This window comes from Myotis daubentonii, chromosome 4 (genome assembly GCF_963259705.1).
Source record: "Myotis daubentonii chromosome 4, mMyoDau2.1, whole genome shotgun sequence".
NCBI classification, from domain to species: Eukaryota; Metazoa; Chordata; class Mammalia; order Chiroptera; family Vespertilionidae; genus Myotis; species Myotis daubentonii.
This window is the reverse complement of record NC_081843.1, coordinates 90,736,923-90,808,555: the sequence shown is the minus strand read 5'-3', so window position 1 is coordinate 90,808,555 and position 71,633 is coordinate 90,736,923. Positions and strand designations below refer to the sequence as shown.

General features: G+C 46.3%; 1 protein-coding gene across 3 annotated transcripts; it reads right to left on the bottom strand.

Moving 5' to 3' along the window:
• Positions 1-24,012: 24,012 nt before the first annotated feature.
• On the bottom strand, positions 24,013-60,273 carry UBE2QL1 (ubiquitin conjugating enzyme E2 Q family like 1). Of its 3 annotated transcripts, XR_009452687.1 has the most exons (3): positions 58,966-60,273; positions 28,939-28,993; positions 25,226-25,351 (listed from the first exon to the last, which is right to left on the bottom strand). XR_009452687.1 is itself a non-coding variant. In XM_059694668.1 (2 exons), exons 1-2 carry the CDS (start codon positions 59,731-59,733, stop codon positions 25,220-25,222), a joined length of 900 nt encoding a protein of 299 aa, XP_059550651.1. In that variant the 5' UTR covers positions 59,734-60,270; the 3' UTR covers positions 24,013-25,219. The 3 variants fall into 3 exon arrangements, 2 of the variants coding, with proteins under 2 accessions (XP_059550651.1, XP_059550652.1); XM_059694668.1 differs by lacking the exon at positions 28,939-28,993 and having other exon boundaries at positions 24,013-25,351; positions 58,966-60,270; XM_059694669.1 differs by lacking the exons at positions 25,226-25,351; positions 28,939-28,993 and adding an exon at positions 57,760-58,042.
• Between the last annotated feature and the right edge of the window lie 11,360 nt (positions 60,274-71,633).

Below are 71,633 nucleotides of genomic sequence, written 5' to 3'. Positions count from 1 at the left end.
CCAAACGGAGCCCTCAGTGGGCATCCCCTGGCTATTGAAGGTTACGTTCAATTTAGTGGGACTTGCTAACATACACAGGAAGGTATGGTAGGCAGAACTCTTACTTGACCCCCTCAAATTCCCATTCCCTAGTGAGGATGCCCTTTATAACCCGCTCCCAAGATGGCCGGCAGAACCTGTGACTATGATGGGATACCAAGCCCATGAGGAAGTTGCATCCTTTCTGGTGTATGTCAATGAGTCCAGCCTCTGTGTCTCCTCAGGCCGTAAAAGCGAGGCTTGTGGTACCAGATCAGTGATGGCCAAGGGGGAGGGTTGGCCACTGCCCTTCCCAGCCCCACGCTCAGGAAGGGCTCTGGGTCCTGGTCCTTCCACATCCAGCTCCTCCATCTGACGTCCAGGAGCCCATCCTTTCCGCGGCCACTTCTCCACTGAACTTGAGCCTCCCTCCCCGCCAGCAGTGGTCCCTGCTGCTGTGCCCTCCCAGCGTGTCCCTGCTCCTCTCTTCCCACTGGGAAATGTGAGTTTTAACTGCACATCTTCAATGATTAATAACAACGTTTTATAGTGACTATTTGCTGAGCGTTTTGGATGCAATAGGTAGAAATTTCATTTTCAAATATTTGAGGCCTTTCTATTATGTCCCTGTTTACAAAGGACAAACTAAGGCTGGGGGAGGTTTCACAACTTGCCTAAAGGTACGCACTGGATTCACAAGATCATGTGGTCATGACTAATGTCTGAGGCCCTCCATGGAACACTATGGACTTCTGGGGAGATGGAGGCAGGAGCAAGTCCTCAGAGAGACAGAGATGGGCTGCTCCCGAATTTCCAGGTTTATGTCGACTTCAATGCCAGTTTGACTTAATTCAGTTCTTGATATCTGTTCAAGTCCAAAGAAAAACCCTGGCTCCCCGACATGGAGCTAACACGAGCAAATTTGTTTTTTGTAAACAAATAGTAGCTTAAATAAAATAAGCCACCATTTAACAGTTGTTTTGTTTTTTTCATAAGAAATTTCTATGCATTTCAAACAGGCTAGGGGGAAAAACCTATAAAAACAAATTAAAACAATTCCTATTTTGACCACACAGCAATGAATGTGGTTATTTGTTGCTTACACATGCAACTTTGTTCTGTATCTAAACATTTTATGAAATGTTATGATCAGCACCTACTGTTTTGTCATCTGCATCAGCTCTAGGTCACTAACATCATTGTTGAACTTTTTTTTTGGTGGCTGCATAGATTTCATTGAATAAATGAGCCATAGTTCATTGGATTGCATACTGTTGAGTGTCTGTGTTGTTTTTGCTGTGATCAGCACTATTGCTACCATGCAGGAATAAGTCAGCAGTTGGCAAACACTTACTGGTTGATAAATTGACAGACTGTTCCATTAATAAGATGAAGATCTGAGAGACTGCTTCATGGAGAAGAAAATTCAGATCCTTGTGTGCCAGGTTTTCTAATCCTGGCTGAAGATTAGACGCACTCAGGGGGCTTTTAATAAATACAATGGCTGGGCCCAACCCAGGAGATTCAAATTTTTAAAAAAATATATATTTTATTGACTTTTTTACAGAGAGGAAGGGAGAGGGATAGAGAGTTAGAAACATCGATCAGCTGCCTCCTGTGCACCCCCTACTAGGGATGTGCCCGCAACCAAGGTACATGCCTTGACCAGAATCGAACCTGGGATCCTTCAGTCTGCAGGCCGATGCTCTAGCCACTGAGCCAAACTGGTCAGGGCAGGAGATTCAAATTTAATTGGCCTGGGTGTTCCTGTCATAAGCACTTTTTTAAAAAAGCTCTTCAGGTGATTCTAATTTTCAGCCAGGGTTGAAGAACACTGAAATAGGAGTCTATAAAATGGATGCTTGTTTATATTTTAATAACTTATGACTGACATGCCCCTCTTGTTTCTTTTTGAATGCCTTCCCATCTTGCCTACTGAGATGGCCAGGTTAACTTGAGTAGGTCAGCCAGTGGAGACATAAAGTAACTTATTTGAGAGACTTATTCTTTGCTCATTTTGAGAGATAGGAATGACCTTGAAACTCAAGCTAAACCAGGATAGTACAAGAGAACCAAATTGCACCCTGCAGGTGTGGCTCAGTGGTTGAGCATTGGCTCATGAACCAGGAGGTCACCGGTTCAATTCCTGGTCAGGGCACATGCCTGGGTTGCAGGCTCAATCCCCAGTAGGGGCATGGAGGAGACAGCCAATCAATGGTTCGCTCTCATTGATGTTTCTATCTATCTACCTATCTATCACTCTCCCTTCCTCTTTCTCTAACATCAATTAAAAAACATATTGCAAATGTTAAGAGAACCAAATTGCAGGCCCATATTACTTATGAAGACAAAATAGTAGCAAACTGAATGTCAGAGGGTGGAAAATGATGATAACCCACACCTAAGAGTGTAAGGAATGTAAGGAAGATTTAATATTAGAAAATCTGAAAATTGTCATTGTGTTGAAAGAGAAAAACATCTTAGTAGACGTAGAAAAAGCAGCTGGTAAAGGTAATCATTTCTGATTAAAGATAAAACTTTCTTATTAAAGCATGAGTAACAACAGTAAATGTTCTTAACCTGGTAAAGGCTACCCGAAAATAACAAAAATTATCCTAGTGATGAAACATTGGAAGCATCACTTTAATACAAGGATGCCCCATATCTCTGCTTTTTTGGCATTAGATATAGAGAAAAGATATGCTAGAAAATGAGGTAAATTGTCTTTATTTGCAGATGATATGATTACAGAGGTAATATAAAAGTCTATAATCGCCCTAACCAGTTTGGCTCAGTGGATAGAGTGTCAGCCTGCAGACTCAAGGGTCCCAGGTTCGACTCTGGTCAAGGGCATGTACCTTGGTTGTGGGCACATCCCCAGTAGGGAGTGTGCAGGAGGCAGCTGATTGATGTTTCTAACTCTCTATCCCTCTCCCTTCCTCTCTGTAAAAAAAAAATCAATAAAATATATATTTTTTAAAAAGTCTGTAATCATTAAGAAAAAAATGTGTTTAGCAAGGTAGCTGGATATAAAATTGACATACAAAAGTTAATATTTAGAAATGTACAATAACCTATCCCTAACTCCAAATTCAAGATACTAGTTGTCTCTGGGGGAAGAGGCAAAGTGATAATGGAAAAAGTGCATGTGAAGGTATCAGTTACCTGCAGTGTTCTCACCCTTGGGCTGGCTGGTGAACTCAGGAGTATTCATTGTAGAATACAGACAGGGAGATGCACGCACCTAATACAGAGGGCCCTGTTTGTACCAGTGATGGTATTGTTACCTGCATTTAGGATGATACGCAGGCCTGATTTTGTGCATCTGAGGCCCAATTTTGTTTTTTAAAGTAGAGAAAAATGGAAAAGAAACCTTACTTTAGCAGAACTACCATATTCGAGAGGCACAGGAACAAATGCACTGTTTACAAGTCTTGTGGGTTGGCCTCGGTTTCCCAGTCTCCCTTCCAAGATTGACAGACACTCTTGATTCAAAGGGTGCATTGTGAAAGACTGAAAGGTCCTTGAACTACGATGCTGTAAGTTTGCCGGAAGCCAATTCCAGCATGTCAACAGGAATTCCCCAATCTGACAATGCTTCTGTATACAAACCCTGGCCTTTGATGTGTATATCTCCACCTTGCCTTCTTAGGACAAATCCTATATAATAAAAGGTTAATATGCAAATTGACCAAACAATGGAATGTCCGGTTGCTATGACACCCACTGAACACCAGGGCCAGATGCTCAACACTGGAGCTTCCCCCCTGGTGGTCAGTGCACTCCCACAGGGGCAGTGCCGCTCAGCCAGAAGTCAGGCTCATGACTGGCGAGCACAGTGGCGGTGGCGGGAGCCTCTCCCGCCTCCACAGCAGCACTAAGGATGTCCAACTGCCAGCTTAGGCCCATCAGTCGAACATCCCCTGAGGGCTCCCAGACTGCGAGAAGGTGCAGGCTGGGCTGAGGGACCTCCCGAGTACATGAATTTCGTGCAACGGGCCTCTAGTTGTGTTAATAAAAAGCAAGGGTTCCTGAGACGAGGAGAACTTAGTTCCTTTAGCTAAGTCTTCTCTGACTCACCATAATGTCTTTCAAATGTCTTTCATCTCTGGACTCTCATTTAATTTGTGCACAGCACCTTCTTCAGATTGCTGAACCCTTCTAGATGCTGGAACAAGCCCACCGGCATACGTTCTTTCAGACGATCTGGATTTCTCCACCCCGAGCAAATACACCTTTTTGTCTGTGCTGCTAGACTCTAGGTCTGCATGGGCCATCACACAGCTGTCACCAACCTCCTTAACACTGTTTTGGTTTTGTCTTTCTGGTCCCAAGGGCTTGTTGTAGATGAGGTCCAGGGTGTGTGCTGTGTAAACACTCTTTGAAGAAGTCCCTGCTGACATGCAGTAATGGAACATAGAGCTGGTCCAGGTGGCCTTCCTCTGCCCACAGTACAGGGTGTTAGAGGACAGTCACCCTTGTTCCCAGCAGGTGAGTTAAATTGTGGCCGTGAGAGTGTCCAGCGGTGAGGCCCCTGAGGCCTCCAGGGCTGACAGCAGGGTGACTTTTCCTGCAGATCCTGGGAGCCTTTACCTTGGCTCAGCCTGGAGGGCAGTCAGCTGTGGCCCTGATGCTCCCTTCTGCATCTGGATCCTGGCTAGCTCCTCTCCGGCATCAACAGCCATGTTCGGAGGTCAGAGATCCCGACTGACGTGAAAAACCAGGAGACCATTGAGCAACCAGGCGTCAGGGTGTTCATTTAGAGCAATGAGCCAAACAGAAGGTACCAACCAATTTCTGATTCATTCAGTGTGACGGGGCAGGCAGGAGGTTCCAGCTGCAATGCTCCACTGGCTCCTCAGGAGGCAGCAGGTGGGGCAGGTGGATCAGTGCAGACCAGGAAAATCATCCCCCTGTCCCGGGGCCCCCCACCCAGGCTCCTGCCTCCTTATGGCTCTGGGGGCAGGGACGGGGGAAGAAAGGGAGAGGCTAGTGGAAAAGTGTGGATGCAGGGTGGAGAATTGACATTTCCTTGTCCTCTACCAAGGAAACGATTGCTGTCTGCTCACCACCGATGTCCGGGTCTCTGGGGGAGTTCTCTCCCCTCACCATTTCAACTTTTTTGGAATTCTCACTCTTGCATGCATCTCCCTCCTCTTTCCCCTGCCGGTTTCGGGTCGATAATCCGCTTTTCTGAGTGGATTTCTGGCCCCTACCCTCACCCCTGGTCTGTTTAATGATGTTTGGCTTCTCTTTTGGCAAAACAGTCACTGTCCATATAAAGTTTTTTTAAATCAATAAAGTCAGTGGCCTTCCAAAAAAACAACAACACAAAACAAACTTTTTTTTTTTCTTCTTCTCACCATCAAAACATTTATTAAAACCAAAGCAGAAGGGAACAGAGCTGTTAGGAAGGCAAATCAAAGTGCACCTTGGAGGATGGAGCAGAGCAAGAAGTGGAGTGGAGGGGGGCACTTCAAATGCCACAGGAGGGGCCCGTGAGCTGGGCTAGGGAAGTAGGCCGTTTACCCACCCCTCCTGCCCACCCTGTCGGTGAAGGTCCCTCACTCACCTCTCAGCCCTGCAGTAACCCCTTGGGGAGGGACCACCCCCTTGACCCACCCATGGCTGTCAGTCAGTCAGTTTTCCTCCCTCCCTCCCTCCCTCTCCCAATAAATAAAACCACTGAGGCCTCAACTCCTTCAGAGTGGGGCGAAGAACAGCTCAGGGACCCCTGCCCTCCCTCAGCCAGGCTCCCAGCAAGGGGGAGAGAAGGGAGCCTGGCTCCAAGGCCTATGCGACAGCACTCACCCCTACCTCCGGCAAAACCCCGGTTCCCCCAGCACCCTTGCCCCCAGGAGATGCCCCTGCTGCTCTCCAGGCCCCGTCCCCTGCTGTCCTCTGGGGGGTTGGCTCCACAGGACTCTCTCCTTGGATATTATTCATCGATTTACCACCTCCCCACCCCTTAGCCTCCCCAGCTCCTTCCCACCACTGTAGGGTGACTGCACTTTACTCTTAGAAGAAGGCAAAGTTAAAACCTTCTTTCACTCCGTTCCTTTGCAATCTGAGAACAAAGCCTGCACCCACTGCCCACTCTTTGCCACCCCATTCACTGCTCAGCCCAGGAGCCTGGGCATTCCTGCCCCTTCACTGCCTTAGGGTAACTGAGTCACCCATTTCCTCAAAAGGACCTCTCCATGTTTGGGGCAGATGCTGCTACTTGCCTGTCCAGAGTTCACCCATTTTCCTTACCAATGGAAACCCAATTTTACCTGAGGTATTACTATAAATGAATGTTCCCAGTGCCCCTTGCAGCTAAGATGGGTGATGCTGGTCACGCCTGCGCAGCCCATGGAGAGGCAGCAAGGCCCACTGGGTTCCTCCCCCAGACACCATTGTTTGTTTTTTGGAGGGTGGGGCCAAGCTCTCAGCTGGCAGGGGCTTTAGCCCAAGGGCTTCCTTGCAGACCTCCCTGTCCGTCTATCACATGAGGCACCAATTCCGGAGGGAGGGTGACGGGGTCCTTGCAGGGGTTCAGTGGCCGTTCAGGTTTCAGAGGCCATTCACCTCTTCAATTTGTTGCCTGTGGACTGAGTCAAGGCATGACACCCATGGCCACCGGGCTTTCGCAAGGCTTTGCTGGAGGAAATCCCTGCAGCGTCATTGCTCTTCAGAGCATTATGGGCTGGCTGTGCTGCAGGAAGGCCATTCTCTGTCGCCTCTGCCAAGAATGCCACAGGCTCTTTTAGAAACACAGCTCATCTTGGCCAGAGCCCTGGCGTCTAGACGGCCAGCTTGCCAAGACCCAGGGCCTGTGTCAAGTGAAACTTGGGAGGTGACAGACAGGTTTGGACCACAGAGCTCTCAGTGCTGACTCACCCCAAACCCTCCAGGCCCGGATAGGCATCCTGAGGGCTGCCTCCTCTCCCAGAGAAAGGCACCCTCCATCCATGTCTGTGGGAAACCATCTCATACTGGCTGGCTCCTCAAGGAAGAGATGAAAGTGGGAAAGAGTCTTTCTGCAGTTTTGGGAGACTCAGGCAGCAGGGGAGGCAAGAGTAGGTGCTGGGAGCTGGGACCTATCCACTCCCCAGTTCCCCTGCTGCACCATGCTGTGCTCCGCTAGGGCCTCACCTGGCCCCTGTACCCTTCCAGGGACAGACTCCATCCCTTCAGCTGGTCCCAGTGGGAGGCTGCAGGCAGCTTCTTTATGGCCTGTAGGGACATGGGGAGGGCACCCCATCCCCCTTCCTGGGGTTAACCTGTTCCTAAAGGTGCCCACAATGTCCCTGCAAGGCAAGACACACAGATACCTGGATGGGGCTGTTTGCAGTTTGGGAATTTGAGGCCTCATCATTATCACCCAAGGGGCAACCATTGGGGGAGAATCGAGTCACAGCCGAGTCACAGCTGGGTCAGCACAGGCCTCAGCCACAGGGGTTTGTCCCTGTGGTCGGGGCTGCTTCCAGCGCTGGGTGTCAAGAACTCAGGGCCGACCCACAAGGTCCAGGGTAGTGTTTTTGTTTCCTTCAGATAAACACCCCAAAGTGGGATTGCTGGGTCCCATGGTAGTTCTAGTTTTAGTTTTTTTGAGGGACCTGCATACTGCTTTGCATACCAGTAGTGGCTGCACCATTTTACATTCCCACCAGCAGTGCACAACCATTCTCGCATCTTGCTTCTCTTTTGTTTTTATTTGTCAGATTGGAAACACATGGGGAGCAGGCCTGCAAGCAAGGCCTCGAGTCTCTCTGTGTGCATGCCCTGGACTAGTTGCCCCCCTTCCTGAGTACGTGGGAAGAAAACTGGGGAGATGGATGAGGGCGTCTGCCCCTCTGTTCCTTCCACTCCTTCCATTCCTCGGGCCTTCCACTCCGCCAAAGGAGGAGGATGCGGAAATAGTAAGAGAACGCCGACAGAAAGCTGTTTTCCCAGGAAGAAATGTTCTTCACTTGAGTAACTAAGCTTTGTTCATAGCTGCAATAGAAAAAGGAGATTTGCAATTTGGAAAATGTGGGGGCGGGGGGGCGGGAGGCAGGGATTTCATGCCTGCTCGTGTCCAGTTTGTAAGGTTTTCTCTGCTTTTCTGTGCTGCTCTATCACTGGAGAGGGGCCATTGTAATCTTGGCCGTTTTATTAGCACTCAACAATTTTCAAAGACTTGACTGCTGGGGTCCAACCCCAGCGGGTCCAGGGGTCCCCAAAGGTGTGGACAGAGTCAGCGAAGAAGGAATGACACAGAGACAGCGTTCAGTTGATCAGCAGCCTAGCCAGGATCTCCAGCCAAGTTCTGGTCTGGATCTCCAGCGAAGTTCTGGTGTTTATTGTCTTGTTACATCCGTATTTATACCAGTTGATTTTAATCCTGTCAATTTCTATTGCAAAGGTTAGGGCGTTTCTTATCTCCATTCCAGGGAGTAAAGATTATGTAGTTTAAGTGTGATTGTTTGTAGTTAAAGTGATTAACTACCCGCCTGGCACTTAGTTAAGGAGTTTTATCCCCTCCCTGACTTCAGGGAAAAATCCCTACCTGGGGAAACAACCTTTCTCGGAGAGGTGACCTTGGTTAAAACACACAGCGCTAAGGGGAGCAAACATATTAAGAACAGTATGCTATATACGCCAGGTCCCTTGAAACATATGCTGTGCAGATGTTTCTTTCCTGCAGCGACTGTGTCAAGCAGCAAGGATGGACCGGCTTCCGGCACTTGACAGATATAAATGCTTTACAAGAACATTTTTTTAAAAATTACATTTTAACAGAAACAGGTTTCTAAAAATCTGTGTCTGTGACCAGTGCACAGCAGAGAAGGATGGGGAGGGAGCTAGGATCTCTTGTTTTGGGACCAACAGCCAACAGGAACACGCCGGCACTTGGGCTCCATTCCTCCCGGGGCTCATAAATCTACCTGCCATTTTGCCCAAATCTGGAAAACATCTCTGACTAATGGAGAGGCCTGGAGATGTGTACACTGAATACCAGAGGTGGGGCGGAATTTCTTTTCTCACTGCAGCTTTTAAAATGCTGAAATTCTGCACTGAAAGCCCTCCTACCGCAATCACCTTTCAGGGGATTCGTTATGAAGTGTATCCCCGCTGTGTTTGTGCTGGGGGGTGGGGAGCGGGGGAGGCTGGGTTGTTCCTCACTCTCCCCTCTCACCCTGTGCCCCACTATGTACTTTGGAGCCCAGGAGGCTGACAAGCCCCAGGAATGGAGGAGGTTTTGACACAGACCAGGGAAAACTCCAACGACCAAGATGCTGCACTTCCATCCCGGTGGGATTTCTCTTCCATCTTTGTCATTTCCTGTGGCCAGTTGTTCACAAGACTCTGCCAAGGTTCCCATTGAAATGACGTCTTAAGATGGTTTTATCGAGATACAATTCACATACCACACAATTCACCATTGAAAGTGTAAAACTCAATAGTTTTAATATATTTAGATACGTGCAACCTCAGCAAGCTTTAGAACATTGTATCACATCAAAAAAGAAGCCCATACCCTTTAGCTATCACCTGCCTTTCGGCCCGTCCTGAGCAACACCAATCTGCTTTTGTCTCGACAGATTCCCCTATTCCGAGTGTCCTGCTCACCATCACACCCACAGCACCCAACATCTGTACATGGCAGACTGCAATCCGCTCTGGGACAAATGAATGAACCTGTGAAGGAAGCCAACCAGAGCGCTGTGGTTTGAATGATTTGAATTCTCGGACAGAAGAGGAAGTGGAGCAGAAAAGGGAGGGGCTCCTGGCCACAGTTCACATTCAAGGTCACCTAGAGTGCCAAGCACTGCTGTAAGCACTCCACACAGATTAGATTATTTAACACAGAAAGTAGCCTTAGGCAGAACTCCTCTCCGCCTCATTTGACAAAGAAACAAGGCACAGAGAGGTGTAGGTGCTTTAGTAGGTCACACAGCAAGTGTCAGTGGAGCTGGATGCAAAGCCCGGTGGTCGATCGGTCTTGCCATGCTCCCTCCTCCCCAATTCACCTCTGCCACCCGCTTTCTTGTTCACGCACTCAATCAAAGCATAGAAAGTGGAAGGACTCATGAAGCCACCCAGGTCTTTGTTTTGGTCCCAGCCAGCGCTGTGCAGCTGCGCATTGAGAGCGCTGGGTCAGCATCCACAGAGCACTTTCATTTCGTCGTTGGTTAAAAATAGACTTTCTGCAGTTGGGTGAAAGGGAAGCAGAGGCTGGCAGACACCTCTTTTGTCTGGCACTCTTGCCTGGCTGTCCTGGGAGAGCAATAGTCCTACCCTGCCACTTTCCTGTCCTCGGGCTGCACAGGAGATGTGAGACAGCTGCTTCTCTAAATGCCCAGACCACCCAGGGCTGTGCCCGCCGGATGCGCTGTGCCCCTGAGATCCATGGGTTTCAGATTGTTCGTTGCTGGCTGTGTACAGTGGCTCTTTGCAGAGGCCCAAGGAACAAGGGGACTGAGGTTTCAGCTGCCTTGGCGCCTGCCTCCTGGGTACAGCACATTCTGCACATTCAGAGGTTGTGGAAGAAGAGTAGGTTGTGGCTCATGGTGGCATATATAGTTCCCTTGTCCCTGTGCCAACCGAGCCAGGAGGAGCAGTGGACAGGGAGTCAGGATCAGCGACCCCATCCCAGCTGCCCATCAACAAGTCCTTGTCCTGTCTGAGCCCCACTTTCTCCATCTGTGCAATGGACAGTGTTGGCACTGCACCTTAGAGCCACCTGGGTAGCCTTTAGATGTTCCCCTTGCCCTCCCCCGCCTGCCAGGACATTACTTCAAGGGCCTGGGCAAGGCCTAGGCATCAGCATTTCAGAAACACCCCCCCCCCACCCCCCTCCTGTGCAGCCAGGGCAGGGAACCACAGGCTGAATGAGCCCCAGGGGTCCTCTAATTCGACAATTGGACACTTTTCTAAATTTTTAAATATGGAAAAATAAACAGTTCCCCAAACATTTGATCTTGTCTGACAAGGGAGAAATATCAGTAAACTTATTTATTCAACAAACATTTGCTTACTGCTTGGGAGAAGGTGAAGTTGACAGCTCGTGTTCACCCAGAGGTGGTTGAGTAGAGCATGTGAATCAGCAGTGTCTGGTCAGAGCTGGGGCACAAGGAATGTCAGATGAGATGGAAAACCACAGTGGCAGCCGGATGGGGTTCTCGAAAGGGAGGTGGAGCTGGAGGGACTCAGGCACTGCGGGCCTTACCTGGAGAGGACAGTGCGGCTCAGTGTGGCTTAACAAGAAGTGCCATGGCATCTCTTGTTTAGTTATCGTTTGTCCTACATTCACTCATCCATACTGTCTTTACGTCTGCTGATTTGACTGTGACAATAAGTCCCCAAAGACACGGGCCCTGAATTAGATTCCATCAGACACCCACGATAGTCAACCAGACATCAACCCAATCTGACTGAATTTCTCACTTCTGAACAGCCTCAATATGCTCACCACATTCTTTTGATGACTCATCATTCATTTGAGAATTTGATAAATATTAATTGAACATTTTTGCACTTTGCTTGATGCCATGGTGATAAAAAATAGGTCAAGCATGTATTCTATCTTCTCCAAGGAGTCAGACAGATGAATAACTTTAATGGAAGATCAGTGTTTTCAAATTATATGATCATTTTTCAAGGAAAACCAATAGACTCAACAAACTCAACAAGTGATTTACAATAACAAGAAGGCTTAGCAATCTTGATGGATACCTGATTAAGTAACAAAAATCAACAGTGTTTCTTGATTCCAGAAATAACCAACTAGAAAATACAATTACAAGTAAGATATTACTCACAATGATAACAAAAATATAAAGTGTGTAGGAATAATCTAAAACTATATGAAATTTCTGTGGTGAAAACTTAAAACTCTAGTGATGAACCTAGAAATTGATGTGAATAAATAGGAAGCAATCAATGTTCCAGAACTGATGACAAGATCATAAAGAAGACACTTCTTCCTAAATTAAGCCACACATCTAAAGCAAGCCCAAACATATTTGTAGCTGACTTTTTTTTTTTTTTGAGGGTCTTGATAAACTTACTATAGAATCTGTTTGGAATCTCTAAAGGCTTTGAAAAAGAAGTGGAAGAGGGGGACTTGTTCTGCTAGATATCAAGACATTCTGTAAAGATGTAGTAATAAAAACAATATGGTATTTTGAATGAAAAAAGGACCCAATGAAATAGAAGACAGAGAGATACCCTATACACATGGGAATATTATATACAATTAAGGTTGCATCTCCTTAAAGAAATAGAAGGTAGTGTAAATGGATATCTTGTTATACAAAAGGACGTGTTAAATAAAATCCCCAAATACTATATGACAAAATAAACTATTAAGGAATTTAGTTATACCATGGTAAAGATTTTTGTTTGGCCCTGATGGGATTTGGGAGAAAATATCTGTAATGCCTAAAAACAATAACTGAAAAAGAAGTTATTCAAGGAAACACTGAAATGAACAAGAAAAAGTCAAGAATCCCAATAGAAGAATGAGCAAAGCGTATAAAGAGGCAATTTACAGAAGAAACTTCAAAGAGTGTAGAGTTGTTTAAACTCACTAGTAATTAAAGAATTGCAACCTGGAAAACACGATCACTTTGAACCCATTAAAACAATCACTTTTATACCCATTAGACTTGGAAATATTTGAAAGCTGGGCAAACATTTGTTCCTAAGGATGGAACACTTTTTCATTTCTTGGGGAGCATAGACTAGTGAAATTCTTTAGTGCAATCCACCAGAATTGAACAAAGTTAAGCATATGAATACCTATGGTCCAGTAGTCCTGCTCCTACACGTGGATCCTAAAGAAACTCTCCCTCAATCACCTGTAGTTGGAGGTGAGTCTTTTGGGGTCCCAGCCCTGTGGGAGGCATCTCATCTAGGGCTTGTGTCCTGTCCCCAGGTATTCAGACACACAGATACCTCTGGGGACAGAACTCAGCAGTGTCTTCGGTCAGGATCTCCTAACTTTCCTGGATTTGGGCTCTAACCTTATTTGTTTCTTCTGAGAATTTTCCATATTTTCCTGTGAGCTCAACTGTGCATTTAAACATGCATATACATATAAAATACCCAAGTTTTTTAGGCGAGTTAAAATGGGAGGGTGTTCAGAATTTCACATCTCCTGGATTTTCCCAAGAAGAGAAGCAGAGTCTGGAATTAAAATCAATCCACCTCGTGTGGTCCCATTAACACAGCCCTGGCAACTCTAGCACCTGAATCGATGGGGACGGATGGAGAGGATGCGTTGGTAGCAGCCAGCATGTCACCCTCTTGGGTACCAGATCTCTTCCTCCTTTTCAGCCACCTTCTCTGCAATGTGAACCCAGGATTTTAGGTGTGTGTTGGTTAGACTTTGCTCTGTTTGTTGTGGCCCAGAACTGCAGCTTCCTGAATTTGTCTTTGGGCCTTAATTCTGTGATGTGTGAAATGAGCTCTCACACCAAACACTGGCCTTCTGCAAACCTCACAAGCATTCCATGCACGGTTCGCCTGGCCACTGGGTGAGAGAATTGCAGAGGTTATTTTCAGGGTGGGAGTTCCATCCACCCACCAGGGTCTCCACCTGGCATTGAGATGGAGATGCCCCTTGGAAGGAATAGGGGACATTCTGGGAGACTGGAGGACTCTTTGGGTCGACATGATACCAGTAATTAACAATCTCATGGGACAATTGTCGAATGGCTTAATCCATTGGATGATCTACTCTCCCTAGCCTTCCCACAGGACATAGAGGCAGGGGAACCACATGCACCCTGCCTGCTTCCACACCACCTGTGGGCCTAGCACAAAATGGGCAGAGGAGGGTATGTCCCCTGACATGTTGACTGACCACACAGCCTTTAGTACCTCTTTACAACAAACTCCTGGACACACCCAGCCCCTCCCTGCACCCACCTGGTCCTGCTGAGCCCGAGTCTCCTCACATTTTCCTGCGTAGACACCTGCCACCTCCCATCGCCAGACTCCTCTGATCCTCCAACTATTCCCGGTCTCTGTGGCCTCTGCTGTAATTGCTCCTCTGCCTGGAATGTTCCTGCCCCAGTGTCCAGCTCAAAGGCAGGGAGGTCCCCCTGACCACCGTCCGAGTCCCCAGCCCGCCCCAAATTGCTCTAGCTCATGGTATTTATGCTCATCTGCATGGTCATGTGTGTTTCTACTTCACTGGGGCTCCTCCTCCAGCAGAGGCCAACTTCCAGGCCTGAACAGGATTTATTTTGTTCCCAGAGCTCAGTCTGGGGCTTGGGCACCTCAGACAGGGGTCATGCCCTCTGCGGGGCCCTTCTACCCATCCTGCTCCCTCCTGCCTCCCTTCTCCCAGGTTTGGGCCAGGGGCTAATGGTTCAGGTGCTCCTAGGCCCAGGTCCCCGCACCATTTGTAAGGTTTCCCACACCTGGCCCGCTTCTGCCCAAGTCTCTTTGTCACCCTCTGTGGCCTCAGCCTCCCTGTGAGTGCCCAATTTCCTGTGCATTCAGACTAGGTGAGATTATCACAGACAAGCCTGGCCTAGGTGATTCTGTTGTAATTAACCTAGTTATTAAAAACAGGAAAGGAGCAAAGGAAGGCCCAATGTTATAGGCATGTAATTTGGGCAGCTTATCCAGGAAGCTAAAACTTTACATTCCCCAAGGGTCCAATGGAGGGAAGATAGACCCATGCCCAGTAAAATTGGAGTGACATTGGAAAGGTTCTTTTGTCAGTCACACCTGGGAATAAGTCATTGGCCAGAATAGTTACTTCCCTAAACAAAGGAGGCAGGGCTCTCGGTTCCTCTTGCCTCTCTTGGGACTCTTGTTGCAGGGGGCGGGCTCTCTTGGCTCCCTTGTGTTCACCCACACACAATGGACTAATGGACTGGAAATGATGCTGAACTGGACCCAGCCGCATCATGGAACAGAAGCTCTGGACACTGCTTTGCTTTCAGTTCTACTGAAACCCCAGTTATGCTTCTTCCAGGACTGAATTAAGGGAAATGGGACTTTGGAAACCCAGGGATGTAATTCCACACAAATAAAAATCACTCATCCTCCCGTGAGAGTCCCAGCAAATTCTTCTTATCGTAAGAACTCTACCCCCAGCACTCAGTGGGGGATGGGTAACCCCAATTTCCCCAATAATACAGGGTTGTACTGCATGGGTGGCTGAGTTTGTGACTGTCCAGGCCCTTCCTTAAAGGCCTTGCTGCCCAGGTTTCAGGGGATAGGGCATCCATTAGGATGCCTTTGGGGGCCAGAGTCTGCCTTCCACACTCGGTCAGGCCTCTGTGTCTACTACCCTGAGTGGGTCTCCACCTGTGGGCAGGTCGTGCCAGCATGTCGTACAGGTATGTCCTGCTGCCCTGCACCACCCCACTATGAGCCTAATCTCAGTTTGTATGCTGTCTTTTCAAATTTGTCCTCATCACTGAGAATTCTACTCCTGAGTCACCTGAAGAATGGCAGCCCCTGGGTAAATGAAGCACTGTGACCTGTGGTTCCTGGGCCAGCTGAGCCTTCTGTTATGACTTCAGGAGACCTCCCCAGTTAACCCCACACCCCGGCAAAGTGCACACATGGCGCTGCTATACTCCTGCAGAGGCCACTGGGGAATGTAAAGTTTTAGTTTCCTGGAACTTTCTGGAACCTTTCTTTATTTCTTAGTCCCCTCCCACTACTCTATATCATCCTCAACATAAATCTTGGGTCTCTTATCCCACCTCCCTTATTCGCCTGACAGTAGGACCTTAAGTATTATAATCCCTCCCCCCCCCCCCCCCCCCAGCCCCTGCCCCCGACCCATCCCCATGGCTGACACAGACACTCTCTTGGAGGCTCATAACCATACATTTTTACTTTCTGTTTTCTCACGGCTCCCTCAACATTTCTCTAAAGCAAAAAATAATGGGAAATAGATATATCTTTCTCCTACTGAAGTGGAAAAAAATTTAAAAAGAGAACTCACAGAAATAGAATGGTAGAAAGCTAAGTGGGCAATTTGGGCCCATTCTGTGCAAATTCTGTGGTTTCGGGGCCCACGCAGCCTTGCTCCTAGCTGGGCCTCTTTGTTCTGATGGCCCGCTGGGCCACAGTGAAACGCAGATCTCCGCCCTGCACCCAGAGCGGGACAGGAACCCTTTATTGATGCATCTCTTACTTCCGTCCAATGTTCAGAATTGTAGGGAAGGAAAGGAAGCTTTTGAAAGAAAAACATAGTTCTCCATATGAGAGGGAAAGTAAATTACAGGGTGAGTGCTAGACGGGTATTTTTGCCCAGGTGCCGCTGGGTGGCTGGCTTGTGTTCTCTTTGCCGTGGAGAAGGGCCGTCTTCTGTGTTAGGCTGGGAATCAGAAGGCATGTGTCCTGCTGTGGGCCGCTCTCAGCAGTAGACCCCCACTCGGCCACCCCCGAGCCCTGAGCCCAGAGGGAACCACCAGAACCAGGTCCAAGTGCAGAGGCACGTCTGCCCCTCCTCATTCCGGTGCGAGAACCTGATCCCACTGCAGCTGATCACTTCACACCCCTCTGAGGCTCCTGTAGTCCTGGTCTGGATCAGCTTTGGGAAAAAAAGTAATTAAACTCTCCCAGAACCACCCAACATTGGCACATGCTGTTCGGAAGTTGCCAGTGTCAGAAAAGGAGATGAAACCGAGCCTCTCTCTTTCCTGGTCCCTAGTTCCTGTCTCCTTCTAAGTGAAATGTTCTCTTTCTAGTTAACCCTTCACCAGGCCTTATAGCACCTATTATGCACAAGTCAGGCAGAGCAGAGCTGTGCACGGGACTGAATCCTGGCGGGCAGGTTGGGACGGGCAGTGGCTATGAGAATGACAAGCACAGGGATTAATGTGGGGGACAAATCCCATAAGGATTTGTTTTGGGAGCAGATTGAGCCTTCTGCTGGTGGACAGAGAGAAGCAAGTACCGGCGGTGGCCGGAGAACCCGAGGAAGGCAGCAGCTTTTCTCTCTAGGCTTCAGGCAGTGCTGCCTTTGGAGGTCCCAAGTGTGTTCAGGCCCAACCGTTGGGCCTACTGTGGGCTGGAGGGGCAGCTAGGGGGTTTTGTTTCTTAGAGGGCAGAGATGTCTCTTCATACAGGGCTGGTGGGTTCCCTTCCTGGAGAAGATATACCTTTTTATACAAAAATTGGTGTTCCTTTCTCTTCCTGCTGATGTTCTAATGGTCCCAGAAGATGTCTGCTCACAGCCAGGTGGGTGGCAGGCAGTGGAAGGCGATGAGTCAGGACTGTGAGGAGGCATCTGCAGGACCAAATGGTGGGACTGGTTCCCTGGGCTGGTGCAGCACCCCCCCCCCACCCCCCCGGGTGTTCATTACTTAGAGCAAACCGGACAGAGGGAAATCTAGTTAAAGGAAATGGTGCACTAAGTAGTTGGTGATTCATTCCCCAAAGGAGCCATCATGGGAACTCCTACTGAAATGAGCTGACCTGGAGAGGCCTTCTTGGACTAAGCAGAATCGGGGTGGCCATGCCTCCCCTTCTGTCCCCAAAGCCTCCACAGGAGAAGAAGTGGGCCCAGTGTCCTTCCTATTGCAGAGCTTTGGGAGAGCTGACCCAAGTGAGTGGGGAGAGGCACAGCTAGGCCTGAACCCCACCCCTCACCCCAGGGCTGGGATGCTGAGATGGACCTGGGCTCCCATTGTGGAGGTACAGTGCTCTTGGGGGAGCAGCATGGACAGAGCTCTGTGGAGAGAATGACCTACAGGTCACAGAGGAGGGAAAAAGGCTTTGCTGTAGAGTCCATGGCAGGAAGAGCTGAGATTTGGGTGTGCATAGAAATTTCCACATTGACAATGACACCCAGAGTGGGCTTTCAGACTCATCACTGCAATCTCTCTGAACATCACCTTCTTCCTATGCCTCTGTTTCTCAAATCTGCCTCTGCCTTTCTCTTACAAGGATACTTGTCATTGGATTGAGGGCCCAGCTTAAATCCCAGATGACCTCATCTTGAGATCCCTGACTTAATTACATCTGCAAAGACATGTTAAAAAAAATAAGGTCACCTTTATAGGTTCCTGGAATTAGGGAGTAGACATAACTTTTTGGGCACCACTATTCAGCCCAGTACTATATATATCTTTTCTCTTTATGTTCCAGGGTAGTGCCTTGTTCTCAGCTGTATCACATGTATATGTGTGTGTAGATATATTTTACACTCTAAGGCAACATGACTAGAAGTAACAAGGTCCCCATTTCTGGTCTCAACTTTATAATAGATTAGATGGGGACGCTGGACCCTGAATTTAATTTCCTGTACCTTAAAACACCCTTGCAAAAAAAAAAAAATGAGATCTCGAGGTTACAGTTTCCTTGTCATAAAGAACCTTTCACCTTTGGAAGTGATTGGAATAGGCTTGTTTTAAAACCTTCTATGTGTCAGGAAGGAAGTGTGCTTGAACAGGCTCTGAGTTTAGGACTCAGCCTGGGGCAGTCTGAACCAAATTAAATGACAAGGTCATTTCCACTGGCCCCCGAGGGCCTTTCCAGTTTATTTATTAAATAAGTAATTGGCAGGGAGATTAGAAGTCAGAACCTTGGATCTTGTTTCCCACACTAACCTTCTAGAGTAAATGTTAGCAATCTCCAAGCTATCATTTACCCAAAGCAGCCTCTGGTCCCACCATTTGAATGTGGTGAGACCCTGGATGCCATGATGTCCAGGGCTCTGGGGACAGCTGACAGGACACAAGACCCCGGCAGGTGAGAACAGAGACCCTCCCGGTGGCCCCAGATCACAGAAGAGAGGAGATTGAGGCGGCAACGTTGCATGGAACACTGTGTTGTTTCAGAAATTATAGTTTATGGAAAAGCAACACCGTAAAATGTAGAAACTAAAGTGAGAAGAAAATCCTTGAAACAGTGAGACTAAGATTCTGTAAATCAGGTGTATGTGTGTGAATTTACTGTCAATGAAAATGATCGTCAGTATTTAAAAGGGACAAAGTCTGAAGAGTGTTTGCTACAAATATTCCTTGGAGTCAGAGGTTTCAAAGTTGTTTTAGGATTGACTTAATGTAATGTTTTTGTGACAGGAAAGTAATCGACCGTGTTGAAGTGAAATCACATTAGAAAAATCAATTACACTTTAAATGCCCATTTCCCATCTACAAGCTCTACCTCGCAGCGTTGCCTATGGGGATGATATGAGAAGATAGTTTTAAAAGGTCTTTGAGAAATTAAAAACTTTTCAAGTGTAGGAAAAGAAAAAATAGGAATGGTCCTCCATGGGAAACTTGTTAAGAATTATTTGATTGGATTTAACCTTCAAAATTATTTTAAAAAACTTTTCATGAGTAAGAACAAAACAAAACTCTGGCATAAGTTTAAAAAACAAACAAAAAAAGTATTTTCAACAGTCACTGAATCCTGACCCTGTTGCCTCTCTCATGCACGGTTATCCATGATCCCTACGGAAGGCTGAACAGATAGACTTTAACTCCATTTTTGCAAACAGACTGTGTGCCCATCTACCTCAATACTGCTACCACTTCCCTGTGTCTAAGTAAGAGTAACTTGTTTGCATTAGCATGTAGCGTTTATTCTGGCATGGGAATAAAACTCGGTAGGGCAAACACTGATGTGATAGACAAAGCAGAGCTCACCAGCGTGCATTTTCCTCAGTTATCCTACCAACACAGAGGCCACACCTGGAATTCTCAGTGTTAGGATCCAGGTGCAGTCATATTGGTTCTTTTACTGTTGCCTTAAGAAAATTATGTCCTTGCACCCAGACTACCCAAGCTAGCACAGTCAATGCTCCCACCCAACCAGGGTTGGAGATGCTCTGGGGTGTGAGTGACTGGGCACTTGTCCATCTCTATCACCCAAGAGAAATTCAGAGCCTATTTTTTAAAAAAAGATTTTTAAATTTATTTTGTTAGAGACAGAGAGGAAGGGAGAGAGTGAGAGAAAGAGAAACATCGATGTGACAGGGAAACATTGATGTGAGAGTGAAACATGCCAATGTCCTATTGATGGTGGATCTTCCATGTCTTCAACCAAAGGAAAGGATGTAGATTCACGGGGGATGAAATGAACAACCCGAAGTAGAGCCTAATAGCCACCTCAAGCTGTCAACTTGACCGTGCCAGTTCAATCGCATTGTTATTTCCAAAATCATGTGTTGAGTATCAGTTACATGCCAGGCATGGGGCTTCATGATTCCCACACATTGCCTGTCTTGTCACAGCAACCCTCAACAGTAGATATTAGCATCACAAGTTAGTTTGGAAAGTGGAAACACAGTGTCTTGGAGCCTAAGTTCCTTATCCACAGGTGACAAGAAGCAGAGGGAATTCAAGGCTGTTTGATTTCAAAACCTATGTCGATTGAATACAAAAATCATCACAATCTCAGATTTTAAATGAAAAATAAAATGGGGTCTTGATTGGAAAACAATTTCAATTATTGACACAAGTGTGGAGAAATCCCTCTGATAAACAATTTAAAATAAAAACTGAAAGTCAACTTCTATATTAATGTAAAAAGTTAGTTGAGGTATCCTTTAAGTAGATTGAGTTTAGGAATGTGAAAATTGTCACTTTGCAGAATTACTGCTCTCTTACAGTTTCCAGAAAAGTAAATCTGTAAATCAGTATTAGTTTAGGCTATCGTGTTGTGTTAAGCACACAGTTTCAATTAAGTTGAGAAACTTTAATGGGGATCTTTGGCAACCACATTAATAAATCTTTATAATGCAAATGGAAGCTGAAGGAAAGATCTTCTAAATCACATTGCTGCTTAATTAGATTTGGTTCAGTTACATTTCATTGACTTTTATAGAGAATACCCATGACATGCTCTAAAACACAGATAAATCAAAGCACAAAAGATCAGAGGGTACCACTTGATAAAAAGCCACCCACAATGGACCACAGAGGATAATGCATATGGAAATCACAAGGAATTCCAACAAATACTGAACATAGAACATGCAAGGACACAACAAACATTCCATAGAAAGACATCTATTGGTTTTAAAGTCTTGCTTTTGAGAATCCTTTTTTTTCCCATTAGGACAGTACCTCTAGACTATTTGATTTGTGCATTCACCCTCTTCCAATAGCCAACATTTCTTTCCTAGTTATTTTATGGCATATGCAATTTCCCCCCTGTTCTTTTGAGGACCACAGAATAGGACACCTTTGGAAAGAGTATACATGAAAGCCACAGTGTGAATTGTGGTGATAGTCTACATACCAGTAGCCCATCGTATGTAGATCAGCAGCCTGCCATAGTCATATGGCAACTGTGATCACGAAATAAAGTCACATCAGTTGAGGAGGCAAGCAGGAGTGAAACCAAGCACATCGGGTTGCAGCAGTTCTATTTTAGCTCACTTAGTGTCATCACAAGTGGTCACCTGCCATCTATAGATGCAAAGTGATGGTGTGTCTACAAAGGAAGACAGCCACTTAATTTGCTCCAGTAGAGGAACAGGGAAGTGCCAGAGTTTATCCTCAGTGGGAAGCAGAGCAGGTATTTATTCCCTCACCACATACTCCCTTACTGACCCAAAGGGGTGACCCCAAGGTTGACTCCCCTAGTCCATTCTATTTATCTAGCCTTGTTATGACCTTGAAATAAAATCTTGCTTCCCCTTTGGACCTACACTATGTTCAAATACTCTGCTTTGATTGTCTCTTTGGTTAGCATAGTTTGCTCCTGTGTTTCTTCTGGAACAAAGCTAACATTGCTTATTGCCTTCCTGGATGTCAACTGTGTTTATTTGGCCTTTCCAGTTTATTGACCACATCCTGCAGGTCAGATGGGCCCTGGGATTGAGCGATATTCAATACTATGTAGACTGGAGCCTGCCAAAATCAGAAAGATAAGGTAGAACCCAGCATAAAGCTAAGTAACAGAGCTGTATATTATTTTAATGACTTTGGAGGGAAAAACAAATATTGATTGTGATCACATGGGCTGAGGTCCAAGTTCCTACTATAGCTTCCCTGAATCAGTCAAGAGTGGAAAGTTGGCCCTTTGCACCAACTTGTTTTTGACACATAGTGGATCACTTTGGGTGTTTCCCAGCCAGCTTGGAAGACCTGTGGCTCCATCCAGCAATGGGCTAAGGATGTGGACCATGAGAACTGACGAATGGTTCATGGGTGGCATCACCGAGGATCAGACAGCACCAGTAAGACAGAGACCTTGGCTTAGTTCCTCCAGTTGACTTAGGAAAAACCACTTAATAACTCTGAGCTTGTTTCCTCCACTGGAGAGTGTATGAAGTTAGACTAAGTGGCCTCCCAAATTTGATGGTTCTACCTTCCTCTGAACTAGCACACTAGTTCTGCTTCACCAGAAAGCAAATTCTATTTAAATTTTGCATGTTGTTAGAAGGGTTCAGATAAAACACTGGAATAGAATGTTTCGGTGTTTTGGGCTGTGAGGTTGGACTGCATCCTGCAGATCTATAGGTAGGGTCCCTGCAGGTGAGAAGTGGCAAGGAGCTGCCCACTTCTCCCTCCCCGGGCCAGTAGGACAAAGACCATGCCCTCTATGCAGGTGACTTTACCTCCCTCCCTCTCCCCCCTGCCATTTCTACACCAGTCCTTCCCTGTTGCCTAGCTGTAGCTGAAGCCTAACTTACTCTGTGAAAACTTCCCTGGTTATCAATTAGAAATCCTCTGCTTGCACAGTGTCTGCCCTGCAGTTAGCATTTAGTCTCCACTCACTTGTTGCTGGTTCCCGTGTATTTTTCTTGTCTTACGAGTGCATACATGGAAGGAGATGCACCTTACACTTCTGTATTCCCTATATCTGAAGTTTGGTTCATTGACTTAAAGTAGGGGTTTGGAGACAGAAAGCCAGTATATGATGACAAGGTAACTGTAATGAACTGTTGTAATTGTTCAATCTGAGCCTTTATTCAAGTGTGTTCTAATGAAAGCCTGTGGTAATGTAAATTTCCCAGTACCAGTGAAAATGACATGTAAAGTGCTTATGACAATTTTGGGTTTCTCAAGCTCCTTCCCTCATTGTGTAGCCAGTTCTCACACCAACTTTGCATGAGTTTACAGTAGAGGGAACTGAGGCTCAAGCAAGTAAAGTGACCATTTGATTTCCTATCCTCTCAAGTGTGGCATCCCCTGAAACAATATGCACATGTTCTTCCACAAGCTTTGGTGACCCAGCTTTGGACATATAGAAATATCTCCAAATAATGCATATGGTTCCTTAAAGGAAGTCACCTTTAATTTTACATTAAAGAGGAAACTATCTGGAAAGAAATGAACTCAGGTGCTTCCCTGACAACCTGTCTCTGTCCTAGCTCTTTAAGGTCTACAGTGTGGTTCGATTACAATGAATAGCCAAGGGTCCCAAACCACCCCCTAAATGTCGGGTTTCCAGGATGGAGAATTCCTCTGTGGAGGATCAGATGAATGAACGCTTAAAGTTCATTGTCATCAAATTTCGTGACTATTGTTACTTGGAGGGAACTTGAGCAGGAGGTCAGGCATTCTCAATACACTGCTGTTTTGGCTGAACAGAGCTGTGTGTGTTTAGGGGGCACATAAAAATGTGGTAAAAAAATAAACATAGCAATAAAAGGAAGATTTGGTGAGTGGCCAATTGTATTGGGAAGACTCCACTCCTGTCCTGTGAAGTGAGGTTAGATTTATGACAACCTTGGACAATGAGCAGGCAGTTCCCTGAGCAGCCAAGACTGGCTGAAAAATGATTTGTAATCAGCAAAGATTTCTCTTCCCTCTGAAATTATATTTCAGAGTGGTAAAATATAATTGGCAACAGTAAATTTGGCCAAATCATCCCTTTATGTGCAAGTTTCTAGTGATCTCCCTGGTTGCTTCTGGGGACCATTTTAATCCTTTTGCAAAGACTACGGGTTCCTATGACCCATCTCCTGTCTCTCACTGCAGATGGCTGTTGTGCTATGTGTGGTATTTGAGATATTAAAATAGTTCAGATAGATTAAATATTTCAAATAGAAGCACGGCCCACAATGACTGGATTCTTGAGGCAGTGTTTCAGGTATGCATGAATTTATTTCAAATGTGTCCAGTAAGATTTTCCACTTGGGGTGAATATTTTTCCTCTTCCTGCGTATGATTATAAACAGTATTTCTTCATCTCATGGAGTTCCTTAGAAAGTTCTAAGTAACTTAACAGAAGACAGAAATGAAACTGTGGGCAGATTAAATAACAGGAAGTTTATATCACAGCGGGGTGCTCACACATCCCAGCCTCAGGGGGACACACAAGTGACTACAGGGTGAAGAATTAAACCCGGTCATGCAAGTCGTCGTACGATCACTTGGTATCCTTTGGCAGTTCTGGCATTCCCTGTCACTAGCACACATGATAAAATGAGTCCGATGACTTTTGTGAGTGGAAAACTGTCTTTCGTTTTTGGTGGTGGGTTGTCCAGCAGAGAGAAGACAGGAACAGAAGCCGGCTGTCGGAGGAGCATCTCAGGATGTCGGAAGAGACTGTCCACGTGTCCCCACACTTTGCTCTGAGCCCCAGGGAGTGCACACCTGGCATCTGCAGGGTTGTGTGCCCCACTGAGGCCACAGCAGCCCTGCCTCTCATCTAAGGGCGCTGGCTTCTCTGTGGCCACCACCCCACCAGCACAGAGAGCATATCTGAACCAAGAGGGCAGTTTGAAATCACTAGAACCTGCAATATCAAATTTTTGTTTTCATGAGCCAAAGGTCATAGCACAAATGAGGTCTACATGTTGTCACAGGGGGCCATGGAAAGACACATCTTTAAGTGATGCTGCCCTGCCAGGGAGAGAAACAGAGATAGAGGGCACAGCGAACATGTACCGGCGGTGCAGGGCGCTCCTAGGGAATATGAGCGGTGCCACGGACACGGAAATGGGTCAAGCCGCGGGCGTCGAGTTTCCTGCCTGCTCTTTGGAGCTGCTGTTATGGAAAGAAGCTAAGGGCAATGGGACCAGGTGGAGGGGCAGGTGGGCCGGGAAATGTCACCAGCTCAACATTTGTTCTAAAGTGACTTAGAGATGATCATTCATTTATGATCGAAACTTAATCCCAAACAGCTTTTGCTCCCTCTTTCTCCCTGTAAACACATCTGTTCATAAATAACTTAAATGTCTCCTTGGCATTCAGGATTCAGTTCCGCTGGAGTAAAAAAGGATGGAGGATGCTCAGCGTGGAGGAGGAGATGGCGGGTGTCTGAGTGTGGAGAGGCCTGGTTGCAAACATCAGCCATCGGAGACTGGTGGGGTGACCCAGCCGTACTTTTCATGTGTCTTCACCAAACTCTTAAAGGTGGCTTCCGCTTCCTTGCGACTGAAGGACTTCTTTGATTTGCCGGCCTTTCTACAGATGCGCCCCTGTGTGAGAGGGAAGAGAAACCAGGTTAGAACCCCGGCAGGAATCCTGTTTCCCACCATCTTTGTTAAGACCGGCAAAGTTGTGGCCCTTTCTAATGCCTGAATTAGTGTGATGCAAGGAGAGATACGGAGTATTACAGCTTTGGTACAAGGCGGATGGAGGGGTCCAGCGGCTGGCAAGTTTGTGGGGCGGGGGAGAGGCGGGGGGCTGCTGTTTTCACAAACCCGGGCACTGGCTTCTTCCGCACATGCTCCTCCCAAGACACCGGAGGGCCAGCTTTATCCAAGAGCACCCCTGCAGGACCCGGCGTGCCCTCTGCAAGGCAGATACCGCCCTAACTTCCTTCTCTCCCACCAAAGATGCCTTTAATTATACCTTTCAGTTCCTCTTCAATAATAGTAGAGATTTCTATGTTTACATATACATGAGCATATCTATATATTCACACACACATTTTAAAAATCTGACTTTTAAAATTCAAGCTCAGGAGCACTCAGTGGATTTCTTATGTCATGTCCCTGGGAAGCCGCTGGTGGGGGACGTCTGTCCTCAAGTCCCGTGAGGGGGTAAAGGTAAAGGGCCAGTGATTTCTCACACAAACTTGGGAGATGGGTGGGGGCCCAGGGAGCCTCTTGGGCACATTTCCTTGCACTTGACTTCCCTTAGCCCCTCCTTGAAGACCTGCTGGCCTTTCTCAGTGTCTCATGCCTGCGTTTGTTGCTCGGGTGGAAACGTTCTAGAAAGACTTGGCTGAGTTCCCTCCACCGGCAAGTGCATGCATATATTCCCCATGCATACTACTACAAACTTCTTCTAATTTGCTGCTTGGTTCACATCAAGTGAGCTGCTAAAAGGGTGAAGGAAGACTGGACACTGCCACGTACTAACTTCTAGAAACTTCCTCACGTCTCACCAGGACATGACTCCTAGTTTTAATTTTATGATTTCCTCTGTTGCTTATGTGGTATACTTATATTTGATAAAAGGGGACCAGCAAAAGCTAATACATTTGTAATCATTATCATGGGCTGAGATCAAAGTCCAAAGTTACTTCATTAAACATATGCAAATGCAACTTGTAGGCATATCAGCATCAATTTCTTCATGAGTAAGAGCAAATATTATGTTTTTTTTTCATTAAATGAACATTCTAATTACCTCTATTATTTTTTTCTATAATACTGAAAATTCATGGTGTGATTTGAGAATCCTGAACTAAAAGCAGTCAAATACAGGTTCATGATAATCTTGAAATGTTCTGTTGGCTTTTGGATGAACATATACACTGCCTATTGTTTGTGAAAGTCCCAATTGTTACAAAAAACAACAGACAAACCCCAGTGAACAGACTACTCTTTGTGGCCTGGGAAGAATTATGAACATAAAGTGTCAGTGCCCAGTCTATTCAGCAACCAGGAGACAGCGCCTGCTGTCAGCTAGTCGGAGGTCTCCCTGCCTTCACTGCACTCAGCTGTTACAAAGAACTCTGCTCTCCTCTCCTGTTTCCTACACCCCATGTCACAGTTAACAGATATGTTTTCATAGATTGCCTGCCCTCCACTGATTGGCTATTTAAGTATCATCCAGTGAAACACTGAGCTTGAAAACGACCATTTGCATTTCCTGGCTCTGCCAGGGTGGCTGAGCTTTTTGCTGAAATGCCCATGAGGTGCCCACTGAGCCAGGAAGGGGAGGATCGCTCCAACCATCCAGGGCCTCTGACGTCCCCTGGCCATGCTGCTGTTGAACTGGTTCCCATTCTTACTTCCAGGGTCCAATCTCCTGGACTCTGTATTTTCCTCTGTCAAGTGGGGACAATAATCACTTCACAGTATCACTCTGAATGCCAGAGAAGACACTGAATTTGGAAACACTTTGAGAATTTTTAAGTATGTACAGTTAATTAAGAACTATTTTCTTTATTCTTATAACATACATATTTCTCCCTTGTCTGTTTCCATTTAATTACTAATCAAAGAGTCTATTCTGGGCATTTTTGTTAAAATAACTCTTATTTCTTTTAAAATACCTACTTGTATTTAATGCTGAAAGGCCTGGATGTTAGAATTACTCACACCTCTGTGATTCCGTTGTCATTAGGAGGTTAGATAAGTAAAGACTCTTCTGAGCCACAGACTGTAAATGTAAAATTATGAACAACTTAGGACTTTCCCCCAAGAATCTGAAGAATCTCAGCATAATATGGATGCAGAACAGTGCTAACGAGAATACAGCTCTTTCGGGTTGCATTTGTCAAACAAAGCCGTAAGTTGGTACTTTGGTTTGACCTTTTTTGGGGCTGATCACAATGGTCAACATGAAAACATTTCTACACAGCTAACAAGTTTCCCCAAACTCAGGTCCTCAGTTCAGCCAAAAGATCTTTCAGGGTTTTTATTACCCAAATGTGCACATTGAATTTCAGTCTGGCTCTGTCCCTTCTGCATTTCTCTTATCCATCCATCCATCCATCCATCCATCCATCCATCCATCCACCCATCCACCCACCCATTCATCCACCCACCCACCCATCCATTATGTTGGGTGCTTAAGAGACAAAGCAATCCTACCCTCCAGGGCCTAGATCCATCATGGAGAGTGAATTGCATATGTTACAGCTGCTGAGACAGAAGGGGTAGATCAGGGTTGCTCAGCCTCAGTACTATTGATGTCATAGGAGAATTCTTTCTTGTGGGTGAGGGAGCGGGCTGTCCTGTGCATTGCAAGATGCTTAGCAGCGCCTCTGGCCTCCACCAACTAGATGCTAGCAGCACAACTTGAGTTATGACAACCAAATTGTCTCCAGACATTGTCAAGTGTCCCCTTGAAATCACCCCTGAATAAGAAGCACTGATGTACAGAATAAAGACGGGCCAGCCCTAGCCAGTTTGGCTCAGTGGATAGAGCATATGCCTGTGGACTCAAGGGTCCTGGGTTTGATTCTGGTCAGGGGCACATGCCCGGATTGTGGGCTTGATCCCCAGGGGTGGTGGTGTGCAAGAGTCAGCTGATCGGTGATTCTCTCTCATCATTGATGTTTCTATCTCTCTCCCTCTCCCTTCCTCTCTGAAATCAATAAAAATATATTTAAAAAACAAAACAGATGGTCCAGAGCAAGGAGGAGTCAGAGCATTCTCTGTTTGTTTAGCAAATAATTGCTACAAGTCATCCCCACTAGGCACTGGGTTGGTTACTGAGACTGCAGCACTGTCCAAGGTGGGAATGAGTCTGGTTCTCATACAGCTGAGGGGAGGGGTGTGTGTGTGTGGAGAGAAAGTCTACTGTGGGGAGAAAGAAAGGAAAAGGTGGGGAGAGGGGTAGTGTCAGCTGTCTGTGCATCCAGAATGATTTCTATGTCTAATGACCCTTGAGATGAGCCTTGAAATATGTGTGGGTAGGTGTGTACCAGGCCCTAGAGGTGTGGGTAAGGGGTCCCAAAGCAGAGGTTGAAACAGCCAGCTATATTTAGAGAATGATGGGCAGACACTTGGTAAAGCTAGGGCACAGAGTATGTGTGTGTCTCTGTGTGTGTGTGCATGTGAGTATGAGTGTGGGTGTTGTGGTGGGGGTGCAGAATTCAACAGACCTGGCTTCAAATCTCTGCTCCAACACTTCCTGGCTGTGTGACCTTGGGCGAGTTACTGTAAAATAAGCATATAATAGTATTATATGACACTGGATTTTTTTAAAAAAATATATTTTATTGATTTTTTTACAGAGAGGAAGGGAGAGGGACAGAGAGTTAGAAACATCGATGAGAGAGAAACATCGATCAGCTGCCTTCCGCACACTCCCCACTGGGGATGTGCCCACAACCAAGGTACATGCTCTTGAGCGGAACCTAACCTGGGACCCTTCAGTCCGCAGGCCAACGCTCTATCCACTGAGCCAAACCGGTTACGGGTTTTTATAAAGACTTAATAAGTTAAAGCATATGATATGCTGGGCACAGTGCCAGGCTCAGGGCAAACACAATAAATACTGCATTTTATTTTTTAAACTATCAGAGGGTCTTCTCCTTTGGTAAAGTTAGTTGCATTATTTCCTCTTGATAAAAATACAAAAAAATGTCTTTTTTTGTTTAGATATTATGACTTGGTTTATTTGGTCACAAAAATGTCTTAGGCAAGTCCAATATTTGGAATTTATGTGGCTAATTTCTCAACCTTTTCAATAATGCCCATTTTAACAAATGCATTCATTCTATATTTCTCCCTTGATTAGATTTTTCTTCTTACTTTTTTTTCTTTGCAAACATACCTTCATGGCACTTTTGTGTGTTATTTACCTATGAATTACAGCCTTCTGCTCCTTTAAAAATAACTTTCCAGACAATTCATGTAAACTTTTGAAGTTCCTTCACTCATTTCCTGGGCTGAATTGCAGAATAGCTATTTGTTTTCAAGGTCTTAGAAAGTGTAATTGATAGTCTAATGGCACTTATAAACCCTAACCCCTGCGGCGTGGGTTGCAAATGCGTGTTGGGCTCCTTTCAGGCAAGGCAGCCTTCCTGGAGGAGGCTGTTCAGGAGCTGGATTCAAAGGCCAAGTGGAATAATCCAGCCAGAAAGCAGGAAGCCAGGAGGAGCTCCGAGCTTTTGTGTCCAGATGCTCCTGGGAGGAGAGAGGGAGGAGGCAGGAATAGGAGGCACAGTAGTTCCTGGGGCTGTAGGAATAGTGTCATAGGGTGTGGCTTCAAACAACAGAAATTTATATTCTCACAGCTCTGGAGGCCAGGAGTCCAAAACCAAGGTGTGAGCAGCGCTGCTTGAGGAGGCCCCAGAGGAGAATCTGTCCCACGCTGCCCCCTAGCTTCTGATGGTTTGTTGGTATTTGTCAGAGTCCCTCTCCCTGCTCTCTGTCTTCATGTTCCCGTGGCCTTCTCCCTGTGTGTCTCTCTGTCTCGGTGTCAAATTTCCCTTTTTTTTTTTTTTTTTTTTTTTTTTTAACTCGGACACACCAGGCATCCCATTAGGGCCCATCCTAATCCAGGATGGCTTCATCTTAGCTTTACATCCACAAAAACCCAAATAAGAGTGCATTCTCAGGTGAGGAGGTGGGGAAGGGCTAGGACTTCAATATATATTTTGGGGGGACATGTTCTCCCTTCTACAAGAGGTAAGGTTTCTAGAAAGGTCTTCAACCCCCTTTGGCAGCATCTGGAACTCTCCTGGGGGTGACAGAGCATCAAATCAGGTTGTCTTTTGGGATGGGTCACTTAGGAGGTGGGTGGTCATCAAGTTGGGGTGTTGGCAAGTTAGCTTATTGTCATAGTCCAGAGAAGGTGGGTGAAACCTGGCCTGTGGCCGAGGCAATGTGGGTGGAGAGAGAGAGCCTGGGTCCAGTACGCGATGTCAGCAGGGCTTGGGAGGAATGCCATTGAGGGGAAGGGGGACTGAGGCTTATGGGTTTCTGACCCAGGAGAAAACAGGTTTCCAGGTTAAGGTACTGAGTCCCTTTGGGTGGGCTGGGCTTGGACTGAGAAGCATAAATCCAGGCATACAAGGCAGGAGGCCGTTGGATGCAGTGCTTGGAGCTCTCACATCATGGGAGATGGACATGACTGAGGGTCCATAAAGGGAGGGGCAAGAGGCTATGCCTCCACTCTGCCCACTAGCTACGGGCTTGGAGCAAGTTGCCCTCTCTGCACCTCGGTCTCCATATCTGAACCATGTGCCCACTGTGGTATTCGTGAGCCTTTGGACAAGGAGAAATCACTGGCCTGTTGTGCAGGGTGGCAAGCGGGCAAGGTGGTGGTGTGACCAGTGACACAGGACAGCTTGCAGGCGACACTGCCTTAGGAGATGTTCCAGAAAGGGGACTGGGGAGCAGTGTGTGTGTGTGTGTGTGGGGGGCGGTCATGCAAGAGGAGAAGCAGAAAGCCATGGGCACACAGGCTGGGCAGGCAAGGGGAGTCAGGGAAGGTGCAGATGGGGACCTGAATGCAGGGTGCCAGGTGAGTGCCCAAAAAGCATTGGTGCCGACCCTTAGCAGGACATGTGATGCTTGCTTGATTTGTAATAAAATCAGAACTTTATAAACTCTTCTTGGCCTTATCTTTTTAAGCAACCTCCACACATTAAAGAAAAATTTGGTCCTTTAGAAAAGTGCAGCTTAATAATAAAGATGTTCCAAGATAGCAACCTCTATTTCCCACAGGTTTATTAAGAGCCTGCCACCCAGAAGACCTTGTGTGTATTGCTAGAGATACCAGGTGACACCAGGTGATACCAAGTGAGCGAGATGTGCAGGGCTTAGCCAGGGCCTGGTGGGTGGTGGTAGTAGGTGAATGAATGAGTACAACTGGCCAGATCCCAGCTCCCTGCCCTAGAAGGGCCATAGCCCAGCTCTCCGGTGGCAATGACTCTCATCAGAAAAACGCCAAGATGCAAAGCCACTTCACTCAAGAAGGAATGTTGCTTTAGTGGAACATTCTAGAGTTTTCCATTGAGAAATATTATGTAACCACAAACTCTCTATTAAAGTCTCTAAAACATTTCCCCAAGTATTAGGTAATAAACATCTTCAGATATTTGCTCTTAAATTTGTGAAAACTCTCAGGATGACAAAGCCAGCATCAGTTTTAGAAAAACTTGGGTAATATTCAATATTATCATAAAAAACCCTCAAGCCACTGGCAGCACCAAAGACACAGTTCATGGATATTTTTGATGCTTGTGAAACATAAGGACCTCTTCCCTCTATATTTTAAAGAATGTTCCAGCAATTATTAATTCTGTTTTGAGATATATCGTATTTTCTTGGAAGAAGCAAGCAGAGAAAAAGGAACTTTTTGCTAAAAATTTAAATATCAGATTATCATTTCAAAAATATTTCTTTGGAGATTCCACTCATACTTATACTTCTGCTGAGGCAGCCAGGTCCCAGTGGGTTTCATTAGCGGCACTGGAGCTCAGGAAGTGACAGCCAGACCTACTTATTAAAGGCATTCATGGCTCTGTCTAGCGCTTGCTGGGTGCCAGGATGGGGCTTGAACACACTCGTTAAAACCTCCCTGAAACCACACCAAGTGGGCTGTGCTCTCATCAACCTTGATTTATGGATAAAGAGACAGACAGAGAGCTCAAGGACGTGCCCCAAGTCACACAGGACGCCAGCGTAGGACGGAAGTCCACACTCCGCACCCAAGGCCCAGCTGACTCTCAGAAACATGGAGAAGGGTCTCAGAAGAGAAGAAAAATGGGATTCTGACCATTCACAAATACTGCCCACCCTGGCTTCCCTTCCTCCCCCCCCCCCCCCCCCCCGCCCTAGGCGGAGGATGAGTCAGGGTCACTAAATGCCCTCTTAGCCCTCTACACCCTCTTTTCAACATGGAGCTCCTGGCCTCCATCCCACATTCATCACAGAGCTAGTTTAAGCCCTGAGCTGATCCGTGCATTGCATCTGCTTCCACCCCTAGAGCCTGGTCTTTCTGTCCCAGGCGTGTGGACCCTCCTGGACTCTGGTTCCTGAGTGATTGGAGCAGGGAGGCCTCCCTCATTAGATGCTCGTCCATTCACAGTCCCTGTTCCTGGGGACCACTGGCAATCCGTGGTTCCATTTTCACTAGATGCAGAATGCAAAGGAAGCTGCTTGTGACAGGCCAAGCCAAGGACACCGTGTTCCATTTCCACGGCTAAAACACATCTGTAGTGCAAAACAGCCACTCCTTCCGTGTTTTCTACTAATGAGCTAATTCCAGTTGCCTCCTCGTGGGTTCGGAAAAGTCCACCCTCTGCCTCTGCTAGCAGGGACTTCATGAGTTTGACAAAATTATCCCAAACTGGGTTGATCTGGAAAAACTGCATCAAGAAGTAACACAAGATTTTCATAGAGAACCGGGGTAACATCGGCATCGTGTTTTCACTCGCAGGATGGTTTCTGGTTTCAGGAGCCATGTCTGTCTGGGCGATTTATGGCGACATTTCACAGCTTCACTATCTTCCCCAAGCAGTGTGACTTGCAATGACAGAGAAAGTCGCCACCGCAACAGTTAACAAGGCAACTTTAAAATGGGAAAGGAAATTCTACAACATCAAATAAATAAAACTGATGAGATTTTGGAATTACTGGTTGTCTTAAGATATATTTTCTGGAAAAATCCAAATGTAAAAATGTTATGATTTGGGCAAATATATATTATATTTGGAGGGCGCCCCTTGCCCCTCCCTTTGTGGACTCTCAGTCATGTCCACCTCCCATGATATGAGTAAAATATATATATTACTTTTGAGAAGAGTCTGTTTTGCTATAAAAACACAGCAATAACAAAGACTCTACATGGATTATTTACTTCATCTCTTCACTACTTTTTTTATTCTTAACAAAAGAGCAATGCTCACACGGATGTGAAATTTCACCTCTGGCCACTGGTGATGTCCCATCCTGACTTTCACGGAGGACAGGTCTGAGGAGGGAGTCAAGGTCTACCTTCGGCTTAGTCCTCCTTGAAGTGCTGAGCAAAGATGGGACTCATTGTTATGAGGGTGTGGATGCAGCCTCCTAGAACAGCCCTGAACACTCAGTTTGTCTCCAAAGAAACACACAGTCTAGGTCACCAGTCCATTCCATCTTTGGTTCACATATGTCCAGGCGGGGACTCTGGAATTCTCACCATCAGCCTCCACCTCAAACCCAAATGCCAGTCCCCTTCCTGCCAGTCACTTGCTCCAGGCCAGCCACTGTTGTTTCTGAGTCGAGTTTGTCAGGATAAAGCTCATCACCTTCCCCCACCCGCCCCCAAAGAGTTTTCCTTTCACCTCCCTATTTTGAACAAAGCTCACCCAACTTTCTATCCAACCATTTCCTCAAAGTCTGAAACATCACCAAGAGCCCCTCAGTCAGAGATCTGCTGGCAGGAGCCAGTTCCTCGGATTTCAAAGGTGGAGGTGGCGGTCATCAGGAATGCCAGTCACACCCATCCTGGGGGGCAGAAAGTGGGGTAGCTTCCCACAATTTCCCCACCTATGCCCATTACACTTGCAGCAAACCTTAGCAGGCTATCTCCACTGTGAGGGCTAGGTGTGAGTGTGAGGCATCAGGAACCCCTGGCATGGCTGAGACCATGAGCTTGGCCTAAGATGGCAGATCCACCTACATCAGTCTGACTGGGGGGTCCACAGACTGGAGCCAAGCTCTGTTTGTGAGGCTCGGTGGGTGCACAGAGGTCGAGTGGAGACGCAAGGAGATGGGCAGATGTTCAATTAGTCTGAGGCAGAAGGCTGTGGGGGGCTAATAGGTGTGTGAGAAGTGTGGGGGTCTGTCCTGTTGGCCCTGATCTCCCAGGGGATGGGGCACCCTCATGTGACCATGGGCCTTCAACACTGATGTAAGCTGGTGGTCCCAGAGCTCATGGGTTAGGCCACTCGGGTGAGGATGGGTGGAGGCAGGGGTTTCTGAGTCCCTGGAGTTGGGGTCACTGGTTTTCACTTCTCTCTACTCCAAGAGGGGGTCACTCCTGCCCTGTGAAAGCAAACCATTATTGGTGGCAGCCAGTGTCCAGCAGAGACAATGGTGGTTTGGCCTTACAAATCCAAAGTATGTTTTCCTGCTGAGGAATCTAATTAGCAAGTGGGCGATGCACATTGTATATGACTGAAGGTCACTCCAAGGATGAAAAGAACCGAAAAGGATCACCTGCTACAGGTTATGCATTCACGGAGCATTTCTGCTTCCTGTGTCACTTTCATTAAAACTGTCCTAAGTTTTGGAGCTGATTTGGCACACCTGAGGAATGCTGTGACACTTTCGTGACCCCTTTCTGCCGCCCTCGAGTTTCTGCTTCATTGCACCATCCCATAATGAGTCAATGCCCGTCACCCTACCACAAGCTCCTCAGGGCAGCAGGGCCAGCCCAGCAGGACAGTCTTCAAAAGGGATGCTCCCCCTGCGGAAAACTGGCCCTCTATGTGCTGAAAACGTTGAATAACAAACACCTTGTAATAAACTGACAGTGCCTGCTACGTTTGCTCGAGAACACACTTTTGGTTGTTTTGTGCACCAGCTGCTAATGAGGCGCTAATGAGGTGCCAGGGTGCTGGATGTTGGGGGAGGCACTGCTCTGCACAGAAATAGGAGGCAACTTCACCTCCCCCACCTGGGGCCATTAGACTGCACCTGCTGGGAAGACAAGGAGCTTGATCATGACAGCACCCCTCTACCCTGAAGATTTCCAGACACTCACCCACACCTGAGCAGGCGCCACCCCACATTTTGGGCCATTTCAGGGGTGTGATGGCGTGTCCTAACTCAACCAATCCTAGTGCACTTTACATTAAAAGCTAAGTGTATCATAAAACAATGTTCTGGAGGGTCTTGTGGTGAAAATCAGCACCCATAACATGCTCGGGAAAGTCAGCTCATTTCTGCACCATGGGTGTGTATCACAGCATGTCAGCATTCTGGGTCCATGGCTGGAGTTACTGCTCTAGTATCACACCCATCTCCTCTGACTCCCCTCTTGCTCCCACCCCTCCACCACCCCCACTCCCTGCCTTCCAATCCCCTCTGCCCTGTACCTACACTGGTTTCTTGTTAAATAAAGAGCTTTGAGTACGGAGAGTCCATCTGGCCATGTGCCATGAATAACTGGATAAAAGTGAAGGATTCAAACCATTGCAGGACTACATAGCATCATCCCCTGCTCCAAATTTGCTGTTCGCTGGTGTCACACAGGTGATGGTTCTGGTGCAGGTGGGAACCAGTACATGCTTTTCCTGTTTACAAGATGATGCAGGATATGGAATAGCTTACTCGGTGTTGAGAAAGCAATGAGGTGGGGATGTGTCTGGAAAAGGTGGTGTTCTGTTACCATGAAATCATCTTATGATAGTAATCAAGGAAAAAAGTTGGTTCTAAATTCAAGTTTTTAGTCTCTGACTGAAAAGCTTAGAAAACCGAGGGACTGATTTTGACTGACCTAATAAAAATTAAAAAGTGACTTTCTATAGGCAACTGGGATGGCTATTATTACTTTTAGGTCATTACTTTGGGGATGCTCTGATTTCAACTCTATTATTTGTATAAGGGTGCTCCTACAGTACTTTTTCTTTTTGATTGAGTAAGAAGTACAATAAGTAGAGAAACGAATTCAGTCAGTGATTTTTATGAACATCACTGGGAATCTTCAAAAGATACATACTTTACAATACAATACAGGTCAAGTGTGTCCCAGTCAATGTTCAGAAAACTTTATGTATATAAGTGTGCTGTATCCTAACCAGGGAGGGACTGCCATAACCTCGCTCCTGCTGAGGAACCTGAGGCACAGAGTTAAAGTGCCCAAGTTCACACAGCAGGTGGGTGGTGGAGCTGGAATCGGACTCACAAAGTTGGTTCCAGAACCCTTGCTCATAACTGTTCTGCTATACCAGAAAGAGTAACAACAAATAAGATGCTGAGTGTCATCTGCTCAGCTTTTGTCTAGACACACAGAAATAACATAATTGTGTTGGAGGAGATGCAGAGAGGGCTCAAACAGCACTGCTGCCCTCTGTTAGTGCTGTGGTAAAACCAAGTCCTTGCTCTACAGCGTTCAAGGTTCCAAGAAGACAGGAGACAGGAGGGAGGGTTTAAGATGGACTGCAGAATGCACAGAGAAAATCGATGAAAGGGAGCGTAAATTCTGAAGAGGAGTCCACGGAGCTGGTGTGAGGGGGATGGCTGTGCTCATACATTGTTAGGTTCCTCCAGGAACGATCACACAGGACTGTTCTCAGGGCTAAGTGGGAGACTGGTGGAGATATTTGGGGATATTTGACTGAGTTCCTCTACTTTTGAGTAATATAAGAATGCATGCAAAATGCAAATGGGTGAACAAAACTGTTTTCAATAAACCTTGTGATGAATCTGATATGTCACCACACTCTTGTTAAGTGCTTGTTTCAAACAGTTCGATCAATAAAATTACCAAATAAGAATTGTTTTCTGATGTAATATAAATTAATGAGTAAAATTAGCATACAAATGGAATTAAGGGCTTTCAGAAAGCATCCTACATCTGAGTTTGGGAAGGGCATTAAATTGATAAAAATAACTTTGGATAAAAAAATGCATCAACGTGGGTGTACCAGCATAAAAACCAATTGGATTAAAACATATTCACAATAATTTTGACTTCAGTCAGTCCACAAGTGAGGGCTTCCAGGATCAGCAAACCTCAAGCTGTTGTTTTAAATAATCATCAATGAAGCAGCCCTTCACCCTTTTGGTTCACCTGGAATGTCTACCCTGCCTACCCCAGGCCACTTCCTCTGCACCCTGGTTTTGCTCAAAGTCTTCTGTCTCTGCAGGCCCCAGGCAAATGCACAGTGTCCCTTTTCTCAGCCACCTGCTCCAAGGGCTGAGATGACTCTGAGAGGAAAAGGCAGACACAGAGCTCTGGGCGAAGCAGAGGAGGGGAAATACTGAACCAGAGAGAAGCAACTGGACAAGTGATTAGTCCTGCGTGGACAGGGATATTTGAGACAGTAATGGCTGGAAAGAAAGGAGAAAAGAGTATTCTCGGCAATCTTGGCCAAATTCAGGGGTGTGGCATTGGAGTAGGGCGCAGAGTATAGAGAACAAGAGAAAGAAAAGTGGGAGGAAATGTCATCAGGTACACAGGAATAAAGAGGCAAAACAGAAGATGGAGGGAGCCCTACTCAAAAGTTTTGCTGAAAGCAACGGGAAAAGCCCAGAGCAAAACAAAACCAGAGAAATCCTTTAGTGGAAAGAAAAAGGAGAGAATGAGAAAAGAAAGGCAATAATTATTACTGGGAAAAAGTAGAAAATAAATTCTGGGAAAGCTAAGAAAAACAAAGCTAAGAAACAACAATTCTGGAAAACCTAAAATTCACGAGGAGGAAGGCTGCAGGAGGGAAAGGGGGCTCAGGAGATGAAGAAAAGTTCAGTTCCTAAGAGACCTGGGGGCAGCAAGAGTCAAGAGACCAGGCCTCAGGACAATGATGGAAAGATGTGAATTCTAAAATCAAAGTCACAAGAGGAAAAGTAAATATTAAGATGTGTTTGGAAAAGAAGGGTACTGTTTTTGGCTCAATAGTATTTCCCAGTTTTTACATAATGATATCCTCATCTCCAGCACCTCCGAATGTGACTGTATTTGAAGATAAGTGTCTTTACCAATATCATTAAGGAAAAATGAAGTCATTGGGGTGGGTCCTAACCTGAATTGACTGGTGTCCTTATAAGAAAAGATCAGGACACAGACAAGCATAGGGAAGACCCTATGAGGACAGATGACTGTCTACAAGCCAAGGAGAAATGCCTCAGAAGGAACCAACCCTGCTAACATCTTTTTTTTTTTTTTTTTTTTATTGCTTAAAGTATTACAAAGGGTATTACATATGTATCCATTTTATCCCCCCGCCCTAGACAGTCCCCTAGCCTCCCCTATCACCCAGTGTCTTATGTCCATTGGTTATGCTTATATGCATGCATACAAGTCCTTTAGTTGATCTCTTACCCCCCTACCTCCTGCCCCCCAACCCTCCCCGGCCTTCCCGCTGCAGTTTGACAATCTGTTTGAGGCAGCTCTGCCTCTGTATCTATTATTGTTCAAAAGTTTATAATGGTCTCTATTGTCCATGAATGAGTGAGATCATGTGGTATTTTTCCTTTATTGACTGGCTTATTTCACTTCCTGCTAACATCTTAAATTTTGGAATTCCAGCCTCCTACCTGTGAGAAAATGAATTTCTGTTGCTTAAAGTACCCAGTCTGTATAACCTTGTGATCCCAGAAGCCTTCCAATAGTAGTAAAGGCAAATTCAGGCTCCAATAAGAAAAGCCACAGATGAGTGGATGGAAGGAAGGAGGGGGGGAGAGAGAGAGAGAGAGAGAGAGAGAGAGAGAGAGAGAGAGAGAGAAGAGAAGAGAAGAGAGAAGAGAAGGGAAGGGAAGGGAAGGGAAGGGAAGGGAAGGGAAGGGAAGGGAAGGGAAGGGAAGGGAAGGGAAGAAATGAAATGTGGGGAGGAAGAGAGGTAGACCGAGAGGAGAACACAGTAGCATAGAAACCTCCAATTAGGAAAAGACCACAAAGAGACCAAAAAGAAGATGTTTATAGACAAATTCTTTAAATAACACCCTTCATGCTGAAATGACAAAATAAGTGCCAGACCCTAACATGTTGATTGGTGAGCTGGGGACGGGGAGCAGGGACCTGAACTCACTATCTCTTGGACTCTGAACATAAGCTTCCACCCAGTGTCTGACCTCATTTATTTTATGGCAAATAGCACAATGACATTTCCAGGGCACATGATTAAAAACAAAAATTCATAACACGAATTCTTATATTTACTAAAATATGATCAATAAATTCAGTGTTTAGATAAATTCAAATCACATGGGATGCACACGGTGCTGAAGGTGAAATTATTTTGGCATTCAGTGACAACTAGACAATGCCTGCCTTTTTGACCCAGTGTCATTTTATTGCTAAAAATGTCCACTTTCTTGACACTGTAATTACAGTGCATTCAACACCCATAATTTTTCTTTGATGATTCATGACCTTGCGGTACCTGAAAGTCATCAACTCAATTTTACTTTATAATAGCTGTGGAGTGCTTGCTTGATGCAAGGTCTGGGCTAGTCCCTGCAAGCCTCCAGTGCCTGCCTACCTAGAGTCCCAACAAATTGCTCCTCCTGTGGGTATGTGACAGGGAATAAAAACTCTATACTACTCTGATTTGACTAACCATGAAATGGAATTAGAATAAAATGTATGATAAAAGGCACTCACATACTAATGGTTTCCTTATTAGCGTATTGCAGGCATCAGAAGTTCCAGTTTCAGCTTGTACAAGAAATGTCCTTGACCATGACATCAGGTGATGCGGATCACCCAACTGCAGGAATTTGGCTAACACTGACCAATTCCAGTATGCTGACATTAAAGACCATATTGGGACCAGCAAGGACACTGTCTGCATATCCATAGCTCCTCCCTCTGATCTCTCTGTTCTGCTTTCACTTTCCCTCCCTATAAAAACCCCTGCCTGCACTGAGATGATAGATGGGCTTTGTGACAAGAGTCTCCTATCTTCTCGGGTTCCCTGCACTTGAATAAACCTCTTTCCTTTTAACCAGCACCTGTCTCATGCGCTGGCTTTCTTGGTGGCAGGCAGTTGAACCTTGGTTTCAGTTACAGAGAGTTATTTGCCCTGTGAGGAACATCCAGACCAGCTGGGTGGACAGACACTGCACATGTCAGAGCAAGCTGAAAGCAGAGTGCTCTGGGATTGCACAGGGAGCTTGGGCAGAGGGAGGAGTAGATGCTACAAGGAGGATGTGACCTGGAGATGGGTCTGGTGGGTGGGATTCCAACTGGGGACTTGGTCTTGGGGTACTAAAGGGGCAGCTAAAATCTTCCCACAGCAGCTCACTTAAGTCTCACCAGGACACCAGGCAGATGGACTCTTGTTTCAGTTTGCAGAAGAATAAACAGGGAAGAGAGAGAATGAGAAGGCCTGCTGCTAAGACCCTGAGAGCTGATCTCCCTAGTCATAGACAAAGCACTCACTACCTTCTGCCTCCCTACTTTCCAGGGTTCAGAGGCAGGTGAGGAGGGAGTTGATAAGAGGAGCAGAGTGGGTAACAGGGAGTAGAAAGAAGAATGGGGCATAGGTGAGGATTGAAGAGCAGAGGGGAGGGCAGGAAGAAGAGGAGAGAATGGGGGAGCAGAGAGGATGATGAAGAGCAAAATAATCAGGGTTAGAAGGGATGACAGGGAGAAGAGGGGAGGATGAGGAGCAGAGGTGAAGATGGAGGAAAAGAGAAGAGGATGGGGAGTAGAAGTGTAGATGCATAGCAGAGAGGAGGATAGAGGGCAGAAGGGAGGATGGGGGCAGAGGGGAGGATGGAGGGCAGAGGGGAAGATGGGGAGCAGAGGGCAGGATGGGGAACAGAGGGGAGGATGGGGAGAAGAAGGAAGGCTACTTCAGGGCCTGAATAGCAGAGGGAGGCAGCTGGTAGTGAGCAGGAAGGTGATAAACACATACATAGAAAACACAAAGGTGTATTAGGTAAATGCTCTGCACAGGGGAAAAAAGAAAGATTTGAAAATGGAGAAAAGATTCAAGGTTCCACATTCACTGAAGTTAAATATGGGTTAAAGTGCAAGCATGAGTGTAGATTCATGCTGTAGTCTTGGAACTGGTGTTAAGTTCCTGCAGTGATTCTCAAGCAGGAAGTGAGCTGGGGCGGGGGGGGGGGGGGGGGAGGGGGGCTGATCCTCCAGGTGTGGCCTCCATCTTCACCCTGACACTGAGCTGCTGTGTCCTGGGTCATGAGGGGCATGAGCGGCATCCCACTGTACCCCACAAAGTGCTTGTTATAGGGATAGTGCAGCATCTCCCATGGGCTCCACTGTCCACTTCCAGGACACTGGAAGCAGGTTGTGAGATAGCAACTTGGAGAGTTATATTTTGCCAATTTCCTGTTACAAAATTAATGTATTCACTCTATGCAGACACAATCAAATTATTGTCTGCCAATTCACTGTATCTAAGAAAACTAGAAAAGCAGTTACTTTTAAAAAGTACCTGATTCTGGTGACCTCCCCCTTAAGTCACACATGAGGTTGATATTAGTAACCCATCCAAGGTGAGACGTCATTAGGGCACAGGACCAGTGGCCCTACAGAACTCTGAATCCCACTGACTGCACCTGCTTAAAATGCCCAGAGCAGAAAACAACAGCTGCACCCAAGTCAAAAGGAATCTCTATTTCCCAAACATTGTCAAGGCATTTAAAATCTGACTGGGGGATGCCTGAGGAGGTGTGTGTGTACTTAGGGCAATGAGCCCACAGGTAACATCAGGATAAAGGGGACCTTTCCAGCCTGCCTGTACCAGCTCTGAGCCTCACTATTTGCTCTCTGACCTCATAACTGTTCCAGTCCAGCTCTAACTCAGAAGGGCAGCAGAAGTGGCCAAGGACACTCACACATGCAACACTAAAATCAGCTACGTCTGTACCTTACAAGCAAGCCAACTAACAGAATGTGGGTGCTGAAAAGTTCCATGGGAACTTACTGGGAGCTGGTTCCCCGTGCTTTTCCATTGATGAGATGACTCACCACCCTGACTTTGGGATTTTTGTCTCCTGCAGGATTTTAGATCTTTTGTAGCTTCCTTGTTCCTATTGCAGAACTTAAAACCACAATACATTGGGAAGAGAATTTACTCTGAATGGCAAGGGAATGCCAAACATTATCATGGCTCAATAAAATACATGAATATCTGGGTTTACTGGCAAATGTGTGCAGTATGTCTACTTTTCCCAACTCTGCTTAATTATGTGATTGTACAAAAATGAAAAAAAAAAGTTTAGAATATTCTGGAACAAAAATTCCACTTTAAAACCACAACACAAATGTTAAGCCTGATTGGGTTTTGAGGGATTTCAGATCAATATTCAGTTCCTGGTTCCTTGTGGCCTGATTGCAGTCCCAGGTCCATTGAGTGTGGGAGGAGATATCAGCCACACACAACTTTTGCAGTCGATGGCAGTGTGAAAAAATGGAGGGTGTCCCATCCAAGGTCCTGCTCTGAGGAAATGCTATGCTTCTTCTCCATCTTTTCAAGGGGCTCTTTCTTCTCCCTTCCAGTCACTATCAAACCCATGTTCTCTCTCCAGACTTCTTCTAGAATCGCTGTATTATAAATTTAACATATGGTGTATGTTCAAGGTTTCCAAGAATAAAAGTTTTAAAGGATTTACTCACCCAATCTCAGAGTGAAACCTTCTAGAATATTCTGAAGTATTTTAAAAATGCTACCTACTGGTCAATAGTGTGACTTACTGACTTAGAAGACTACTTGAAAGTAGTGAAATGAATGAGACTGGCAGGAGATGAAAAAATTGAAGATTGTGGACAAGGTACCAATAGTCACTGTAATTATGTAGAGAAAAATAACAGAAGATAGAAAATGTTAAGTAGAAAATAATGGATGATTTAGAGATTCATAGTTTCAAAAGGTAAGATTACCTATGAAAAATCCTTTTATCACTCACTCAAATTATGCTTGACTTATAAGGCTAATTAATATCACTGCATTATTCTCCTTAAGACCAAATGAATGACAAAATAGCATTCTTTCACTGTAGGCTTAGAAGCAAAAAATGTCAGAAGCATTTCCTTGTGGCCAAGATCTTGAAACTGACAGTCAACAGTAAACATGTGTAGGCATTAGACCACAGACTCTAGAAATGTAGGTATAGTCTTCAATTAAATGTTTTAATTGCTTTGGTTATCAAATAGCTTAAGGCCAAAGACTAAGAAAGTATGTTGGTCATGTCCTGAGGGCCTGCCTATAACCCAAGTTCCAAAAGTGTTTAAAAGTACACTTTGCTTGAGATAATAGAAAAATGAAGCCACTTAAGCACAAAGCAACAACAGCTTAAACAATAACAGTGGTCACAAGCTGTTTAGTCTCTGCCTTCGGCTTTAAAGATAACATCACTGACACACAATCATGAGATGTTTTGCAGAATCCTAGTTCCTCAGCCCAGTTAGATCACCGACCACAGTGATGAAGGGTCCAGACAAGATGATGTCAGGAACTGAATTAACTGGACTAAGGAAAACCACTGAAGCTTACACAAGAACTAACCAGTCAGCATCACCTGAGACCCTAATCCCTAACCCTCAATCTTTGCCTTTGAAAACCTTTGATTAAAAACCAGCACGGGTTCAGGTTTTAAGGAATAGCTTCCTGTTCTCCTGGCTTGGTGCCTTGCCAATTAACTGCTTTAATGTCTCCACCGCAAAACTCGGTGTCCAGTGTTTGGCTCTGCTGCACGTCAGGTGGTCGGACCCTCTTCAGTTTGGTAGACTGAACATTTCCCTCAACATTTTGGGGGCAACTTAATTGAATGGTACAGTGTGGAAGTTTCCATCGAATCTATGGAGACCATCCACAGGAATTTGGATAAGGCGTATTCTGTCCTGAATGCAAGCTGAGCAAGGGCCATCTCTTACTTCCTGAATCCTGTAACATGCTCACTCTGCCCAGCCCTTCGTGGCGGACCATCCGCTCTCTACTTAATGGTCCCTCAGACTTGGGTATTTGACAACTGCTTGCTGATGCTACAACATGAGACAATATAGAGGGAAGAAGATGCCCCTGGGATATGATCTCAGCCCCTCATTCCTTCTAGAGACGTCGTGGTCTGGTTCAATAATATTACTGGCAGGAACTCGAGAAGCAGACACTTGCCTAGTCCCCCGTGTGCGAGCCTCCTTGTTCTGCATGCCCGCACGCCTCCCTGTCTTGGGCCTTCAGAAAGACATGCATGTGGAAGTGCTTTGTGAATGCAAGCTTTGCTCTGGGATGGGGGTCTGACTTGTTCTCACCAGCCTGTCTCAGTCCCAGGCCCCTTGCTGGCACCTGCTGGTAGAATCCTCTCTCCTTTCTCCAAGCCAGACCCAAGCCTCTTAAGTCTGCTTGCTGGCTGTGTCCTTCATACACTTCCTCCCACATTCGGGTTTTCAGTCCTGGGCCTCGGGTGTCTTTCCTGGTTGGATGCTGACCAAGACCACGTTCTGAACTCCCTGAGGGTTTTCTGGCCACGGTCATGGTGGGACCATCTATCACCTTTTTAACAGGTCTGAAAGGGTTAAATGATAGTCACCTGCCCTTGTGTTGTCTACTGGCCCCTCAAAGGCAATACAGTCAGGTGCTGACTAACAGAGCCTGCTGGGTTCATCCTTTCCAACTGAGCCCACTCACTTATCAAAAGGGAGAACCGGCAGCCTTGGAAACTCCAAATGGTGTGTGGTTGGGGCCAAGTTGTGGCTTGAGGGCCTTCAATATTTCTCTTTGGATTGGGCAACTGAAATGATCTCAACCATAAGATTCCATGACAGCTAATTAATTAGCTTGAAGGAAAGAGACACAGATAACTGTGAAAAACAACCTGAGCAATGCTGGATAGATCTGTTTCTATTTGGTGACTATGATGCTGAAAACATCACAAACCTAAAGCAGTAGTTATGGCAACATCACCCAGGCCCATACATGGATTTAGATATTGTTATAGACTCTCTTCCACATAGATGATAACATCCCTCCTTAGAATGATCTGCACAGCAGGCGGAGAAACAATGGGGACAGGATGTTTCATGCCCCAATGATCTCAGATGCTGGATTTCAGATTTCTATATTGCTAAACTATGGGAAAATCACTGTGAATACAACAAAAACAGCATAAAAATCCCGGAGGATCAATGAGCGGTATGCCATTTTCTCTGGTTGTGAGAATGCTGTTCTACCCATTTGAGTCCTAAGACTTAGAAAAAATGCTGGAGACATCTAGTCACTTGCCTTCCCTAGATGTGGGGCCAATGTCCAGGGCCCTAATTAGCTATTAAGAGAAAGGAGGCAAGCACTGCAGTACGGGAACAGCCTATCTAACTGATAATCAAGACGGCTACTAAGTGACTAACAGGCAGGAGCATCCATAGTGTGGAGGCTGAAGACAAAGAGACTGTTCACGTTCCAGGTGTGACGGAGCGGGACAGAGTAAGATTTCATCATGCCACTCAGAATGGCGTGCAATTTAAAACTTACGAATTGTGTGTTCCTGGAATTTTCCATGTAATATTTTCAGACTGAGGTTAACTACAACCGCGAATAAGGGTGAACTACTATAACTACATTTCCTTGGCAATCCTGTGGATTTTACCTTGTGCATTTAAAAACATTATTCTGAGGAGAAGCCCACAGGTGTCCAGATGCTGGGAGGCTGCACAGTCCTCCCCGTGGCCTTGTGGGGGCCAGACGTGGCAGGAGGGGTTCTGGGCTCTCCTGTTCCTCTCTGACTGATCTTTGAGAATAACCGACCAGAGGCCTCCTTCTCTCTTATCTATAAAAAGGCAGATGCTAGGATCCTCTTTTAAGTAAAATTACTAAAAATAAATCATCCTAATCCAACCCAGCAGTGTTCAAAGTCACTTTTTATTAGATTAGCTTTATTTATGAATTAGAATTTTTTCCTTTAAGCTTTATGTAATTTTACTGGTTGACCCTACAGTTAGAGAAACTGTCTTTTATGAGCTAAGATTTTCCATAATCTACATTATAAAACTGATCAAAGGCAAAACCAGCAGGTCTGTGAGGGTTGGGATGGCAGCGACCACCCTGAGCAGCTCATCTGCATTAGATTTAGGCCATTTTCAGACTGGACACAGGTGCTTCCCCAGAGGGTCCTACACGCAGCTATGGAGGCTCTGCCTTCCAAGGCCAGGCTGGAGGGCGGCTCTGACCCCAGGGGCGAGTTCTCCCATACACATGGACTGCAGAAGAAGCTTCCATGAGAAACAGTTCCCTTGTCACAAAGTGAGATTAAAGAAATTATGATTAGCCCGGCTGGCATGGCTCAGTGGTTGAGGGTAGAACCTATGAACCAAGAGGTCATGGTTCGATTCCCGGTCAGGGCACAGGGTTGCAGGCTTGATCCCTAGTATGGGGCATGCAGGAGGCAGCAAATCAATAATTCTCTCTCATCACTGATGTTTCTATTTTTCTCTCCTTCTCCCTTCTCTCTGAAGTCAATAAAAAATGTTTTTTAAAAAACAAGAAATTATGATTACATTAGTATTTTGTTGACTTTTTAAAAGTTACATTTAAAAGCTTACAGCATTAAGCTAGCTATGTTTAATTTAAGCTTGTAACAAATTCAGTTGAAATTTCTTCCATGATATTTCTACTTTTCCCTGGTTGGAAAAAGAGTGAAGTAGGATATGTCATTAACCGAGAAAGACCTCGGCACCGATAAATCCTTGCAGCAACTGATATTTATTCTGTACAATGACATCCCATTCCTGACTGGTGTCTCCTGGGAAGCAAAGTGGGTGCCCAGCTTGACACACAAAAATCGTCCTAATTCATATGTATTGGTAAGGCAAAAATAATTGTTCTAATAATTATGTCCAACTTAATGTAATAGTAATAACTGCTATTATAACCAACTAGAGGCCTGGTGCATGAATTCATGCACCAATGGGATCCCTCAGCCTGGCCTGAGGGATCAGGCCAAAACTGGCTCTCCAACATCACCCAAGGGGTACTGGATTGTGAGAGGGTGCAGGCCAGGCCAAGGGACCCCACAGATGCATGATTGGGGCCGGGGAGGGACAGGGGAGGTTGGCCAGCCAGGGAGAGACCACAGGAGGGCTCCAGGGCATGTCCGGCCCATCTTGCTCAGTCCTGATCAGCTGGACCCCAGCAGCAAGCTAACCTACCAGTCAGAGCGTCTGCCTCCTGGTGGTTAGTACACGTCATAGCGAGTGGTTGAGCAGCCTTAGCATATCATTAGCATATTATGCTTTGATTGGTTGAACGAACAACTGGACAGTTAGCATATTAGGCTTTTATTATATAGGATGTATAATCAATTCTGATATTTGGATATGTCTGAATTTCAAGATAAAAAAATGGCAAGCACCCTCTTAAGAATATTTGCCTGGGATTTTTGTTCTCCAATTCCCAAGTGAGTTGAATACATTTCAACTTTAAATGTAATCTAATCCATTGTAACATAGTTTTTTCTTATCTCTATCATCAAAGAACCCTTAAACAATATTGAGAATGCTTGCCAAATATTGTGACAGAGAATTAGTATTCATTTTACAGAAATTATTTTTAAAGAAGTAATTTCTTTAATTTGAGTGATTTTACCAATGTAGCCATTATGTTCAAAAAGCATTTTTCTCGAGTTAGTTTCAGAATCTTTAAAATGCCTTTCCCTTTTGTGTATCGAAGAAATAAAGCAGTAATAATTTTTCTCCTACAGTTTGAAGGAATTAAAACATTCTTCCATTTCATATAATAGGTATAATAATTTATGGTGAGTTTGGACCATCCTAGTTGTCCAACTTTGCTGATAATTCAGTACCATGTGTTAGATTTGATGGATATATTACCTCTTTCTTTGTGGGTGTTGTGGCAAAACCAAGAACAATATCATTGCCAAACCTCCCCTAAGGTGCATCGGGACCTCTGGGAACAACCCAGCTGCACGTGCCGCTTGGTGGGACTTGTCATTCCCACAGCTCATAGCACCAGGTGGCTCTGGCACTGGACTGCCTCATGGCGACTCAGCTCTGCTCTTTACTAGCCATGTGCTTCGGGCATGCCTCAGTTTCCTCCTCTGTGAGATGGGAATAACAACAACGCCCATCTCATAGGCTGTTGCAAGGATTTAACCAAGTGACCCATAAAGCATTTTGCATGGCATCTGATACACGTTCACAATCTGATGTTGCATTGTAGAGAGGTCAAAGCTAAGGGATGGGGCATCTGCTCAGACTAGCAATCTTGAGACAGACATTTATTCGGCACACAGGGCATGTCAGGCATTATTTGAGGGGAAGGGGAAGGGTAAGTACCATTTAAATATGTAAATATGATCTAGCAGGATAAGCCTAGAAATGAAAGTCTTCCAGAAAATGCAGAGGTGGTTCAGCGGAGGGAGCCATTGCTCTATTGCAGGAGTGGTGAGGGGGTTTGCAGAGGGATTTGAGCATCTCAGCAAGGTTTTGAAAGATGACCAAGGGCTCCCCTGGTGTATGGGGAGAAAGTGCTTTCCGGGTGGGGGCACATCTGTCAGCTAAGCGGAGGTGGAGAGAACCAGCTAGTGCGGGTATTCTATGGCTGGAAGGGGCTGGTGGGAGAAGGACCTCCGTGGGGGCCATGGCAGTAGAGGAGTGCCCCTATGAGTGGGCATTGTGGGAGGCTTGGGCTTTATGCTGTAAGAGACATAGTCACGGGTATGAGAATGCCAGGTCTGCATTTTAGAGGAACCAGGAAGGTGGCAGCAGGGAGGGTGGGAAGGGGCAGAGTGACTGGATAGGGGCAGTGCAGGAATCCAAGCAGGAGGTCACAAGTATCCACGGAGTCAGGAGTAAAGGATGGGCAGGAAAAGCTGGGCTTGACAAACATGAAAGGAAACATCCTAGTTAATCCTCTCCCTGACCACACCTAGGCTTGCTGGGGGGTTGGGGGCGGGGACAACCTCTTTTGGTTCTCATGCCCTGTCCTCCTCTTTCAGTTCTTTGCCACATGATTGGTCCCAGATCTGCTTTGTCCCCTAACTTTCTCAATCTTTGGTCCTCCTGCTCATCTCAGCTTGCTTTCTCCTGGCATCTCCAAATTACCCAGCCTGGGAGATGGCCAAAGGAGGACGAAATAACACACAGAATGAGGAAGGGTCGCCCCGGAAATGCCACTGATGTGGATACAGTGCCCAAGTCATGGTAGACCCTCAGCAAATGGGTGCTGAATGAATGAATGAATGAATGAATGAAATGTGTGACAATGAGGAAAATACAAACAAACCTTATCTTAGTTTGCTGACTCCCTGGTAGGAAAGTATAGACATTATTAGAAACATTTCTGCTGTTATGAGAGCTTTGTGTATTTTTTTAATTAAATCTTTATTGTTCAGATTATTACATTTGTTCCTCTTTTTTCCCCCCATAATTCCCCTCCTCCCAGTTCCCGCCCCACCCTCCGCCCTCACTCCCCACCCACTGTCCTCATCCATAGGTGCACGATTTTTGTCCAGTCTCTTCCCGCATCTCCCACACCCCTTACCCCACCAAGAATAGTCAGTCCATTCCCTTTCTATGTCCCTGATTCTATTATGATCACCAGATTATTTGTTCACTTGATTCTTAGATTCACTTGTTGATAGATGCATGTTTGTTGTTCATAATTTGTATCTTTACCTTTTTCTTCTTCTTCCTCTTCTTAAATTAGGATACCTTTCAGCATTTCATCTAATACTGGTTTGGTGGTGATGAACTCCTTTAGCTTTTCCTTATCTTTGAAGCTCTTTATCTGACCTTCAGTTCTGAATGATAGCTTTGCTGGATAAAGTAATCTTGGTTGTAGGTTCTTGGTATTCATCACTTTGAATATTTCTTGCCATTCCCTTCTGGCCTGCAAAGTTTCCGTTGAGAAATCAGCTGACAGTCGTATGGGTATTCCCTTGTAGGTAACTGAGTTTCTTTCTCTTGCTGCTTTTAGGATTTTCTCTTTGTCTTTTGCTCTTGGCATTTTAATTATGATGTGTCTTGGTGTGGTCCTCTTTGGATTCCTTTTGTTTGGGGTTCTCTGCGCTTCCTGGACCTGTAAGTCTATTTCTTTCACCAGGTGGGGGAAGTTTTCTGTCATTATTTCTTCAAATAGGTTTTCAATATCTTGGTCTCTCTCATCTTCTGGCACCCCTATAATTCTGATGTTGGTACGCTTGAAGCTGTCCCAGAGGCTCCTTACACTATCTTCGTATTTTCAGATTCTTTTTTCATTTTGCTTTTCCAGTTGGGTGTTTTTTGCTTCTTCCCATTTCAAATCTTTGACTTGATTCTTGCGCTCCTCTGGTCTGCTGTTGGGAGTCTGTATAGTATTCTTTATTTCAGTCCGTGTATGCTTAATTTCTAGTTGGTTCTTTATCATAACATCGAGGGTCTCATTAGATTTCTTGTAGATCTCATTAAGTTTATCGGCAGCTTCTAGACAGTTCTTGAGAGACCTTAAAAGTGTGGTTCTGAACTCTATATCTTCCATTGACAATTTTGTCCTGTTTCTTTGTCTCCGCATTTTTTTTATGCTTTCTTGGTGCACCCCCTAGTGGTCTTTGTGCGCAGTCTTGTTGTAGTTAAGCCTTGATTGTTGTAGTTAATACTGGGGGGATTTGACCTCCAGGCCAACTGGCTGTGAGAGTCAGCTGTGTCTGCAGTGGGAAAACTTCTGTCCTCTGGGGAGGTGCTAATCTAGCCTTTGCCTGAGGCTATCCGGCAAATGGCTCTGTGCAGGGCTTGGGCAGGGCGGGTCGCACGGAATCAAACGGGGCGGGCTGAGCGAGCAGTTATGGCTGCTCTCAGTTCCGTACCTAGGGGCTCTGCCTCACAGAGTCCCAGCAACTGCTGCAAACCTCGGAGAGAAAGCTGCCTTCGAGTTCCAACCGAAGTCAGACAGTCCTGCTTCTCCCGTTTGAGTCTGGGTCCCTAGAGACTCGCCCGGCTCTGGAGCTCAGAGTCTGAAGCTCCCTCCCAATTGAAAACAACAACTGCGCCCTCCGCCACCAGCCCGCTCCGCGCGCACTCCGCACCTGAGTATTTCACTTCAGCACTGCGCCTCCTCTGAGTCTGGGTATGATATTCTCTTTCCTCCTAGTTGTAGAATTTCCACTCAGCCAGCCTTCCTGTGGTTCTGGATGATGTCCATTCCGTCTTTTAGGTGTACCCTTGAATTGGTTGTTCGAGGCAGCAATCTCCGGCGTTAACCTATGCCACCATCTTGGTTCTCCGAGCTTTGTGTATTTTGAGACATGCCTGCTCCTTCCATTTATTAGGATGAAACAATGTTGAGAAAACAGGCTAGCCTCAATGGTAGAGTCAAGTCCCACCCACCTGTAAGTAGAGGTTTCCCTCTGGGAGAGTCATACAGAAGTTTGAAGATGCTGCTGACCTCAGGTTCCCACCTCTTCCAAAGCCCCTGTGTACACACACCCACATATATTCAACGAATGGGCACTTACCCAAATACCAAGCAAACTGTAACTGTGAAGCTGCCTGCTGTGTCAAAGGCATATGAATGGGTTTGCGTTATCCCCACTGGGTAGTCAGTTCTGTGTCAGGCACTTTACATGTCTCTATTCACCCCCTTGTGCCTAGCCAGTGCCTGATACATGGCAGGAACCCCATACTTTGCCATGTGAATTAGCTGACTATCCATAGTTCTGGATGGTTTGTACTCCAGTCTTCCCAGCTGTGTCTAATGAAGAGCCAGTGACCTGTCTTGAACACATGTCCTTTTGCAGAGTTCGCACCTATTTTGGTCTATGCATACTGTCCAGGGAGGAAGGACTTGGTTTTATTATGGCAGGGCTTCAAGGGCACTCCATCAAGGTTGACAGGTGGAGAGGGGAAGGTTAGGGGGGTTGATTATACCCACCACCACCTAGGCTCCCTGCTGCAGCTGCTGTGTGAGGACACATCCCAGATGGTGGAACCGGAAATGATGAAGAATTACTGGTCCAGCATGGCTTTTTCCATCCTGGCCTCCCCGTAGAATCACAGAGGAGCTTTTCCAACAAGCCTCTACCAGGCTTGATCCTAGAGGGGTGGGCAAACTTTTTGACTCGAGGGCCACAATGGGTTCTTAAACTGGACCGGAGGGCTGGAACAAAAGCATGGATGGAGTGTTTATTTCAAACGGGCCGTAGTTTGCCCACGGCTGTAGACCCAGGAGTCTGAATCTCTGAGGGTAAGGTCCTGGCATTGGAATGATTTAAACATTACCCAGGGCACCTGATTTACCATCAGGCGAGAACCATTGACAGAGAGGAAAGGAGTTAGACCTGTCACCCACCCTCCTTCTCCCTTCTCATTACCTTATCAACACAGCGAAAAAGTAGGATTCCGTTTTGAAATATGGCTCAAAGAGACCACTGTTAGTGGCTGCTTTAACAAATGAGTAAAATTTGCCGTCCCCAAATGATACCTGAAGCTGCTTTTCTGAATTCACACACACCTATTCCTGGGGGTGAGAAGGGACACACTGGGTTGTGGCTCTCAGACTTTAAATGCAACTTTAACTCTCTCCATAGTGGCATTTTCCACAAAACAAACACACACAATCCCCAAACTGTGCTGTTCCTTAAAAAGAAAACAAACAAACCTCCCACACCCCTAATATAAATCAGAAGAGCAAACAGACATGCATTACATCCTCTTCTGGCAAGTTTAGATTCTCAGAAGTCGGCAACTCAGGGCAGAGCAAGTCACTACTATTAGTAACTGTCCCACCAGCTTGGGGAGGAGCAGCGCCAGAAAGCAGAGCTGTCGGCCGCCAAGTTGGCGTGGGACTATTTTAGGATGCAGAGTCCTGTCTGTGTCCTCCTGCCTGTCCTACTTGATAGCAGAACAAGCTATTTTTTCCTCTGAACAGTCAAGCACCTGGATACCTTAAGCTGCAGAGTCATCATGGTGGGTAAATCTTTCCACTACCTACACGTGGCACAGAACAAACCACACAGTGACTCATAGAACCACCTCAAGTCCACTCAGTGAACGCACACGTGTCGCTCACCTGGGGTTATCACCGTTTGCACTCTAGGTTCTCCAACCTCTCTCTAAAGGGGAATCCATCTGTCTGTTCCAAGCTGCACTCCAGGTTGGCCCTCCTGACCTCCTCAGTGTGGCCCTGTGTCCACACAACTGCCTCCATTGTCGTTACTCTGCAAACCAGCACAGCCTCTAAAGCAGGGGTGGAGAACATCCAGGCCATGAAACCATTTGGTCTGGCCCTGCCAAAGCATTAGGGGTGAGTTAATTAAATGTTTGACCAAATTCAGCAGGCTAATGTTTAAGTTGATAATTTTGTATGGCCCGAGAATGATGTTATAAATATCCAAATGGCTCTTGGCAGAAAAAAGGTTCCCACTCCTGCTCTAGAGAAACAAGGGATGAAGCTGGTTAAGGAGTTCCTGTTTGGGCTCCTTAGGGGCTGCATTGGGTCCTAGCAAAATTCATGTTTGGAGTCCTATCTAGAACGTGACTGTATTTGGAGACAATTAAGTTAAACATATTGATGAGAGTAGGCCCTAACGAATATGATCAGGGTCCTTATGAGAAGAGATTATGACACATACATGAATAGAAGGAAGAAGATGTGAAGAGAATAGAACAGCGGTTCTCAACCTGTGGGTTGCGACCCTTTGGGGGTAGACCGACCCTTTCACAGGGGTCGCCTAAGACCATTGGAAAACACATATATAATTACATATTGTTTACAGTAGCAAAATTACAGTTATGAAGTAGCAACGAAAATAATTTTATGGTTGGGGGTCACCACAACATGAGGAACTGTATTAAAGGGTCGCGGCATTAGGAAGGTTGAGAACCACTGGAATAGAAGGAAGAAGATGTGAAGCGATATAAGGAGAAGACGGTCTACATGCTAATGAGAAGCCTGAAGATTCTCTCTCACCCTGGGAAGGAACCAGCCCTGCCGGTACCTTTAAGCTCAGACTTTTGCCCTCCCCTCCAGAAATGTGATACAATAAGTTTCAGTTGGTGAAGGCCCCCAGTCTGTGGAATTTTGTTCCAGCAGCCCTAGGAAACTAATACAGGGTTTTTACACATACGTCAATTATAACAGTTTAGAAGCCCATACATTTTAAGAACCCAAAGCGCTGTTCATCTTCATCATATTTTCTGATAAGACCTGGAGATGTTGCAGTCACAAGTAAAATGCTGTTTCTAGGCCTTGTATTTTGGAAGAAGTGTTGAAGATGGCTGTGTGTGTGTGTGCGTGCGCGTGCACACATGATTTCCAGTGACACCCATGGTACAGATCCCTTTAAGGCCTACATCAGTGATATATGTTATGACCAAGGTGATCTGCAGAGCCCTTTACCTCCTCATCACATTTTGACAAGTGGCCACATCTGCCAGTTTACTTTACTCAAAAGCCTCAGAAACTGGTGGTGTCAGGCAAACATAACTGTCCTGGCACCACTTACCAATTTTTAATTCAAACACTGAGATCTGAGGATGCTTCAGTCTTGCTGTTCTCAGTCTTCTGCTGACAGCTGGCTGCACATCTGTCTTCTGCGGACAAAAAGGCTCATCAAACAGGTCACAATTCAGAGGTTACCTGGAGAGTGCCAGTGCTTAGGTGGGTGGGCTTGACTCTGTCATTCCTGAAGCTTTTGCTGGTGTGGGTTGATTTTCACGGCCTTGCCACTCATGGTTGGTATTAGAACATGAAGTTGTATTAATGTTACCTGACTGCGTGGAGCAGCAGTTTCCTCACCTGCACACTGACCATTGAAACAGTAGAACCAAGTGAGGTGAAATAGCCTAATTGCTTACTTAGCTGGTCCAGAACCAGGCCAAGAGCATGCAGCAGTTGTTAGTGGCTGCCGCTATTATTCTGATCAATATTATCTTCATGGCAAGTCCAGTCCTGTGGTTGGCTCTGAGGGGATAGAGGAGGACTGAGGAACCATCTTTCAAGTGCCATCTGGTCCCCTGTCCCTGGCCACATCTAGCTAATTAAAAAGGGGCCACTCAGGATGTGAGCAGATGTGAAAAAGAATCCTAAGTTAGTGCTCCCTCAAGTGGCTTTTGTGAAACCTTATGCTCACACAACTGCAAGAAGAGGGTCTCTGTCCAGTCCTCCAATTATCCCAGACTTCACACCTGGAGGACAAGCCGGTGAGCTCCGGGGCACTTCCGGGCAGGGCCCTTCAATGTCAGGTTCCCAGAGCCTGTCCACTGTCGTTTCTACCTTTGGTTGCATCTGACTTTAGTTTCAAGACCAACTTCTTACAGCTTTGAACGTTAAAAATCATCTATAGGAGCGGTGGACTGTCTCCTTTGGGTTCAATAAATGATAAAGGGTAAAAATAATGGTCTAAAGTTTGAACACTGTCAGCAGTTCATTTTAAAAGTACAGGGCTTTTCATCCAATTATAGAAAAGCAAGAGTTACCTAAAATGTCTCTATTAGTCAAAAGAGACTTCATGCTGGACAGCAGACAAATACGCCTGCAAGTATGTCGCTTTCTCCACACAGAATACAGCACACAAGAAATTCATGCTGATTTCATTGAAAGCAGCTGCAACCCATACAGCAGCACACCAGAGATTTTGATAACATGAGCCAAAGAGTCAGGTAAAGGCTTTGTGAAATGACTGAAATGATCAGATCGTGTGATACACCCCAACTTTTATTTTGTCCACAAAAAGGTTAAGCTTCTCTTTTCATATTACCAATGAAACCCTTAATATTATTTTACGATTTCTCTAACGGTATGAGACAAAATTGACTTTGTGTATCCTCCATTCAGAAAGGTAAGGTGAGCAATTGTGACAGAGAAAAAGGAGCTTTTTCTGACTTTGTCACTTAAGAAACCAAACCCTGAAAAGAAATGCCAACAGATGGAGGAATGTACTAGAATGAGTGATTCGTTCTTTTAAAGTAATTACTGGTTTGGTAGCAGTGCTGGTTCTCTTGGAATGCCTAATCAGGCATTTTCCCCAAAGCCTATTACCTTGTACTATGGATATAATTTGGTAGCTATGCTGCTGCAATGAGCAACCTGTAGGCAGGGAATTCATAAAGGTAGGAAAGACACAGTAATGCTCAGGTTCCTGAAACACTTTTGTGCACAGAATCCTGAAACATTAATGACTTCATTTCTCCCATTCTTACATTGCATTTCGAATAGTTTATGTATATTCTTCATTCCTCCCTTTTGGATATTGAAATCAGCATGGAAAAGCAAAGAAACTGATTGGGATTTTAATAATTTTGCTGAGTTCTCACCTTCATTTCAGATATTGAATGCACTAGAATAGGTAATATGACACAATATGCTAGGTGAAGGGCCCCGAGTTAAATTAGGTAAGATTTTTTAAATCAATACATAAAATATTATTGATAACTACACTGAAGTCTGTGACTTGCAAGCTGTATGCAAGACTTTCAATTTTGATTACAATAAAAAGGGTGTGCCTATTTTAAAAGAAGTACATGGGCACCAACAGAACTATTATTCATAGCATTAACGTAAACTTGGGAAGCACTTAACTAAGAAGCTGTTCTTTTTAAAAAGGCTTCCTTAGTTTTCATTTGAGATCTTTACCTTCCTGCATCTTTTAAAATGCAGGCTGTAGTCCAGGTGACCTCTACGATCTCTTCCAAATCTAACATGTGATTCTGTGATTCTATAAAACAAAATGATATTCCTTTTCCCCTGACCCCCAAAGTCATCTTCACTGTGAAGAATGAAAAAAAGGTAAGAGACTGCTCCAGAGAGTTCTGATTACCAATAAATAACAAAGGCATTTCTACGAAATCTTCTCCCACATAATTTGTATAAATGCTATTTGAAAAATAAACTGAGACCCCTGAGCCACCCCTGTGGCTTGTCTCAATTCATAGGCACCTTCCATCAGAGCCAGCATTGATTCAGAATGAACCTCTGATGTTAAAGAGTTAAACCCCGCTCACTTTGAGATGTCTTTCCAGACCTGCCACATCCATCCTATTCCTAACTCAAGAATTAAGTAGAACCTAAGCCCCAGAAAAGATGCACTAGCAGGGTAGTTTCTTGGTAACAACAGACCTCAGTCAAGAATTAAGTGCCCTTCTCCACTGGAGTTAGGATGCTATTTGCTTGGTATCCCAGGGGCTCTGGCTCTAGTGAAATTGGCAGAACAAGCATTATTTGATTAGTGTGAAAGATCCTGCAGTGAAAGAGACAGAGGAAGGTGACGAGGGACTGATCGCTTCTGATACCTGGCTGTAAAAAGACCAAATAGAGGTCATTCAAGTCTTCTAAACACAACAGTTATTCTTCATAAATCCAGAAGAAGCCCATATGATTTTATTCAGTAACATTTAATATTGATTCGGGAAAACATCAACCAAATTGAATATAATGAAGAGCACCTAATGTGGGAAGATAAAACCCTTGTGCACCTGTCTGCAGCCAAGTGGGAACATACTTCAGGAGAGTCATTCATTCTCCGCTCTCAAGTCCTCTGGGATTTCTTTTCGGTAAAGCTACCATCTGGTGCAATAGATGAGAAGACAGGCATCAAACTTGTCCCTTATTTCAGTATTTACTGAAAAATCTTTAGCCCTGATGCAAGATTTAACTACTGAGGAAACCAAAGGAAGAAACAGGTCTGAGAAACCAAGACCTTGAATCTCTACCTCAGAGGTGAAGGTCCTGGAAAGGACAGGTACCAGGCATTTCCTTGACAAAGTCTGGCCTTGTTACTTATGGAGACACTCACACCACACCTCTGCCTCTCCCGTGAAATTTCTAAAGAGCAAAATTTTCACCTTTACACTAGCTGCTGCTCAGGAAAAGCAAGCAGAGCCAGGGGGCAGATTCAGCAGAGGGTGTCTGGGCCTTGGGCAGAGCGCCTCACCTGCAGGGCACCCACCGGAGAAGGTGGGGAGGAAACCGTGTGTGTGCACGCGCGTGTGTGCGTATGTGTGTGTGTGTGGTGGGGTGGTAAACTAGGTTGGACATCTGGATCCTGCGTTACACATAAAGTTCCACCTTTAAGGACATTATGGGGAGGGAGAGGTGGTGAAGCGAGAGGGAGGAGAGAGGAGAGTGGGGGAGACTGGCTGGCGAGGAGGAAAGGCAGAGAGGGAGGCGGTGATGGGGGAGGGGATGGAGGGCTGGAAAGAGGAATAGATGGAGGAGTGGGGAAGAGGATAAAGGACAGAGAAGAGAGGGTAGACCTGAGGGACACAAGGGGAGGGAGTAAGAGGGAGAGGAGAAAAAGAAGGCAAGAGGAGAGAAAGCAGGAGAGTGCATTCTGGAGAGACAAGAAGTAAGAGGGGAGCGGCTGCGGAGACAGGGTGGGGGATCAGGAGCGACCGGGTGGAAAAGTAGGGAAGGATAATAACGCTTTGGGGAAAGAAGTGGAGGCTCCAGGAAGTCCCCGGAGTCTCCCGGTTGGGGGCCCGCTCGCAATAGCAGTCCGGGTCCTGCAGCGAGATGGCAGAAGGGGCCAGTTCCCTGGGTAGAATCACGGGCCGCGCGCCCCAGCCCTTCCCCGCTTACCTGGCCCTTGACCAGGCTGGCAGCAAACTGGCGCATGACGGCCTCCACCGTGTAAGCGCTGGACCAGCCGCGCGGCGTGAGCAGCTCCATGCAGATGGCGCCGCCGTCCAGCACGTAGCCGTTCTCCAGGCGCGGGCTGAGCACCCGCATGAACGGCGGCGAGAAGGGGAAGTTGTCAGGGAAGGTGAGGTTGAGCAGGATGAACTCGGTGTTGGTCTCCTTCATGTCCTGCCACAGCACCGAGTCCTTGTCCACCTGGTGGAGCTTCACGTTCCAGTCGAACAGGCTCTCGTCCACCAGCTCCACGGAGATGAAGCGGTCGCTGAGGCGCGCGATGTCCTGCAGCTCCTTCATGAGTCGCCGGCTGCGCACCTGCGTGCAGTGCTGCTGGCGCGCCACGGGCATCAGGCTGCCGCTCGCCGCCGCCGCCCCCGTGGGGCCCGGCCCCGCCCTGGCGCCTGTCGCCGGCTCCCGGGGCCCCCCGCCGCCCGGCGCCCCCGCCGCCCCTGCCGCCGGCTGCGGCGGCTTGTCGCGCGGTGCCAGCTCCGGTGCGCGCTTGCCCTTGCCCTTGCCCGGCCCGGGGCTGGCGTCGCCCGAGCCCCCAGGGGGGTGCTGCTGCTTGTGGCCGCTGCTCTTGGCGCCGCCCTTGCCGCGCAGCGACGCGCTCTGCTGGCCGCCGCCGCCGCGGTGGTTGTGGTGGTGCTTGGGGTCCTCGGTGTCCCGGTTGTGCAGGCGGATGAGCCCGATTTTGCGGAGCAGCGTGGCCATTTTAGGCTCGGCGCCGGCTTGAGGCTTTACTCGGCTCCTGCTGCGGGAGCCCGAGGGCCGGGGCGCGGGGCGCGGCGCGGGCCACTCCGGGCACCAGCTGCCGTGGCACAGCGGAGCAGGCAGCAGGAGCGCTCTCCGGCCGCTGGATCGCCGCTGTCATATGACGGGGCCCGCTCTGGCTCGGGCTCCGGCCGCCCGGGGAGCGGAGGGGAGGAGAAGGTGCGGCGTAGCTGGCTGTCCCCGGGCTGGTCCCTGGGCGCAGACCCCCGGAGCCCGGGTCCGTGGTCCTTTGTGCGTGGCCGCAGCCGGGCTGGCCTGAGGTCGGAGCTCTGCGCCGGGGCGCGCAGAGTCGCTAGCAGCGCCCCGGAGGCAACGAGGTGGCAGCGGGCACGCGTCTTGCGCGCCCGCCGGGCCGTGCCGCGCTGGCGGCTACCGCGGGGCCCCGGCCGCTGCCGCTCGCGTTGCCGCCGCCGCTGCGGCTGCTGACATTGCAGAGGCTGCTGCTCCGTCTGAGCCGAGCGCGGCGCGGAGGGGGCGGCCCTGCCGGCCGGGAGAGGGGGGGCGCGGGGCGGAGCCGCGGGCTTGCCTGCGCCGAGCCTCCCCGCCCCGCCACTCTCCCGCCGCCCGTCTCCCGCGGCGACACGCACTCAGCCGCTGGGGGGAGACAGCGGCGCGCCGGGCCGGCGGGCTGTGGGCTGCGGGGTCTGGGCGCGCGAGGCCAGCCTGCGGGCAGAAGCCTGGGCGCGGGTGGGGACTAGCAGGAGAAGGGGCATGTGAGCGCGCGAATGGGATTGTCTCAGACTTCGGTCCTCCCGCCCTTACCGGGCTCGCTGCGCCCCCCGGCCCGAGCCTCTGATCTCACATAACCTCGTTGGAACAATCCGAAGGGGAAGCGGCGTGGGGCAGCATGAAAGCAGCCTATTACGAATTCCCTTGGACCAGATGGAGCCCGATGTCCCGCACAGCCGTCCTGAGCCTGCCGGGACCGGGACTAGGCTATCAGTGGCGGGATGCTTCCATAAAGACTGATCAAAGAATCCTGACGGGGGAGAAAGGGGTGGGAATTCAGATCCCTCTCACCCCGTCTGGTCCCAAACCTCTTTAAGTCCCTAGAGCAGTGATTCTCAACCTTCCTAATGCCGCGACCCTTTAATACAGTTCCTCATGTTGTGGTGACCCCCAACCATAAAATTATTTTTGTTGCTACTTCATAACTGTAATTTTGCTACTGTTATGAATCGTAATGTAAATATCTGATATGCAGGATGTATTTTCATTGTTACAAATTGAACATAATTAAAGCATAGTGATTAATCACAAAAACAATATGTAATTATATATGTGTTTTCCGATGGTCTTAGGCGACGCCTGTGAAAGCGTTGTTCGACCCCCAAAGGGGTCGCGACCCACAGGTTGAGAACCACTGCTAGAGTTAACCTTAAAGGGTTAATGTAATGAGAATTAACCCTCTGTCTCAGCAGGCTCCTGCCTTCTGAAAAGGGGTCCCCAGGGGAGGGGACAGCCAAACACTGTTTTTTGACTCCTTTCCGAAAGGATGCGGGGAAACGCGTCCAACATTAGCGCCTGTGGGTGCTCAGCGCGGGCAACAGGACCCTCTGCGAACTCCAGAGTCCTGGGTATCCATGGCTGACCATCTGCGGGAGAGGAGGGGAACCTCCTTCAGCCTGGACGCTTTCCTTCCTTCCCTCCTTTTCTGTCTTCAACCCTTGAAACTTATTTTTATCTGTGAAAATTTCGGATAAAATGCATAGTCAGAGCCTCAGGAGCTGGAACAACCTGGGAACTGGTGAAGTGTCAATGTTTGCAGGAAGCGCGCTGCCATGCATGGTCTAGCATGGTCAAGCCCCGCGAGGGTGAGAGGCAGAGATCACCTATGAAATATAGGAAAACATTACCCCATAAAGCTAAATGGCTCAGGACTCTAACTTCACTACTGTTCCTGGTTAGAGTTCAATTTGGGGAGCCTCGAAATTCATCAGCCGCATGTGTTCATTCTGATGCCACCATGATTTTTTAAAACCGCTTTTATCATTTTCACTTTTCCAAATTATTAAAAAATTCCACTATGAACAATAACTCTTCAGGCCACTGTGGACGGCCACTAGTAAGGGTCTGGGGTTTGGTTTTCTGGGGTTGTCTACCAGATGTCAGCAGAATCCTCACAAGCTGTGCCAAGTGAGCAGGAGGTGCCTGCACCCTGGCTTGCTGTTACCTGGAAAGGTGACTATACACAAAGATGCATTTCTGCAGAGGCTGTTTTCTCGTGGGTGGAACTGGGCAGTGCAGTGGCCCAGGCAAGACCAGGGATTGGTGATGGAATATCAGCTGCCGCCGCCTGAAGGTCTATTTGACTGGGTGCCTATGCTTTTTTTGGGGGGGCTCTGCTTTATCCAGTTCTGATTTTAAAGATAGGTTGAGAAGGAAGATGAAAATTTTCATGTGTGAAAATTTCTCATAAAATGCATGTTCAGAGCCTCAGAAGCTGTAACAACCTTGGAACTGGTGAAGCTTCAATGTTTGCAGGAAGCCCTCTGCCATGCATGGTCTAGACCAGTGGTCGGCAAACTCATTAGTCAACAGAGCCAAATATCAACAGTACAATGATTGAAATTCCTTTTGAGAGCCAAATTTTTTAAACTTAAACTATATAGGTAGGTACATTGTTATTAACTTAATTAGGGTACTCCTAAGGAAGAGCCACACTCAAGGGGCCAAAGAGCCGCATGTGGCTTGCGAGCCGCAGTTTGCCGACCACGGTCTAGACTGGTCAAGCCCTGTGATAGTGAGAGGCAGAGATCACCTATGAAATATAGTCTGTCTCTTAAGCACTGTGAGTTCCTTTAACGTGGAGGGAGAAAGGATATGAAAAGGTCCCATTTTATTGGTGAAGAAACTGAGATTTGAAGAGGCTCAGCCGCTGACCCAGCTCAGCCATGTGCTTCCACCTACGGCCTGGTCCTTGTGCCTCCAGGCCCTGTGCTGAGGTTGGCTAGCTGCCTCAAACAGCAGACTGCATTGCCAGGTCTATGCCCCGAAAGCCTCCGCAGGTGTAGTGCTCATTGTCACAGAACCAGCTGACCTTGGGTGCGGCCCAGGGATGTGATCTGGTGTGGTTTGGGAAAGGTTTAACTGAAATCCGAAGGAGCTGTCTGTAAGGCCTTTATTTTCAAATGAAATTATTACTAGGGTCCTAATAAAATTTATTGTCTGAATGCAATAAATTTGAGAGTGAAAGGATCACAATTAATACTGATGCTAGGACAAGAGGCCAAAACAGGACTGACCGACATGAGATGGTGGTCATCTTACTTATAATCTACCTATCACAGCATCTCTTCTCAGCTCTGGAAGGGCTAAAGCCATATGTCAGTTAAAAATTGGGAACGACCTAAAGTTACAACTAGAGGGGAAGTGTTAAGTAAATTATACCCACTCCACTTGAGGATATATTATACAGCAGTAACTTTATAGTAATAAAATTATATAGCAAGTGAAAATATTTATGATTTACATAATAATGTAAGGCAGTGTGCAAAATTATATTCACACTGTAGCTGCAACTACATAAAACTATGTGTAGGAAAAAAGACTAGAAGGAAAAAGAATTAAATGGTATAAACAATGATATTAGTACAGGTAGGTATTCTCATCTTACCCCCTCCACAGTCCTCTAGTTCAGCAATTTTCAACCAGTGTGTTGTGGCAGGCACAATGGGGTGCCACAAAAAATTTTAAAACATGCAATGCCTGACTATTTAGTCAGGGGCACTGACCTCTTTTCCCTTAGACTGTCAAATAATAACATGACAATAGCCAATACAGCAGCCGCCTGGTGTGAATGAGTAAAAATTATACCTATTTTTTTGTCAGATCAGAAAAAAAAATTTTTTTTGGTTTGCCGCAGAATTTTAGTAAATGGTTTATGTGTCCCATAAGATGAAAAAGATTAAAAATTGATGTCCTAGTCCGGTGGTCGGCAAACCGTGGCTTGCGAGCCACATGCGGCTCTTTGGCCCCTTGAGTGTGGCTCTTCCACAAAATACCACGTGGGTGCGCACGTACAGTGCGATTGAAACTTCGTGGTCCACGCGCAGAAGTCAATATTTTATGGAAGAGCCGATATTTTGTGGAAGAGCCACACTCAAGGGGCCAAAGAGCCGCATGTGCCTCGCAAGCTGCGGTTTGCCGAGCTGCAGTTTGCCGACCACTGCCTACCAGGGGTGGGCAAACTTTTTGACTCGAGGGCCACAATGGGTTCTTAAACTGGACCGGAGGGCCGGAACAAAAGCATGGATGGAGTGTTTGTGTGAACTAATATAAATTCAAAGTAAACATCATTACATAAAAGGGTACAGTCTTTTTTTAGTTTTATTCATTTCAAACGGGCCGTAGTTTGCCCACGGCTGGTCCATTCATCCGAACCTTTACTTCAGTGATGAGAAGACCTGTGTGTGTGTGTGTGTGTGTGTGTGTGTGTGTGTGTGTGTGTGTTAATAAATCTTTATTGTTCAGATTATTACAGTTGTTCCTCTTTTCCCCCCCATAGCTCCCCTCCACAGGGTTCCCACACCACCCTCACCCTAACAATGGTTGCTGCGAGCACCTCTAAGAGTAAGTCGCCCTCATGTTCCTGTCCCAAAGCCAGACAGTCCAGTTCCTCCCCATATGTGTCTGGGTTCCCCAGAGTCTGGCCCATAGAGTCTGGAGTTCAGAGCAAGAAGGAGCTTGTATCTCCCTCTCGGTTTAAAGAACAGCACATCCAGGTGCCAGCACTTTCCGTGCCTCTGCACCTCTTACCAGTCTCAATGAGCTTTCTTCACCTCTCTAGTTGTGGAACTTATGCTCAGCCAGCTTTCCCACGGTTCTGGGTGGTAGTTGTTCTGCCATTTAGTTGTAATTTTGATGTGGTTGTGAGAGGCAGTAAGTATAGGTAATTACCTATGCTGCCATCTTGGTTTCTCTCCCTGTGTGCTTTGTAAACCACCCTCCTTTTTCTATCCCAGAAAATTCTAGAATGTTCCACTTCTATAAATGAGGCATGCGGCCTGTCGGCCGTGAGTTTGACATGCTTGGTGTAGAGGTTCTATTTTGTGCTGTAGTTATTCTCTTCTATCTGATTTTCAATTATTCTGAAAAGGAATATATTACAGTTATAATTAAAAAATTGTTAACAAACTCTAAAAATTAGCCTTCTGAGATTAAGTTTACAATATTAGGACAATTGAATTGAGAACATTTAGTCAAATAAAAGAATCTCTAAGGACCACTGTAATCTCTAGCTCTTCCTTGTTCACAAGTAGTGATGGGATGGGGAGCAGGATATTTAGGGAATGTCTACTGAGAGATTCTGGGCTAATCTGCCATGAACAGGAGAAAGGGAGGGGGGTGGGATGTTGGTTATCACATAATGGACGGTCAGGAAATTAATTGCACTGTACCTGCCAATGACTCTCCCATGAGCATTTGAATCAGTGGTTCCAGGGGCCAGTTGTCTCCAGTGGCAGTTTTTGCAAAAATATGCAGAACTTGGGTTTTCTCATTTATTCTCTGCCTCAAAGGACTTCAACCCAATTATTCCAATTGATTCTACTTCCTTGTGATCCCCAATCTCATAGAGTCTCCAAGGCATCAACCAGACCATTTCAAAAGACTTGTCCCCAATTCACACACATTGTTTAGTCTTTTTTTTTTTAATTGTTTTTTATTTTAGAGAGGAAGGGAGAGGGGGAGAGAGAAACATTGATTGGTTGCCTCTCATACATACACCAACTAAAGTTCGAACCGGTAACTTGGGTTCCCCTGATGGGAATCAAGTTGGTGACCTTTTAATGTATGGGATGATGCTCAACCAACTGAGCCACACTTGCCAGGGCTATTCTCTTTGGCTGAGAACAACACAAATTTATTATCTTACAGTTCTGGAGGTCAGAAGTTCAGACTTGATCTCACTAGGCTGAAATTAAGGTGTCAGCAGAGTGTGTTCCTTCTGAAGGGTATAAGGGAGAATCTATTCCTGACCTTTTCCAGTTTCTAGAAGCTGCCACATTCCTTGGCTCATTGCTTCTCCAGCCATTGCATCACTCTGACCTCTGCTTCATTCATCACATCTCCTTCTCTGGCTCTGACTCTCCTGCCTCCCTCTTTTCTTCCTTCCTTCCTTCCTTCTTTCTTTCTTTCTTTCTTTCTTTCTTTCTTTCTTTCTTTCTTTCTTTCTTTCTTTCTTTCTTTCTTTCTTTCTTTTTCTTTCTTTCTTTCTTTCTTCCTTTCCTTTTTAAAGTGTCTTTTATTTCTTTGTTTCTATAATTATTTTTATATAACCAGGAATGGTGACTAAATGTAACTGACAGGTTCTTTTTTTTTTTTAAACCTATTGGGAATGTTTTACCATTTTAATTTTTATTATTTATTTATTTATATTGTTGACAGTGTTACAGATGTCTCCCATTTCCTTCCCCTTAGCCCCCCTCCATCCAGTGTCTGCTTCCCAACCCCCAGGCTTTCACCACATTATTGACTATGTCCATGTGTTTATTCTTTTGAATGAAGTTGGTAACATCACTGTCAAAATTAGAAAAACAAAACATTTTCTGCCAAAAGAATTCATTGCAAATCAGCATAATGCAGATCTCTGATATTACCAGGTGACATGACCTATTATGCCATTCATTTATTGATCATCAAAGCTAGCTCTTAGATGGCACTTGCTGTATCTCAAATGCTTTCCCAAGCAATCTTTATAAGAACTCTAATTAAATAGGTGCCACGTTTATCTCCATTTTATATATGAGTGAAGCAAGGCACAGAGTCAGCAGAGCCTGGATTCCAACCCAGACATCTTTGGTTCCAGATAGCGCTATAGCCATTGCAATGTGAGCACTGTCTGCATGCAGTCACTGTGGAGAAATCCCACCCTCCTGGAGCTGAGGTTCTCAGGAGGACATCTGAGCCTCCATAGAAAGATGCTCTGGCAGTCACTAAAGGAAAGAGCTTGAGGACACAAAGAAGCATTTCATACTCAACCCTGCATTTTTCAAGACATACAATAGACACACCCATTTTTGGTTTAATAGAATAATCAATCATTCATTTTATAGCACAGACATTTCAATTCACCGCAGTCAGGATCTTGCCCAAAGTCACACAAAAGGTGGTGAGAGAGGGAGGCTAGTCCTGATGCCTTGTCTAAGGCTATCCTATCTTCCTGGTGCCATATTCCACAGGTGAAGAGCAGGAGGGAAGAAAGAGAGGAAGGAGAGGAAGGCCAGAAAAGACAGAAGGGAAGAAGGGTGGAGCATGAGGCAAGCACTGTCAATCTGAAATAGGTGATGAAGAGCTTCCATCATGCTTTATGTCTACCAGCACTTTAGCACACACTCCTATGTTTGGAGAATTTCCCTCCCGTGAAAGATTGGATTTCCTAAAGCTGGCAATGCTGATTTGTTGGTCACATCCCACATATTCTTCTTACTGCTTTCTCTTAGAATGCTTGCCTGGGGAACCCAGTCACCCTGTTGTGTGGAAGACCACGCTGCATGAAGGGCCAGGTGAAGCGTCTCCAACCTTCAGCCCAACTAAGGTCTTTGCAGACAGCTAGCAGCACCCACTAGACATATGTGTGATGATTCAGATGATTCTGTCCCCAGCCTTTGAGGCTTCCAGCTGAGACCCAAGACATTGGGGAGCAAAAATAGGCCATCCCCACTATGTCTTAACTGACTTTCCCACCCAAAGAAACTGAGAGATAAGAAAGAAGATTATTCATGTAGGCCATCACGTTTTGGGACAATTTACTATGCCACAATATATAACAATACAGCTCCTGATGATTATTGCCTCCTTGAAGCCAGAAGCTTGCTTTCCCAGACTTCCTTGCAGCCAGGCACAGGCATGTGATTTGGTCTCAGCCAATCCAATGCACCATTTAGGTTACAAATGGAGGCCCAATGAGGGTTGATCCTGGTGAATGGACCTGGTGATCCAACTTTTGGAGGCAGCAGCCATTCCTCCTGTGGCTTTGGAGTTGAGTGGATGGTCCCACCTACATGCTTGTGCCCTGGATGGAATAGTAGGGTCTCCCTTGAGGTGGTTCAGTAGTATAATCTTGTTGTTGTTTTGGTTGTGTAGCCTCCAAATAAAATTTCTCCATCCTGACGATTCTTCAAATGACATCTACATTGTCCTTTTGGTGGATGAATGCTACTGTTTGTAAGCATGAACTCTGACTTATCCAGCTTCTGTCCCTTTGAGACTGCCTGCTGGAGATAGCCTGCACAGAGCACAGGCTCCATGGCATCTTTCACATGTACTAGCCACCACTCCCTAACTCACAGGGCCCTCATGCTGCTCTTAGTTCTCAAAGCCTTCACTTCAGTTTGCTGTTTTCCATACAAACCTAACTCAGGATGACAAGTAGGTTTTAGCTCCTTGCCAACTTGGATCAAGTAGTGGAAGCTGCCAGAGGTGTTCAGAAGGATAAGTGGGCTGACAGAAGAATGTGGCCAATGATTTAAGGATGTCTGCTGCAAGTGCTGGATGAGCAGTATTCTACATACCAGGCTGTCTCTGACTTAACTTCAAGGGTTCAGGAAGAACACACCTTGGTTAAACTAATTCATATGAATTTTGAAGTAATACATAGTTCCCTAAGAGTATTTATATTTAAAAGTAATACATCTTGCCCAACCGCGGTGGTTCAGTGGTTGAGTGTTGACCTATGAACCTAGAGGTCATGGTTCAATTCCCAGTTAGGGCACATGCCCAGGTTGCGGGCTTGATCCCCAGTGTAGGCATGCAGGAGGCAGCCGATCAATGATTCTCTCTCATCATTGGTGTTTTTTTTCTCTCTCTCCCTCTCTCTTCCTCTCTGAAATCAATAAAAATATTTTAAAATAATACACCTTGTATTAGTTACAGCACTGGTGAGGTTGCTTTTAAAAAGTAATCTGGAGGCTCAACTGAGAAGTCTATTTCTCCTGTATGTAATGGGTCAGGGCACTCACCACATGGCTTCCATGGAGGCTTCAGTTGCTGCCTTTTGCTGATTCTGGAAGTGACTGTAATTAAATGCCCCGGAAGTTATATTTACCGTTCTTACTCATATCCCATTCCATACCCAGCTCCAAAGCAGTCTGGGAAATACAGCTTTTGCTGGAAAGCAGGCATCAGCTTAAACTCACTAGGAAAAAACAGGGTGTATGGACATGGGGGTCAGTTAGAAGCCTTTGCCACATGCACTTTTCTTAGTGGATCTTTAATTCATGAAGTAGTTCAATTTAGAGGAGTAAAATTGTAAAATGAAGGATTTAAAATCATGCACAAATGCAAAATATTTATTAGACACTAGTGACCTGGTGCACGGATTTGTGCACATTGAAAGGAAATTAATTAGAAGGTGGCTGGTAGGGCAGCACTGGGCGAGAAGGGCCGGACATGCTCTGGAGCCAACCTCCCATGGTCCCTCTCTGTCCAGCTGCACCTGGGGCAGTGCCACAGCTTGAAGGGTGTCTGCAGAGTGAGAGGGGTTCCTCTGGAAGGTGGGGTCCCTCGGCCTGGCCTGTGGGGATCAGGCTGAAACCAGCTTTCTGACATCCTCTGAGGGGGTCCTGGAGTGTGAGAGGGCACTCTGCAAAGTTGCTGTCATACAGAGTGTGGAATGCAAATGCAAGTGTGTGGTAAACCAGATTCAGGGCCGACAGTGCCCCAGCAACAACATAACCCACAGCCGAAGGTGGAATTGCGCAGCCCCAGGAGGAATCGGGCTCCCTCCTCTCTGGTTCCAGGGTGTGTCATCTGAGAACTGCCACTGCCAAGTCACTGCAGCTTGGCACTAAACCAGATTCGGGGCTGACAGTGCCCCAGCAACAACATAACCCATGGCCAAAGGTGGAATCACATGGCCCAGCAACAATGTATCCCGGCATTGAGTGTTTGCCCCCTGATGGTCAGTGCGCATCATACCTACTGGCCAGTCAGCCGGTCGGACTGTACTTAGCCTTTTATATATATAGATTCCCTCTAGTCTGTACCCAAGCAATCCTCCACTCTGCCCTTCAGTTTGAGACCCAGGTTTCTACCAGCATAGTAACAACACCGTCTTGCAATTTCTTTGGAATATAAACTCTCTTCTATTGGGGAAGACACAGCATTTGTCCCCTTGGGGTAAACTTGACTCTGGTTTGGTGGCAATGAGGAATGTTGAGGAGAGGAGGCCTTCCCTTGAAAGGCAATTTCTTTGGGTTGGATAGTATGGAGTCTTCAAGCAAAGGAAGGCTAGTGTTGTCATCCAGGCAAGGAGAAACTACTTCTGCTGGCAAGGATGCTCAGAGGTTTTAGGTGATAGTTTTCTCAAAGCTTTCTGAGTCAACCCAAATGGACTCGTTTCAATTGTCAGGGTGTTACCTCTTTATGATTGATGCCCTAACTTCCTAGAGGATTTGCATAGCTGTGAATTTAATGTATGTTATAATTCTGCAACCTCAAGCACCACACTTTGGGACTGATTTTCAGTTGTACCAGTTGTGCAGTTTTAAGACTTATGATAGTCTTTAGGGCCATCATGGAGTGTTCTGCCTGCTCTGACTCTTCTTGCGCTGAGAGTTCCAATCTCTGATCTTGCCAGTTTTCTTTGCAATCTCCACAGTAGTCAAAAGTGGCCATTCTGCGCATTGCCTCTATCATCATCATCCCCACTGGAAGGGTCAGGGGAAGCAGCTACTTGCTGTCCCAAAGCTTTCCTCTAGGTATGTCCTTCATCTCAGAGAACCATAGCGGAATTGTGATGCCTCTGCTTTATACTAACTACCAATTTTCCATTTTGTACTGACTTTGTGGTCATCACAGTGCTCAAGGACAGAGATGTTAGATGGTCATTCCAGTCTTTAAATCCACTCCTGATCCCAAGCCCTGTACTAGTCAGGGTCTAGTGAGGAACACACAGACATGCTAAATGTTTCAACAGAAGAGATTTATTCTAGATAATTGGTTACAAAGGTACTGACATATTTGAGAAATAAAAGAAGAAAGAAGGTGCTGAAGAATCAAAAGAGGATTATGACCCTCACCTCCCAGTGCTGGAGTGGGGGGACCTATACCTGAAGCTGCTGTGGGTGTTGGGATGGGTGCAGAGGCACTATCCCCAGGGGCTGCCTCTGTCCACAGCTGATGCACCTCCTCTGCCATTGCCGCACTGCCAGGAGCTAGCATGGCATCATAACTCCTTTGTTAACTTATGACCTCCAAAGTCAAGTGCTCCAGTCTTACCGCAGGTCAGCATGTGGACTCCCTGTGTGAACTATCACCGTGACAATCTCTGAAGGTTTCCTCTTGGGCTCTACTTAGCTTTTTGAGCAGAGAAGAAAGGACCTGAGGTGGCTTTTATAATTACAGAATATAGATTTTCTCTGGCAGTTGAAGCAATGCTTGAGTGATGAGATGACTCATGCTTTCTTTTCGGAAGAAGAAACTGCTTGGTCCTAAAGAGATTTCCAGAGATAATAATCTCATTTCCCCTGTCCTTTTCATCTTTGCTTGAGGCAAAGACAGTTACTTTCTAGTTGTGTGGAAGTGTGAAATGACAGTTGATATTGCATGTCAAGGTGGCATCTCTATTCAATGCTGCCTTAAATATTAGGTCTAAATATAGGTCCAAGTATAGTATTCTGAGAAAGGAAAGTCAGTTCTGCTTCCTGACACAGCTGAGGGGTGGTGAGTGAGATATTATAATTAGTTGAAAGTGAGACTGTGTATTATATTTATCTTATGCATTTTCAAAGTGTTAAAATATAATGGAATCTTTTGAACCTTTTGGCTATTTAACTTACCAGCAATATAGGACCATAAATGTATTATTGCTCTTATGGCAGCTTAAAAATATAATTAAA

Coding starts and splice junctions, on each gene's coding strand:
- UBE2QL1 (XM_059694668.1), bottom strand. CDS start 59,733: ATGGCCACGCTGCTCCGCAAAATCGGGCTCATCCGCCTGCACAACCGG. Junction 25,352..58,965: donor CCAGCCTGGTCAAGGGCCAG/GTAAGCGGGGAA, acceptor CCTCTCACACAG/GGGCGCATCTGTAGAAAGGC.